Source organism: Nyctereutes procyonoides, unplaced genomic scaffold, assembly GCF_905146905.1.
Source record: "Nyctereutes procyonoides isolate TBG_1078 unplaced genomic scaffold, NYPRO_anot_genome, whole genome shotgun sequence".
NCBI lineage: Eukaryota > Metazoa > Chordata > Mammalia > Carnivora > Canidae > Nyctereutes > Nyctereutes procyonoides.
Window position 1 is genome coordinate 80,058,163 of NW_026575140.1, and position 54,791 is coordinate 80,112,953.

General features: G+C 52.8%; 2 protein-coding genes across 3 annotated transcripts; one reads left to right on the plus strand and one right to left on the minus strand.

The window, feature by feature from the left end:
- The first annotated feature begins 16,084 nt into the window (after positions 1-16,084).
- ROBO3 (roundabout guidance receptor 3) lies at positions 16,085-31,594 on the plus strand. The gene is made up of 28 exons (XM_055306221.1): positions 16,085-16,244; positions 19,315-19,641; positions 19,915-20,072; positions 20,541-20,661; positions 20,758-20,896; positions 21,177-21,304; positions 21,584-21,708; positions 22,924-23,095; positions 23,409-23,617; positions 23,833-23,914; positions 24,055-24,220; positions 24,428-24,594; positions 25,166-25,287; positions 25,469-25,694; positions 25,911-26,032; positions 26,267-26,438; positions 26,547-26,732; positions 27,495-27,518; positions 27,595-27,637; positions 27,834-27,973; positions 28,291-28,485; positions 28,639-28,777; positions 28,948-29,160; positions 29,534-29,685; positions 29,825-29,932; positions 30,149-30,313; positions 30,806-30,990; positions 31,285-31,594. The coding sequence occupies exons 1-28, from the start codon at positions 16,085-16,087 to the stop codon at positions 31,294-31,296; spliced, it is 4,158 nt and encodes a 1,385-aa protein (XP_055162196.1). The 3' UTR covers positions 31,297-31,594.
- A 1,916-nt stretch (positions 31,595-33,510) lies between these two features.
- Positions 33,511-47,115, minus strand: ROBO4 (roundabout guidance receptor 4). Of its 2 annotated transcripts, none has more exons than XM_055306630.1 (18): positions 46,967-47,115; positions 46,363-46,692; positions 45,994-46,151; positions 45,692-45,812; positions 45,309-45,436; positions 44,978-45,206; positions 44,607-44,719; positions 43,751-43,919; positions 43,404-43,586; positions 43,249-43,291; positions 40,743-40,879; positions 40,376-40,630; positions 36,601-36,708; positions 36,293-36,431; positions 35,974-36,195; positions 35,475-35,833; positions 34,273-34,479; positions 33,511-34,137 (listed from the first exon to the last, which is right to left on the minus strand). In XM_055306630.1, the coding sequence occupies exons 1-18, from the start codon at positions 47,034-47,036 to the stop codon at positions 34,127-34,129; spliced, it is 2,982 nt and encodes a 993-aa protein (XP_055162605.1). In that variant the 5' UTR covers positions 47,037-47,115; the 3' UTR covers positions 33,511-34,126. The 2 variants fall into 2 exon arrangements, with proteins under 2 accessions (XP_055162605.1, XP_055162604.1); XM_055306629.1 differs by having other exon boundaries at positions 36,293-36,446.
- Positions 47,116-54,791: the final 7,676 nt, after the last annotated feature.

Below are 54,791 nucleotides of genomic sequence, written 5' to 3' on the forward strand. Positions count from 1 at the left end.
CCTCAGTTGCTGCATCTGCCACCTTGGGTCCTACCCCTACCCTCCCACCTGCCCCTCCCCCCAAAAAGCTAACATTAAGAGCTTGGTATATGCCAGACCTACTCAAAGAGTGTGGCGTGTGTAAGCGCATTTATTGTTCCGGGCAGACCCAGGAAGGAGGCTCTGTTACTATCATCTGTATTGCATAGATAAGGACACTGAGGCAGGAGGTGTGACACAACCTACCCGAGGTCACCCAGCTACCAAACAGTGGAGCTGGCAAGTTAGTGTACAGGGTGGCCCCGGGAAACTGTGTCCAGAAGCATCAAGTGAGGGTGCCGGCGCACAAGGTGGGTGTAAGGAGCTAATCATATCACACGCGAAAAGGACTTTGCAAACTGTAAAAACGCCAAGCAAAACTGAGAAGAAGCCACTATTATCAGTATCGATATTAATTTTTTTCCTTCCCAGTTATGAACCCAGGGTAGAGGGGAGGCAGTGAGGGATGCAGCCCCTGCACACACAGAGAGAGAGTAGGCAGTATGATGGCCTCTCCAGCAATCTGGCCTTGTGTCCTAACCTATGCTGGTAGAGGAGAGCGGAAAATGACCTCTGCCGACCCCTCAGACCTATCTTGCCATGCACACGCTTCTATGGTCAGACCAGGTGTTCCATGTGTCCCCACCAAGTGTCCTCTGTGTCCCCACAAATGGCACAGGAGTGGTAGCCTCGATCTTAAAGGTTAGAGCATGGCACAAGGGGATGAGGCTGGACACAGAAGAACCATGTTCCCATGTGAATTTGCCATTGACCAGCCGTATGAAGCTGGGTGAGTTACTCGAGGATTCCGAGGATTCTGAGCCTGCCAGTTGGGAGTGATAATAACCATCCGGCCTAGCTCATGGGGCCCATGCAGGGGGACAGGTGCAAAGCTTTGCACTGAAGAGTGCTTGTAACCTGATGTGCTTTCTATCTGGAAATGGTTGGAAGGAGAGTCCCGGTCACTTCCCCGGGGTGTGCCAGGGGTTTCTGCCCCAAGCTCCCTAGTGAATACACCTCCCTTGCCCCAGTAATCAGACTTTGGGCTCTAACAACTTCATATTGATCTGCAGTCAAGAGATCTGATTTGAGACTAGAAGCCAATCAGCTCCAACAAAGTCTTGGCGAGTTTGAAATGAGGCAGTTTCCCCTGGATGAGTTTCTTCTGCGGAATTGGGGAAATTGAGACTGGCCCGGCCAACTAAAACCAAATCAGTCTGCCCCCTCTTGTCAGACACGTCCACCTTCCCCACCACCCACCGGCCTCTCAAGCCCCCAGCCCTCACTAGAGCTCCACAGCCCCCCCACCCCGCCTCCCCTCACTGTGGGAGCTGGCCAGCGCTGGCAAAAGGGGGAGCATCAGTAATTTTCTCCCAAGGAGCTCGTGTCTAGAGAAACCAATATTTAACATCCCCATTTACATTGAAAGCGTGATTCTGATTATGAGATGGTAATGAGGGGATTAGCCAGAAAGAGCCCCCCTGCCTGCCGCCCCCTCCCATTCTTCTCTTCATCACCCAGCACGTGGGCTTATTCTCCAAGGAAGTGTGGGGGACGGTGTGGGTACTCCCACTGGGAGAGCATGAGAGATGCCAGAGCAGGGCTGGGGTCCTCCAAGACCCCATTTGAGGACCCCTTGTTCATGTCTGGAATCAATTAGCCTTAGAAGGGGTGATGGGTGAGATGTGAGACACCTGACTCTGAGGGTCCTTCCTTTCTTTCCTCGCCATCCACCCCCAGCCTCTCCTGAGCCACCCGCCCCCCCTCTGATTTTGTTTGGTATTTCAGACAGGTGAGCCTCTTATGTCACCCTTTCCCTCTGAGGTAGAGGAATGAAGTACAAAAGTCTGGGGGTAGGGGGTGAACTTTTGCTTTGGCTCCTGGCTTATCTGACTTAATCTGAAACCCATTCTCCTCCCCTAAATTCCCTGCCTCCCTGGAATGGCACCCCCATCCCCCTTGTCCCAGACCCTGCCTTTTAACCAGGCAGCAGTTTATCTCTGGCTCTTCTTGTGGGGCGAGGGGTGGGGGATGGAGAGAACCCAAGGGGGTCACCCATCCTGAGGCCCCGTTTGTTGGTGGACAATTGCGCTCAGACGGGATAATTCAGTGTGTGATTGTGGTCACGCCCCCCCTTTTGTGCCCCTTTCAGAGCCAATCTCCCAGGCCCAGATGGGTTAATCCATAATGCAGACGAGCAAGTAATTGGCTGTCAGCCCGGCCCCCTGCACCCCCTCCCCTATTAGTGCCACTGCCCTAATGAAGCCCAGCTTGGAGAGCCCCCTTCTCAATGAGGCGCCAGCCCCAACCAAGCCAGGCACACATGTGTCTCCGCTGCTCTGCCTGAAGCCTGGCTCCCTTCAGGGACCCCCAGCCCAGCCTCCCCGGGGTGACCCAGCTGCCAGGGCTGCAGCGGCCCGGGGGGGAGGCTGTGATGGATGGGAGGGAGTTAGTTAATAGAGCCCAAAACACATGGGCCCTGTCCCCACACCGACCCTCCCCCTGCACACACACACACACACACACTTTTACAGCTTCCTCTGACAGCAGTCCTAGCCTTTGGAAATAGCCCCATAGAATATTTCCCACTCCCTTCTCCAACCTAAGCTGTGTCAAAATAGGACCTAAATGGGGGGCATGAAGCTGCTTCTTTGACGCTGCCTCAAGTCATTGCTGTCCACGCTAGCCCCAGCCTCTGCCAACTTAGGTCTTCTTGTGGGTTTTGGGCAGAGATATCTCAAGGCGGTATTAAAAGGTGAGCTTGACCCTCAGTCTCCAATGTCTCAGCTAATATTAGAACCTTACCAAGAGATTTCTTTTCCTTGACCCTCGGATTCCATCTCTGTTTCTTGATCCTGTATGTCTTCTGAACCACTGCCCAAACAATTGTTTAGCTAGAGCCGGAGCTAGAACTGTGGCAGATAACCACAGATAAGGGCTGTTCTCTTTGTTGGAGCTGCTGCCTCTTTTTTTTTTTTATTTATTTATGATAGTCACACAGAGAGAGAGAGAGAGAGAGAGAGGCAGAGACACAGGCAGAGGGAGAAGCAGGCTCCATGCACCGGGAGCCCGACGTGGGATTCGATCCCGGATCTCTAGGATCGCGCCCTGGGCCAAAGGCAGGCGCCAAACCGCTGCGCCACCCAGGGATCCCGGAGCTGCTGCCTCTTGTACTGGGCTTCCATGCCAGGTTTGAGCCCCTTTCTCTGGAAGGATTCAAGCCAAGACTGGATGAGATTTGTTTAAGATGTCATAGAGGGAGTTTTGGGAGAGGGTATTTGCAAAGGGACCTACCACTCTTTGATTCCCTTTATTTCCTGTTCCCACATCCTTGTCTCATCTTTTCCCCCAATGCAAAGAGTGATGGCCTTGCTGATCCTTTTTTCCAAACCAGTGGAAAAAAAGGTGAGACTGGCTGCTGCCTGGGCTTGGGCTGCTCCTGTGTGCTCACTGAAGTGACAACAGTCCTGGACACATAATCTGCCTGCCTCCTTCCTCTACTTAGCACCTTCGAAATGATAATTTTATATTTTCCACTATTAATGAAAAAAATATTTTTAAATGGAGAAAAGATGGAAAAATTGTGTATATTCCCTCATATCTAACCACACATTGCTTATATTTTGGCTTATTTTTCTTTCCAATATAGGAAATCATTCAACACAATGAAAATATTTGCTAAATGTCTTCTATGTGCCAAGCACGCTGCTTATAATTTTTCTACATGGATCAAAACTCCAGATCCTGGTGCTCCTCTTCTCTTGCCCTACAACAGACAAAACTTCTCATCATGGAATATTTGAGAATCTCTATTTAGAGATAGGAGTCTCAGGGCTATCAAGGTTGGAGCCTATGAGGGGCTCTAAAGTGACAGTGGGCAATCCCTCTATGATTAAGATCATGGAGAGGAAAATAAGGCCTCCATGCTGATAAGTGCAGGGTTCAGGGGGTGGAGGCAAGTGACCCTGAGAAAAGTCTAGTCCCATTTCTGATTAGATGAAAGAGTAACACTGAGCAGTGAAATATCATTCAGAGGTTGCTTCTAGGAAATGTTGAATATTTATGAGCTATGTAATCAAGACCTAGGAGGTAAGGCTTTAGAAATAAACAGGCAGCAGGTTGGGGGGAGGGAAGGATGGAAGGGGAGAGAGACATGGAGAAAGGAGAGGGCCCCATGAAAAGAAGGAAGGAAGGAAGGAAGGAAGGAAGGAAGGAAGGAAGGAAGGAAGGAAGGAAGGAAAGGCATTCTGACCATGACCATTACTGGTCAGAATAGTGACTTCTCTGCTGCTCCTAAAGTCTAGTTGAATTTCTACTCATCATGTAGATGGGGAATGAGGCTGAAGTTTTCTAGGTCAAACTGTGCTTCTTTCTGGGGGCCCACAGAGATCTCCGAGTCATTTTCACTCCAAGGAATTGAGCTCCAGGATATGTCATGAAAAGGAGCCCCTTATGGTATAGAAAATCAAGGATGGGCATAGAACAGTGAAGGGAAGGATTCCAGGGCAGAGGGATCCCCACAAGTAGAGGAGATAGGTCTAGTATTCAGGGTAAATATAAACAAATCTATGAATACACACAGGCAACCAAAGAAACATGGAAAATAAAGACTTAGTAATATAAGGTGGAAAACTGTTCACATGTATATTTAACCCGAAGTATTTCCCTCTGAATGTAAATCATGAGAGGCAAGGGACCAGTCCTCTTTAATTGAAAAATGGAACATCCTCTGTTGGATGCAGGGGGTTTCAAGATCTTAATTAGTCTCTTCCTTTGTGAATTTGAGGCTCCGGTACAGATTGAGAGAGATAAAGAACAGAGTCCATTTCTGACTTCCTGAAACTATGAAAGTGTCGGGAATTACAGAAATGAGCAAATACAAAGAGCAGTAGGTTTAGTAATGATAGGTACCAGGGACTAAGGAATATAGGAACTAAAAACAAAATGGGAGAAAAGACCTGGACATCTTAGTGGATGATACTCAACAAAGTGATGGTACAAGTTATTCTGTTATTAGAATTATATATAAGAGTAGAATGTTGGGGGAGGAATGGAGTCTTCCACCTGCTGTCCGCAGTTGCAGGTCTTTCACAGAGATGTGGTACATGAAGCATACAGGTATAGGTTTAGCCTGAGTTTGAATACTGGATCCTCAATTTACTAACCAAGTAACTTCGGGCAAGTTACTTGACCACTCTGTACCTATGTCTCCCCCTCTGTAAAATGAGGATAATAACAGTAACTGTTTGTAGAGTTGTTTTTGTTTTTGTTTTTTGTTCGTAGAGTTTTTTAAGAGAATTAAGTGAGTAAAGCACTTAGAGCAGCCCTGGTGATCATAAGTTTACAATAAATGTTATCTATTGTAATTCGTGTCTTCCTTAACATTAAATGAGCACTGACTATATGCTATGCATTAAGTAAGACACCAGGGGTACAAAAATAAATAAGATATATTCTACGGGGAACTTGGAGCTTATGGGGGATAGTAGATGTAAGCAAATCATTAAAACATTGTATGTTAAATTATACAGGAGGGGAATAAAGTACATGGTTTGGGAGGACACTGCAGTCTATGTGGGAGGGTCGGGGAAGGCTTCATTAATTGGGTGACTAAAGCTGGATTGCCAGGATGAAAGGAATCCAGCAGGTGGAGAATAGAGGGGAGAGGGCTTTTCGGGGGGGGGGGATATCGGTGGGAAACACCACACCTGACAGAAATAAAGTTGCTTGGTGGTGGGGTATGGATGCCAGAGGGGTGAGGGTAAGTGGTGAAGTTGTGTAGAAGATCGTGGAAAGGCAGACAGCATCTGGACTATGGCTATACTTGGGAGCCACTTGTGTGGGGTCGATCTTGTAGGATTTAAGGGGTCATTATAATTCCTAACTGAGGGAGTGACGTGGTCAGATTTGAACATTATGAACATTAGAGCTGAGCACGTAGCTCAGTACTTAGTAGGTGCTTACTAAATGGGGGATGAACAACTCTATGACAGTTCCCCAAAGCAGGGGTGTGGAGAATGGATTCTCCTAGAAGACTGGAGGTAGGAAGTTAGTTTGTAACTGTTAGAATGAAACATGGTAAGGCCTACACTGGAGCTGGGCCCAGGGGCAGAGCTGATAATACACCTCTCAGAAACTCACTGCAGTGGCATGCTCAGCTCAGAGTTTAAGGGGAATATGGAGAAGTTAGAAGTCCAAAAGAAAGATCCTGTATACATTTGTAACCCAAGAACATTAAAAATTGTAGTAAACAAATACAGGGTGTTGAAGATCTATATGATGAAAACCTTAAAATTATTAAAGGGCATAAACTTGAGGCAGTCATATCACCTTGTTCCTTGTGGCGGGTTTTAGTTCCCAGTTAGCTGTCTTCCACCAACTCTTCCCCTGCTCTAATTCTTGATGGTTTTAATGACCACTTAGATGATCCATCCAATATCCTTGCTGCTTAGTGTCTTGACCTCTCCTACCACAATCTTGTCAGCTCTACCCTAGCCATTAGTGCCTGTGGTCATACCCTGGCCGACATTGTCATAACCAATAACTGAATGACTTCATGATCTTAATTTCAAGCGTTTTCTTTTTTTTTCTTTTTATTTATTTATGATAGTCACACACACACACAGAGAGAGAGAGAGAGAGGCAGAGACACAGGCAGAGGGAGAAGCAGGCTCCATGCACCGGGAGCCCGACGTGGGATTCGATCCGGGGTCTCCAGGATCGCGCCCTGGGCCAAAGGCAGGCGCCAAACCGCTGCGCCACCCAGGGATCCCAAGCGTTTTCATTTCCAATCATCATCTTCTATTTTTTTTCCTGTTCACCTCTTCTGGTATTCCAACTCTCACAAACTTTAGACCCCATCAGGACAGTCCTTTGATCAATTCTTTCCATTGATCTCAACTCCTTTTCACTGTCACTTTTTTTCAGTTTATCAATTCATAGCTCTCCTTCCCTTTTTACTCAACCATCAGAATCAGTTTTTTGCACACGTTCTCAACTTCCCTACCTCTCACTTCTTTAAGCTTGTCTGGCTCACCCACAAAGATGGGAAAATCCAACTCTCTACCTCTTCTGCACTTGCAAAAGCTGGTATGGACATGGAAAAAATGCAAAACCATGTCTCACTTTTATTTTTATTTTATTCTTTGAGAGAGAGGACGCATGGGGGAGGGGCAGAAGGAGAGGGAGAGAGAGAGAATCTCTCCCCCAATGCAGCCCACAGCCTGGCTCAATCTCACAACCCTGAGGTCATGACCTGAGCTGAAATCAAGTCCAATGCTTAACCAACTGAGCCACTCAGGCGTAGCACTTGTCTCACTCTTAATTCATGGTTGCTAACTTCAAGAAGTCCTCTAATCTGCCTAGCAATTACATTGTATTTTTTCAGGTGTTAAGTCTTCTGCTCCCCCACACAACTGTTACACACTCTCCTCTCTTCTCAGACCGTCAACACCTCTCCCTCTATCTTCATTCTTAGCTGATAACTTTGCTTCCTATTTCATGGGGAATCGAGAAACAATCAGAAGAGTACTCCCACTGGCTCCCGCCACATCTTATCACCTATTTGTATGTGTCCAGACATCCTACCCTTTGTCTGTTACTGTGGATGAGCCATGTTCCTAAGTGAACCTGTTCATCTATGGACTAGACTGCATCATCTCTCCTATAGAAAGGACATTACTGCAGCAACTGTCCCTTCTCTTCTTTGTATCATGGATTTCCTTTCTCTATTAGATAATTTCGGTCAGCATATAAACATAAGTTTGTTTCTCCCATAGGGATATAAATATATTCTGATCCCACTTTTTTCAGCTATCTCCTTACACATCTTCCCGTTTTGGCAAAATCAAGTCATTTCTTTCCATTTACTCTTGAATCCACTCCAATCAGATTTTGCCTCCACCAGATCCACCAAAACTACTTCCTACATGGCCAACAGCAGCATCCACATTACTAAATCCAGTGGTTGGGCAGCCCGGGTGGCTCAGCGGTTTAGCGCCTGCCTCAACCCAGGGCCTGATCCTGAAGACTTGGGATCAAGTCCCACATCGGGCTCCCTGCAGGGAGCCTGCTTCTCCCTTTGCCTGTGTCTCTGCCTCTCTCTGTGTGTGTGTCTCATGAATGAATAAATAAAATCTTAAAAAAAAATCCACTGGTTAATCTTTGTTTTCATCCTAGTTGATCTTACTCCACTTACCATGGATCCCTCCTCCATCACTTGTGTTCTCCTTCTTAATTTGGGTTCCGGGACATCATGGTCTCCCAGATTCTCTCTTATCTCTCTGACCCCTTCTTAGTTTTCTTTTTGCTTCATCTTCAACTTCCTAAATTCTAAATGTTAGAGTTCCCAGAAGCCCAGTTCTTGGGCCTGTCCATTTTATTCTATCTCCCTTGATGATCTCATCTACTTCTATGGCTTTACATACCACTCATATGATGAAGACTCTCAAATTTCTATCTCTAGTCTAGACTGCTCTTCTGAGCTTTAAGACTAATTCATCCAACTGCCCATGTGATGACACTACCAAGGTTCTTGTCATCTCTCCTTTTTTATACTTTTTTTAAAATTTTTTTATTTATTTATGATAGTCACACAGAGAGGGAGAGAGAGGCAGAGACACAGGCAGAGGGAGAAGCAGGCTCCATGCACCGGGAGCCCGATGTGGGACTCGATCCCGGGTCTCCAGGATCGCGCCCTGGGCCAAAGGCAGGCACCAAACCGCTGCGCCACCCAGGGATCCCCCATCTCTCCTTTTTTAAAAAAGATTTTATTTATTTGTTCATGAGAGACATACACACACACAGAGAGAGAGAGAGGCAGAGACACAGGCAGAGGGAGAAGCAGGCTCCATGAAGGAAGCCTGACGTGGGACTCGATCCCAGGTCTCCAGGATCAGGCCCTGGGCTGAAGGCAGCGCTAAACCGCTGAGCCACCCGGGCTGCCCGGTACTTATCATCTCAAACTTAACATGCCACAAACAGAATTTCCTAATATTATCCATTGAATCTAGGCTTCCCCATCTCAGTAAAATCTTGTAGCTCTAATTTAAAAATATATTCAGAATCTGGCTATCACTCATCACTACTGGTACCACGCTGGTCCCGTCACCATCACCACTTGTCTGTGTTACTGCAAAAGCTTTCCAACTGTTTTCCCTTCTAGACCCTTGCCTTATCGTCTGTCTGTTCCCATCACAGCAGCCAGAGAAATCCTATTAAAGAGAAGTCAGACTATGTCAGTCCTCTGCTCAAAAGTCTTGCTATGTGATTTTGGGGAGTTTACTTAGGTAAAATTACTTCAGTTACTATCCTTTCTTAGGCCCACTTTTCTCATCTGAAAAATGGAGATAATAGTACCTACCTCATAAGGTTCCTGTAAGAAGTACACAAGAATATGTCTTCAACATGCTCCGACCAGATCCCTTGTCTATTTTTCTCACACAGGTTGTTCCTACCTGCAGAACTGTGTCTGGAATGTAGTTGGTACCTGGTAAACATCTGCTGGGCGGCTGAAAGAATAGAACCTCTCAATAAACATTAACTGTTCTCAGCTATTATTTACCTCTACAATTTCACTTCTAAGAATTTATCCTAGAGTTATGCATGTGTGCAAAGATATATGTATGTTTATTTGCAGTATTTCTTATTTAAAAATAAAAGATACGGGGATCCCTGGGTAGCTCAGCAGTTTAATGCCTGCCTTCAGCCCAGGGGGTGGTCCTGGAGTCCCAGGATCGAGTCCCATGTTGGGCTCCCTGCATAGAGCTTGCTTCTCCCTCTACCTCTGTCTGTCTGTCTGTCTCTCTCTCTCATAAATAAAATCTTTTAAAAAATAAAAATAAATAAAAATAAAGATACAATCCAGATTTCCATAAATAGGAGACTGATTACAAATGTATGATAAATCCATACAAAGGAATATTAGGCAGTCACCAAAGTAAAAAGAATGGAGATACATATACTGATATGAAACAATGCCCTAAAAATATTGATAAGTTAAAAAAATCAAGGCGCCAAACAGTACATACAACATGATTATATTTGTGTTTTTAAAAGGATAGAGATATATATATGCTTTTTTAAAGTCTGGAAGGATACACAGGAAACCATCAGTAGACCCCAGACAAATGGGTCTATAGGATGAAGGACTTAAAAATGGTGAGGACGTTTGGAGCACCTGGGTGGCTCAGTTGGTTGAGTCTATCCAACTCTTGATTTTGGTTCAGGTCACGATCTCAGGGTCATGATATCAAGCCTGGCATCAAGCTCCATGCTTGGCACAGAGTCTGCTTGAGATTCTCTCTCTCCCTCTCCCTGTGCCCCTCCCCCTGCCTGTGTGCTCTATAAATAAATAAAAAGTAAAATCTTAAAAATAAGAGAATGTGTGGGGACTATTCATCTTATACTCTTATTCTGCTTGGGTATTTTTTGCGTATGCATGTATTATGTCTATAATAACAAAACTATTTTCTTTTTTTAAAAATATTTTATTGAGGGATCCCTGGGAGGCAGCGGTTTGGCGCCTGCCTTTGGCCCAGGGCGCGATCCTGGAGGCCCGGGATCGAATCCCACGTCGGGCTCCTGGTGCATGGAGCCTGCTTCTCCCTCTGCCTGTGTCTCTGCCTCTCTCTCTCTCTCTCTCTCTCTCTCTCTCTCTGACTATCATAAATAAAAAAAAATTATTTATTTGAGAGAGAGAGGTGGATCATGAACAGAGAAGAAGGGCAGAGGGAGAAGCAGATTCCCCGTGGAGCAGGGAGCTGGATATGGGACTCGATCCCAGGACCCCGGGATCACAACCGGAGCCAAAGGCAGACGCTTAACCGACTGGGCCACCCAGACATCTCCAAAACTATTTTCAAAACTAGCAAAATAGGGCCCCCAGGAGAGCATTAGGAATAATAGCAGGGGAAGTGGACAAGAAAAATAAGAAAAGAAGGCCTTTGGGTTGAATTGTATCCCCCCAAACTCATATCCACCTGCAACTTCAGTATGTGACCCGATTTGGAAATAGGATCTTAGGAGAATTAGTTAAGAAGAGATCACACTGTATTGGTGTGGGCCCTAACCCAAGGACAGCTGTCCTTATAAGACACACACACACACACACACACACACGCACGCACACACACGGAAGAATGCCATGTGAAGACAGAGGAAGGGACTGGAGTGATGCAAGCCGAGGAATGCCAGCACCCACGAGAGGCAGAGGCAGGAAGAGGTGAGGAAGGATTTCCCCTAAGACTTCAGACAGTGCGTAGCCCTGCCAACACACTGGCTTCAGACTTCTAGCCTCCAGAACTGTGAGGGAATACATTTCTGCTGTGTGAGGCCAACTAGTTTGTGGTGTTTTGTAACAGCAGCCCTAGGAAATGAATATAAGGAGGGTAGGGGGTAGGCAGAGAGGCTAGTGGGCTCCGAGGGGCCAGCTGTGAGGACTAACCAGATGTATTCAGTAAACCAATATTTATGGAGTGCTTGCTCTGTACCAAGTTTTACAAAAGGAACCAGGAAAGCTCTTTCTCCCCCACCCCTTGTTCCATCTGAACTGGGGTGTGGGTATTTCTACCCAGGTGCCTCCAGATTTCCTGACTTGGTAGAGTGTGTTGCAAAGTGTCTCCCCGCAGGCTCCCCCACTGGAACCCTGTGGGGAAAGGGGTACTCTTGGGCAGGGGGCCCTGGCTTATTATCTCAGCAGCTACAGGGGTTGAGCCAACAAACCCTGGCTCCTGCCGGGGCAGGCTCCTGCTGTCTGCTTTCCAGCCGGGTATCTGCTCTTTGCTCTCTGAACCCCCCTCCTGTTTGGCCCTCTGGCCCCTGCTGACAGGGTCACTGCCCCCTGGCATCCTCACTCTGAAGCCAGTAACCCTGCTGGGCCATTCACCAGCATAGCCTAGTGGGGGTGGGGGACAGATGTTCATATCTTGTCTCCCCCCTTCCAAAACACACACACATATGGTCAGAGTGAACCAGTGCCCTGGGAAGGGGTCCAGGCAGAGAGAGTAATGGGCGGCCACAGGCTCTAGGGGGATGTAAATGGACTGGGCGGTATGTCTGGGGGTGTGTGTGTGGGTGTGTGTGTGCGTGTGCACGCACTGGGGAGACAGTGACAGTAATCAGTGTGAGATGGGGGTTTGTCCTCAGACTGCCCTCCTGGGCAATTACATGCCAGCAGCTCCATCCACTACCAGCTGGCATGCAGGCCTGGGACCACCACCAAGAAGCCTCCTGCACAGCCCCCAGCTTGGTCACTGAAAATTCCCAGCCACATTCTCTGGCCTGTGTGCTGGCACTAGGCCAAGGGAGTTGGCTGGGGGTAACTATTCTCTCCCTCAACACACACACACACACACACTTCTTCCCCCTAGATGCCATAACCCTATCAGAACAAACTTTCCCCATCCTCCCTGCCTGCTGCTACTCTCTCTTCCTTCTGCCAACATCCAAATCTCCTTTTCTCTTCCTCACTCTTTTAAAAATGCAGACTGTATTATTGATAAGACTCTGGAAATGATGTAGTCTCCTGAGGCAGTAGAAGAGAGGGGCCCTGAACTCAACTCTGATTCTTTTCTTCAGCCTAAGGTGGAAACTTATAAATCAATTGAATGGACCCCCAGTCAAGGGCTCCCCAATTTCAGCACATACGCAGAGTGTTTTAGGTACTGCACGAGCATGTACAGTCTACAGGTAAGGAAATGGAGGTAGATGTAGGGAGTGATTTACTCTACGCAAGAAGTAGAAGCCAGAGTTGTGTTGGTATTCTGCGGGAGGGGAGGTGTGGCTAGTGAGGAGACAAATAGGAGGCAAACTGCTTCTAGAATGGTCTATGGGAACAGCCCAGAGAGATGCTGGACTTGAAAATGTACAGGGCCAATTTCCAGGCTGCTCATCTGATTTTACTATTTTTAAAAAGACTTATTTATTTATTCATGAGAGGTACAGAGAGAGGCAGAAACATAGGCAGAGGGAGAAGCAGGCTCCCTGCGGGGAACCGATGTGGGTCTCAATCCCAGGACCCCAGGATCACGCCCTGAGCCATAGGCAGATGCTCAACCACTGAGCCACCCAGGTGCCCCTGCCCATCTGACTTTCAATAAAGGAAAGAAGGGAAAGCCATGGCTTCTGAAGAACCGCAAGGTGTAACCCCTGCTGGGCCTTCTCTGTCTTGTCTCTGTCCCACTGTCTCCCAGGCCTAGCGCTCTAGGAGCCCTAGGGCAGGAGAAGGGAACTTGGGAGGTGTTTATTCTCCAGAATAGCCCTAGTTGAGTACTCATCTTCTTTTTACATTAGGTCTGAGTTGGTTTAAAGGGAGAGTATTCTAGAGACACGGCATATCTAGAGATATCTTCTGTTCCAAGAAGGAAGGAACAGAGAAACAGGAAGAGAGGTGGGGTAGGAAAAAGAACATACTAAGGGGTGAGGTATAGAGGAGTCCCAGGAAGGAGAGTGGCCCCATTATTTGTCCAGGCTCCAAACCAGGATGACTGGTATTAGGAAGCAGCCTCGCCCATGGGCTGAATTGCAGCCTCCGCTCAGGGAACCCTGAGCAAATACGCCCTGATCCTCACATAAAGGGCCAATTAACTGCGTTGTCTCTGGGAACAAATCCGCTAACAGGGTGACAAGCCCCTAGACGCTGGCAGGCCCTGTGTTTACTGAGAGGCCGACCGGGAGCAAATCAGGGGATTAGGATGGGGCAGGAGCCACATGGTGGGATGCAGTTTACTGTCTGCCGCAGCCCTCCGAGCCAGCAGGGGCCAGGTGCCAGGACCCCGGGTTTCTGTCCTGGCTTAGCCTCTGGTGTGATGGAAGCTGGGTGACCCCGGTCAGCGGGAGACAAAGCAGAGGGCCCCAGACCCGGAAATGTGAAGGAAATTTAAGTCCAGAGTGGTGATGTCTTGGACCGCCTTCTGGGCTGGTCATTCATTCCCGAATGCATTGATTTCTGGTGAGGGAAACCTATCCCGTGCAGGCTCTCTGACCTGAAGGCAGTGTGGCCCTGGAGCAAGGGACAGCGTCAAATCCCATCTATTAGAATCCTGACTTGTCAGAGAGGATGTTCGCTAGCCCCTCGTGGTCTACCCGAACTTATGTCAGCCTCAAGGTCTGCTCGGATTGAAGCCCTTTGTGGGGCGTCAGACCCCAAGTTCAGCCCGGCAGACGAGGTGCTGAAAGAACAGCCCCCAGGGGGATCCCTGGGTGGCGCAGCGGTTTAGCGCCTGCCTTTAGCCCAGGGCGCGATCCTGGAGACCCGGGATCGAATCCCACGTCGGGCTCCCAGTGCATGGAGCCTGCTTCTCCCTCTGCCTGTGTCTCTGCCTCTCTCTCTGTGTGACTATCATAAATAAATTAAAAAAATTAAAAAAAAAAAAGAACAGCTCCCAGGGCGCTGCCCCCGCGGGGCTGTCTCCGCACCCCACACCCCTTCCAGCTTTACAAAGTCCAACGCAGAGCTGACTCGAGGTTGGGGGATGAGGGGTGGGTAGGGAGATGCCTAAACACATTAGTTAGTTTGAGGCCCCAGGGGCCTACATGTGGATTGAGGGTGGAGTTTTGGAACAAGTCATCCAGCCTTTGTGACAAAGTGTCCATCTAGTTCCCTTGAGTGCTCCCTGCCTGAATACTTCAACTCCTGAATGTGCTAGCTGTGGGCTCTATGACCACGTAGCCTCCGCCTGTCTGGATCTCCTCGACCTGTTCACCTAGCCGCTCCGGGTCAGAAGCAGCCACCCCACCGAGGTGGTCTCATCATGCAGAGCCCAATGACTGGGCTAGAACCCCACCACTCAGCCATCAACACGGTCTTACCCCCAGATAGGTAGGCCCAGGTCTCTCTCTCCCTTGAGCCCCCAGTGCTATCCCCAGCCTAGGAGAGTGAATGAGTGAGTGTAGTGTGCACACACGCACAGGTGGATAGGTGGGTAAGTGGTGGGGGACTCCGAAATCTTCAGGTAAAAAGAGAAAACTCAGAAGCAGGCTGGATGGAGGAGAGGGGGTCATGGTTTCTCCCCACCGCTCCCCATTGGAAGGACAGCCTTTATCATTTGAAGATTTGCGGGAGTTTTGCCTCAACCCCTTCCCTTCTCTTGCACTTGTCTTTACAGAAACTAATATTGCTCTCCTTGTCTTTGTCCCAGACTCTGCTTTCGGTCTCCTCAAGAAAGTAAAAACAATTTAATAAACCGTGTCATCGCAGGGCAACGCAAAAGTCCGCAGATAGATGCCAGAGGCATGCATATGGATGCCAATGCAGGGGTTCCTTGGGCCTTCCCCTCCCGCGGTACCCTTGCTCGGAGCTCCCGCAGGTACTGCTAGACTGGAGCGTCTGGAGCGGGACTCCCAGTCAAGGCGCAGCACCTGGTCCCATGGTCTCTCTGCTGCAAAACGGGCGACTAAAGGGGTGGACGCGCCCTGCAGTGATTCCCCACCCACCCCAGCTCCCGCTCCAAACCACCCCAGCCTCTGCACTCCGCCTCTAAGTCCCGGGAATTGGGAAGACATGCAGGCCCGGGCTTTGAGAGCTAGAGGCACGGTCTTGGTCTTAGCCTAAGGGCGCGGAAAAAAGAGACGGGATTCCTGTTTTGAAGTCAGTCTGAAGGGCAGAGTCCGACAGAGCCTCCCATCCCTCCTCTTGGCTGCTTTGAGAAGGGAGGGAAACTCTGTCCCGCCGCGTCCAGACCCCGACCCCGGACACCGGGCGCGGGGCGGGGACTGCAACTCGCGCTCTGCGCGACTCGTCTCTGGCCCTGCTAGTGGCCATCGGGGTGGGGACGGGAGGGTGGAGGCAGGCGGATTAATCCCTTAATTACGCCGTGATCGGCGTGGCACCTGCTTTCCGTCCGCCCAGCTCCCAGGGGACCCCGGCACTGGGGGGTGGAGAGAAGGACGGGGAAGGAGGAGGGCGCGCGGAGGCACGCACCGTACCCAGGCGCGCCGGCCGGAGAGCGGCACCGTGGCTGGGGCAGCGCGCAGAGGCTGCGGAGGGGCGTCCGGCTCCCGGCCCGCGGGTCCCAGACCCAGGGGCTGGGCCCCGAGCCCCCCGCCCCGGTCCCGGCTGGGTCGCGCCATGCTGCGCTACCTGCTGAAGACACTGCTGCAGATGAACTTGTTCGCGGACTCCCTGGCGGGGGACATCTCCAACTCCAGCGACCTGCTCTTCGGCTTCAACTCCTCGGTGGCGGCGCTCAACCACAGCCTGCTGCCCCCCGGCGATCCCTCTTTCAACGGTAAGACCCTGCCCCGCGGGGACGTCGGATCCAGGGATGGGGTAAGGTGGGAGGGCGGCGTGGAGGGGGAGGCCGAAGCACTCGCGCCTCGAGATCGGGGACCGAGGGGCGCCTCCCTGTGCCTCCTGGGGAGGGCGGGGACCGATCATGGGATAACCTGGGGCTTCGAGCGCCCGAGGGGGGGTATCGGCGGAAGATCTGCCCAGCCGACCCCCACGGCCACCCCCAGCGAGGAGAACCCGGCGGGTGATGCGCGAGCACGGAGCCGAGGGAGGCGGGGCCCCCGGCCCGGGGCGCCGCGGAGGGAACGAGGTCGCCGGCGGGCCCGGGCCAAGCCGCGCCTCTCGTGACCCGGCCGGCCTGCAGGTTTTCCTTCGGGACCCCGCGTTTCCCAAGAACTCACTTCGGACTAGAGTGAGGAGGCTAGAGCGTGGGATGCGTTTGCGACAGGGGCCACAGAAGCGGAGCCCGTTTTAGGGAAACTTAGAAGTTTGCCCCGCAGAGGCGGAGCTCACAGCCGGCCCACGCGGCAGAAGTGCGGCGGCGAGGTCGTTAACGCTAATTACGGTGATTAATAAATGACTGGGACAGCGCGCCGTCCCCCAGCTCCCCAGGCCCTCCCCGGTGCGCGGAGAGGCCCGATCGCGCCCCCTGTCGGCCGCGCCGGGAATCCCGCTCTCCCGGACCCCTCTGCCCGTGTCCCCTCTGCTTCCTCCCGTCCCCATCCCTTAACATCCACCCACTCGATCTAGGGACAGCACGGTCCTGGAAACTCAAAGATGACCAAAAAGGAGACCTAGGCCATGTGCACGTGTGAGGGGTAGTCCAGGTGCTGGGGAGGAGCCCCAGAACTTCATTAGCATGATCATTAGCTATTCATTAGCTGCTGTCGGAGCATCTCCTGAGACCGGGAATGACAGGGAAGAAATTCCAGGGAAAGGGCGCCTGCAGCTGTGTCTACAGGAATTAGGGGGACCAGAAGGGTGTGGTATGTATGAGGGGGCAGGGACGGAGGAGGTGGCAAACGAGCTGGGTGTCTCCAAATTCCTGGCCCTCCTTTGGGTTCCCAGGAGATTAAGCACAGAGCGCTTCTCACCCACCGCGCAGACACACCTCTGCTCCCCCAGCGCTCAGTTTTCACTATTCACTGTCTCATTTATGCCTGAAAACGTTAAGGAGGTATTAGGGATGGCATTGATGGCCACATTTTGCAACCAAGGAGACAAATTTACAGAATATGAAAAGTACTACAGTGGTCACAAAGGCAACACAGAGCTTAACAATAATGAATCTATTTCCATCACATCCTAAGGTTATGCAATGGGGGAGAAAGGGATACTGGGTCCTAATAGAATCTGATAAGGTCAGGTGGGCTAGGGAAGAAGAGGCCCTAAGTAATCAGGGAATTACCATATTTATTGAGCCTTCCCCCAAGTGCTTTCCATATATTATGGTCTTGCAACAACCTTCACTGCTCCCATATTTAAAACAAACTGAGACTCAGACGAGCTCCATAATATGCCCAAGTTCGTACAGCCAGGAAGTGTCAGATCTGAGATTCCCAGCCCTACCCGGTTCCAAGACAGTCCCTGAGTTCTCAGTTGCTCTCGTGTCGGCTCTGCCTCAACTGGGACTGGGATGGGATTCAGGAGTGGAGACAGGTGACAAGCAGAGATTTCCATTGGTATGGAAGGAAATTGAGAAAAATCACTCCCCTCCCTAAGTAGGAGGGAAACTGATCCTGTCCCAGCCAGTTAAATAAACTCTCCCCAAGAATGTCAGCATGGGGCACCCCTTCCAGCTTTGTCTCCATAGGAGCTTCTAAGAGTAGGGATGGGGGAATGAAGCCCAATCCCACACGGAGGCCAGGAGCTAGAGATCCCGGAGGATTTTGGAACAGATCCAGAGGGGCGCGGGCGGGGGAAGGGTAAGGCGGAGAACAGAAGCAGGGGTAGTTCTGGTTAGTGCAGGACGCCAAATTATGCGAGGCAGCAGCGGCGCCTACTGGCTGCCGCCGGTTACAGACCCACTTCGGACGAAGTTGGGAGTGTCTGAGCCTAAAGGGCTCCGGGATCCCGGATCCCAAAGCAACTGCAGTAGATGAAGCCGGCAGGAGTCTGTAGGCCAAGTGAGAGGCAGGAACAGAACACTCAGGTGAACGCATCCGATGAAACAAAGGAAGGAGAGGAACCCCCTTCCTAGTTAGTGATTCTTAGTCTTTCTCGGCTAAGGCAACCCGTAGAAAATCTGTGGACAGCTCTGCACCTCTTAGAAAAGGAGCATCACTCACATTTCCATTACCACTTTCATTAATTTCTGTGACTTCACGGGTTCTTCCAGCATGATTGTCTGCGGAGTCAGTAAGTCAGTCTGCGGCCCAGTAAGAGGGCCACCTGGCTGGCTCAGTCCACAGAGCATGAGACTCTTGATCTCTGGGTCGTGAGTTTGAGCCCAGTGTTGAGCATAAAGATTATTTAATTTAAAAAATGAGATAAAAAATAAATTAACAACAACAACAACAAAAGGCTGTGTGTCCATTCATGGACTCCAGGTTGAGAACCTCTCCTGGTCCCACATTCCAGTCGGATCACTCTCGCCTTACCTTTCCTAAGAGACTCCAGGCTGGCCCACGCTCTCCATTTTGCTGGCCCAGCACCATGCAGAGGCCAAGGACCACGTGTTGGCTCTGGTGCACCGCTTCAGGCAGCAAGGACAATCTGCAAACCAGCCAGTGTGGGAGATTGAATACCAAGGCCTCGAGGGGTGGTCTACTTGCCCAGACAAGGCCCAGTCACTCTCCACTTAACCTTGGCCAGAGAGAAGGCTGGTGTCTCTAGGCAGCCTAGAAAGCCGGCCTAGGAGCGCGCGTCCTGATTCCTCTCCGGATCTGTCAATCTGGAGGCATAACCTTTCCAGCCTAAGAAGGGGGAGAGGGCGTCTGCTCAGAGAGAGAATGGACCCTACAGAGGGAAAGGGGTCAGGGCGGGCAGGTAGGGTTGTGTTTCTCTCTGGAGCCTCCCCTCTAACCTCCCGAGGTCTAAATGCTCTGTGCCAACCCCGCTACCCTCAGCGTCAAGGGTCGAGCCGGAGGACGCGATGCCGCGCATCGTGGAGCAGCCGCCAGATCTGCTGGTGTCCCGGGGCGAGCCGGCCACGCTGCCCTGCCGCGCGGAGGGCCGGCCCCGGCCCAACATCGAGTGGTACAAGAACGGGGCGCGGGTGGCCACTGCGCGCGAGGACCCGCGCGCGCACCGCCTGCTGCTGCCCAGCGGAGCCCTCTTCTTCCCCCGCATCGTGCACGGGCGCCGCGCGCGCCCCGACGAGGGTGTCTACACTTGCGTGGCGCGCAACTACCTGGGGGCAGCGGCCAGCAGAAATGCCTCGCTGGAAGTGGCGGGTGAGAGTCACGTTGTCCTCTGGTTGGAGGGCACCAGGTAACCCGATCTAGAACCAGCCCCCATCTTTTTGGGACGGTGACCTTTGGTGTCTAAGGTCACAGGAGGAAGCAGGCCTGGTATTTTTGCACCTGGGGAAGACTTCGGGTCTGTGATGATACACCCCTCCCCAAAAACTTTCCTGGTGTCCTAACCCAGTTATTCGTTTAGTCTCCTGGCCATTCATTCTCATTCTCTTTGTCTCTGTCTCTGTCCCTGTTCATCTGTCTCTCCAGTCCTCCGTGATGATTTCCGGCAGTCTCCTGGAAACGTGGTGGTGGCAGTGGGTGAGCCAGCGGTGATGGAATGCGTGCCCCCCCGTGGCCACCCGGAGCCTTCCGTGTCCTGGAAGAAGGACAGTGCAAGACTCAGAGAGGAGGAGGGAAGGATCACGGTCAGGAGTGGTGCCATAGCTGGGGATCTAACCGGTACAGGGCCATCATTAGGGGGCAGGGCCATAGGGTAGGGGGTTAGGCATGTCTCAAAGGAGGAAGGAGTGAATCTAAGGGTCTTGGAGGGTCAGGAAATAATGTCTTGGATGTGATAAGGCAGGAGATTTAAGGTCAGTGCATTAGCTCATCAGAGACTGAGAGTCAGCTCTCTACTGAGGGAAAAGGATGGATAGGATGAAACTGGTATAAAATAGGTGGGGAGCAAGGTGCCCCGGGAACTCGTGGCAGGTGGGTTGGGCTGTGGGAACAAAATGTAGACCCGAGTCCCCACCTTGGGCAGATCACTTAAGGATTCTTTATCTGATAAGTGGGTCAACGTCACTAGGCTTCATTGGCTTCCTGGGAGGATCAAATAAATGAATATGCTTTGATGGTTACAACAGACCAAAGTTACCATTATTACCCTGCAGATTCGTGGAGGGAAGCTGATGATGTCACATACACTCAAGAGTGATGCGGGGATGTATGTGTGCGTGGCCTCCAACATGGCAGGAGAACGGGAGAGTGGGGCAGCTGAACTTGTGGTACTGGGTAGGCACAGGGAGCTTGGGGGTTTTGGGGGTGTGCAGCCCGGGCAGTGAGAAGCCATGCAGATCCCCTGATGGTACACTCACTCCCGCTCCATAGAGCGGCCCTCATTCCTGCGTAGACCAGTCAACCAGGTGGTCCTGGCAGATGCCCCCGTGGATTTCCCATGTGAGGTGCAGGGAGATCCCCCACCCCGTCTACGCTGGCGCAAGGAGGATGGGGAACTGCCCACTGGCAGGTGAGAATCCCCTTCCTCCTGCCTGTAAGGAGACCCAACCAGCTCAAGAGCATACCCTGCCCTCTAAAACTGGACAGCAGACACCCTCTCACTTGACAACACAAGGAAATCCAGACCCTACCTAGCCTCCATCTCCTTTCACGGGTCGGTGGATACCAGCTTCTGTTGCTGTTGAGGCCTGCCTTGTCTTTATGTGTCCCAATCCTGGTGTCCATCCTGGGGGAGAGAGAAGGGGTCTCTAGCTGTGGCCAACCCAGCCTGGGGGTGGGGAGTGGAGCAGGTATGAGATCCGGAGTGACCACAGCCTTTGGATCGGGCACGTGACTGCCGCCGACGAGGGGACCTACACCTGTGTGGCTGAGAACAGCGTGGGCCGCGCCGAAGCATCTGGTTCCCTCAGTGTTCACGGTGAGCGCCCCCTCCTGGGACTGCCAGACCAAGAATGAGCTGAGGGCATGGAGGGTGGGTGGGGTGAAGAGGAGAACGAGGGAGAAAGGACAGAGTGGGAGGTATGGGTGGGTCGCTCGAGGCATTTAGGAGAGAAAGGAGGAGAAAGCTGAGCAGGCTTGAACAGGAGTTGGATATCTGCTCCTCCTTAAGCCAAGCTTGGGCTTCTCTCTCCTGTTCCCTCAGTCTCCCTTCTGAGTGCCCTGACTCCCTGTCCCTTTATCGCCTCCCCCTTCCCAGTCCCGCCCCAGCTGGTGACCCAGCCGCAGGACCAGATGGCAGCTCCTGGAGAGAGCGTGGCTTTCCAATGCGAGACCAAAGGAAACCCCCCACCTGCCATCTTCTGGCAGAAGGAGGGAAGTCAGGTAGGTGGCCAGCTCCGTGGGCCTTCCTACGAGCTTCCCCTCTGGGTCTTAGCCTCCCTCCTTCTACATTCTGCAGACTTCTCTCCGAGGTCTCGTCTCGGTACCTTTGGTCCTCCCAGAAACTGCTGCAGGTTATTTGGGAGGCTTAAATAAGATAACGAGTGTAAAAGGCCTGGGACATATTGAACACTTGGAAGGGAAATGATGCTAATAGGTTTAGGTGGAAGGAAACAGTCCTGTATGGTAATTCCCTGGAGACTCCTTCTATTTTAGGCAAGACTGTCCTGAAGATGTAGCGAATCCAGTTGGACGCCTCCTCTCCCAGACACCCGGGGCTTGGGTTTTAATATGCTGCTCTGCAAAGTGTGTACTGACTGTACCAATGCGGTTCAGGGTACAGCGAGTTGCTCATCTACTTACAAGGGACTCCCACCAGGGGGAGCGCGCAGTCACCCCCTTGGCAAAAAAGTCCTGAATACCCACATGAACAGTAATGAGGTTCCAAGAAGAGTACCTCCTCCTATGGGAAGGGTGGGAATTTCACCACTAGGAAACTGGGTCAGTATAATAAAAATAAGTCTGACTGACCCTACCCCACTGGAAAACCAGTTCTCCCACTACCTCATTCCAAATCCACAGCCACAATTTTCCAATCTTCTCTAGCATCTGGGATTGCTGTATCTCAACTAGATTCTCAAATGAATAAAAATGGTGATGATAGTAGAGGATGGGAGTAGGTATGCATCAGGGGATCAGCCAGGTGCCCTTTACCTGTAACCCAAACCCCTTTCCCCACCTCCTATGTATCTATGTAACATAAAACCAGAAAGACGGGGGGGAGGGGAATCTTAAACCTTTATCACACAATGCATTAAAGGATTTTCACGATTACTCATTTAATCCTCATAACTGTCCGCTAAGAGTCAAATTTGGAGGGATTTGGGCCCAGGAAGGTTAAAGAGCTTGCTCAGAGTTGCCCAACTCGTAAGTCACAAAGCTGGGAAGTGAACCCACAAATCATCTAAGAGAATGTCCATATTTTTGTGAGTAGATCTAACTGGTTTACCCAAGGTCAGATAACTGGCAGTTGTGGGGACAGAGTAGGAACTAGAGCCTTAGGAATTCTCTGAATTCTGGGGTTGATGGGAACAGGGACCTTTCTCTCTGCCAAATTCCTGCTCATTCTCTACCTTTGGTTCCTTGTTCTGTCCCCAGGTTCTACTTTTCCCCAGCCAGCCGCTTCAGCCCAAGGGGCGCTTCTCTGTGTCTCCCAGAGGCCAGCTCAACATTACGGATGTGCAGAGTGGGGATGCCGGCTACTACGTGTGTCAGGCCGTTAGTGTGGCTGGGAGCGTCCTGGCTAAGGCCCTGCTGGAGGTAAAAAGAGGTAGGTGCTCATGGAGGTGCCCGGACCCATGGTCTGGAAGGACATAATGGCTTGAAGATATCTGCTTCTCTTGGATTCTATATAAGATGTCTCCAAGGGGAGGAGTGTGTTCCTGAGACATGGCCTTGAAGTTTGGAACTCGGCTACAGAAGCCATTAGTAGATGGCTGGTCCCGGGCAGAGACTACAGATGGTTATTGAGGCCCCTCCAGTCTCTGGGGGAGGAGGAGTGACAGATCAGAGAAGGAAGACAAGGGGCTGGTTGCCTGGACCCAGGATCCTCTCCTGAGGTGCTGAACTTCTTCCTCTCCCAGCCTCCTCCTTGGATGGGCTGCCTCCTATCATCCTCCAGGGACCAGCCAATCAGACTCTGGCACTTGGCTCCCCTGTGTGGCTGCCATGCAGAGTGACCGGGAACCCTCAACCGAGTGTCCGATGGAAGAAGGATGGGCAGTGGCTGCAGGGTGATGACCTCCAGCTCAACCTAATGGCCAATGGTACGCTGTACATCGCCAGCGTGCAGGTGAGCCTCACCCCTGGGGCCTGAGTATCTGAGAGGGGCCACGCAGTCCACATGCCCAAATCGTGGACATACCCGCTGGGACTGATTCCATTTCTACTCTGTTCTCTTAGACCACCTAAAGTGTGCCAGGCCTTCCCCATCCTTCTGAATACCCACCTCCACCCCCCCCACCTTGCTCCACTCCCAGTTTGCCAGTTCTCTACCCTCTCCTGCAGGAGATGGACCTGGGTTTCTACAGCTGTGTGGCCAAGAGTTCCATGGGGGAGGCCACATGGAGCAGCTGGCTTAGGAGGCGGGGTGAGTAGGGGTTAGTGAACTACGTCCCCATCTTCACCATCACCACTGTCACAGCTCCATGCTTCTCCGGGAAGGAGGCAGGTTACATGGGGGTCATCCTTTTCCCGTCCGTCTACTTAAAGATTATCTCCTCACTGCAGAAGATTGGGGAGTATCACCAGAGCCCCCTACAGAACCCAGTACCCCTCCAGGGCCTCCCTCTCAGCCAGTGGTCACTGAGATCACCAAGAACAGCATTACCCTGACCTGGAAGCCCAACCCGCAGGCTGGGGCCACAGTCACCTCTTATGTGATAGAGGCCTTCAGGTATGGAGAAAGTTTTAAATGCAAACCTGGAAAGTCAAAAGAAGGGAATCTTACGTCCTTAGGGTCTTTGCTGTGGTGGGGAGAGTTTTGTCAATTCCCTCTCCCAAGGTGAGGAGATAGTAGGGGGCCATAGAGAATGGAGGAGAAGGAGTAGACAGGTTGTGGGGTCCCTGGCTCAGACAACTCTTCACCCCATGCCTATTGCAGCCAAGCAGCTGGCAACACGTGGCGGACAGTGGCAGATGGTGTGCAGCTGGAGACGCACACGGTCAGTGGTCTGCAGCCCAACACCATCTATCTGTTTCTGGTGCGAGCTGTGGGAGCCTGGGGCCTCAGTGAGCCCAGCCCTGTCTCTGAGCCCATCCGCACCCAGGGTGAGTAAGGTCAGAGTCCCTGGCTCATGGATATGACACAAAACACGGCAGAACACCCCTCCCCCCAAACTATGGCAGCATGGCCCCTCCTTTCTGCTGTTATGGGTCTCTCCTGGTAGCCCAGCCTAGAATAGGTCACGCCTCCCCTCACTGGGAGGACAAGAAAAGAGGGGAGAGAGGGAAATTCAGTCATCTCAGTAAGCTCCCCACTTCTGAGCCTATTACCCACAGATAATGTAGCTTATTAGGACTACAAGGGACCTTGGAAGGTTCATCTTCATGTTAGAGATGAGGAACTGAGGTCTCTAAAGCGTATATATGTAGTTATGCAGGAAGTGGATTCATATTAGCTGGACACCCAGGCCCACCTCTGGAACCTATTCCCCTGAGCAGCGCCCTGCTGATCCTGGGGTGGGCTCTGGGCTACTAAGTAGTACAGTCTGCGGGGGTGGGGGCGTGGAGGGGGCAGCTACACACGTGGAGGGGGTAGGATACAAGCACACTTAGCACACTTGTGGTCTAACTCCCTGTCACTGGTGGCCCCTGCTGAGTGGGCTTTTTGGTCCAATAGACAGCAACCCATCCAGGCCAGTGGAGGACCCATGGAGAGGCCAGCGGGGGCTGGCTGAAGTGGCTGTGCATGTGCAGGAGCCCGTAGTCCTTGGGCCCCGGACCTTGCAGGTGTCCTGGACTGTGAGTGGGGCATAGGAACGAGGTTAAGGGCAGGGATGATGATAGGGGCCATAGGGACCTCCAGGAATGGGTACGGGAGAGTGGGAGGTGAGAGGCTGGGGAGGACAGGGAGAGTGGCGGAGGGCCGGGACCTGGAGGTCCCTGTCTCTCCTTCTGGCATGTTTTGTCCTGTCTGCTATAGGTAGATGGCCCAGTCCAGCTGGTGCAAGGTTTCCGGGTGTCTTGGAGGGTAGCAGGTTCTGATGGGGGAAGCTGGACAGTACTGGACCTACAGTCCCCAAGCCAGCAAAGTACTGTGCTAAGAGGACTTCCCCCAGGGACCCAAATTCAGATCAAAGTGCAAGCCCAAGGCCAGGAGGGGCTGGGGCCTGAAAGTCCCTTTGTGATCAGGAGCATTCCGGAGGAAGGTAAGGGAAGTGATGCAAGAGTTGATGAGGAAACAACGGGAAAGAGGGAGTGGGGGAAGATAGAAGTTTGCATGGGAAGAGCAAGGGGCGGTTGTGGGAGGAAGGGATGCCTGATACCTCAGTTCCCAAAGGTGATACCTGGGAGGGGAAAGGTTGGGGCAGGAGGGGTAGCTGGCAATGACTATCTTTCTCACCATGCTCCACCGCGGGGCCCAGCCCCCAGTGGCCCCCCCCAGGGAGTGACAGTGGCCTTGGGGGGTGAAGGCAACAGCAGTGTCACGGTGTCCTGGGAACCTCCCCTCCCCTCCCAGCAAAATGGGGTGATCAAGGAATACCAGGTACAGGGGTTGAGAAGGGACCGGAGAAGGGACGGGAGGAGGGAGGTCCTAGGGGCTAGGGTCAGGGAGGAGGGAACCTAGAACTGGCTTTGGGGCTGGAGACGAGGTTGGGGGAGAGGAGAGACGTTTCAGCGTGTTCCCTCCAGGCTGAATGATGCCTGCCTCAGCCCCCTCTACCGTTCAGAGCCTGGACCCCCTTTCAGCCTCTCTAAGCCCGGGTCTCGGCCTCCCCAGATCTGGTGCCTGGGCAATGAGAGCCGCTTCCACCTCAACCGGTCCGCGGCAGGCTGGGCACGCTCCGCCGTGCTCCGGGGACTGCTGCCCGGCCTTCTCTACCGGACCCGGGTCGCGGCGGCCACCAGCGCCGGCGTGGGCGAGGCCAGCGCCCCGGTGTCGGTGCAGCTGCGTGAGTCCCGAGCTGGGAGAGGGCGGGCCGGGCCGGGGCACTGGGGGTCTGGGGGCGCCTGGCCCCGGGCCCACGGCCCCGGCCCGCTCACCTCTCTGGCCCCCACAGCCTCCCCGCCGGAGTCGGAGCCCGGGCTCGAGGTGCGCCCGGGGCTGGCGGAGCGCCTGGCCAGGGTGCTGCGGGCGCCTGCCTTCCTGGCGGGCAGCGGGGCCGCCTGCGGGGCGCTGCTGCTCGCGCTCTGCGCCGTCCTCTACCGGCGCCGGAGGCAGCGCAAGGAGCTCAGTCACTACACGGGTGAGCGGGGCCGCGGGGGCGCCCTGGGCGCTGGGACCCCGAGAGGAGGGCCGTGGGGTGGGGGGGCGGGGCCCTGGCGCTGGAGCGCCGGACGGGGGGCGCTCCGCTGGGCCTGGGGGCGGGTCAGAGACGGGTCGGCCCCGCCACCCCCCTCCCCCGAGGGACGCGCGGTGGGCAACCTCCGGCAGGGGGCGGCGGGCCCGGGGGGACTGGCGGGGGGACCTGAGTCAGGGGAGAGGGGCAGAATCGTCCCCTGAGATGCCCCGAGGGGCCAGCGGGCCTTGCAGTGCGTCCCAGTATAGAGAGGGCCCGGCCGGGCAGCCCGGGGGGCTCCGCGGTTTAGCGCCGCCTTCAGTCCAGGGTGTGATCCTGGAGACCCGAGATCGAGTCCCACGAAGGGGCCCGGCCAGGATCCGGGGCGTTACACTGTGAGGCGGGGTGTGCCTGGGAAGGCTGGGGGGGGGGCCTGAAAAGGGGCGACTGGATTTCTTTTACTCTCCGGTAAGGGGCGTGTCTGGAGAGATTCTGAGGTCTCTTGGGTCAGGGGTTCCCCACCTGGACCACACACAGGAATCACTTGGGGAACTTTTAGAAAAACACTGATGCTTGAGTCCCGCTCCTAGCAACTCTGATGAACTTGGTCCAGGGTACAGGCTGAGGGGTGGAATTGGGCCTGGGGCCAAGAAGGGGACAAGAATGGGGGTATTTCTGACCCTCTCTCCATTTACCCTCCTCTTCCGCCCATGGATTCCTTTTCGGAAGCCTCCTTTGCCTACACACCGGCAGGTAAGCTCTCTCCTTTCCAGTAGGGTTCAGACCCCGAGGACGGGTCCTTCTCTCAGTCTCCCCCTCATATTCGCAGTGTCCTTCCCACACTCAGAGGGCCTCTCTGGAGCCAGTTCCAGGTAATCCTCTTAATTCATCTGCCGAGGATGACTCCCCTCCATCAAGAGATCATTCTCCTTCCTCCCCAGGCCTCACTGCCCATCTCCCACCTGCCACCCTCAAATTCCCCATTCCTGTTCTACAACTCCCGAGTAGCCTTAAATGCACTGGCCCCTTCAGGCTCTGGGTCCCCAGCGTTCCGGTGCTTTCCCTCAGGCCACCCATGGGCCTCGGCCCCGCCCCCTACCCTTGGCTAGCCGACTCGTGGCCCCACCCATCTCGAAGCCCCTCAGCCCCGGAGCCCAGAGGGAGCTGCTGCCCCAGCAATCCTGACCCAGACGACAGATATTACAATGGTGAGGAGTTCTAATTCCCTCAGGGGCTCACCTGGCCCCCCCGCCACCCTTCTCTCCACCTCCTGGGGCAAACGGAAGGGAGCCGAGGATTGCCAGTCTTCCTGAGGTTGGTCAGTCCTTGGGGAGGATATGAGTTGGGGGAGCTTCTCTCATGCCTAACCTTTACCCTGGCTTGGGAAGTAAGGTTGGGGGGGGGGGGGAGAAGCTGGTCCGGTGGGATCTCCTTTGGCCCTCCATCCTCCTGTTGTCCGCTATTTCTCTGTCTCTGCCCTCTGCCCCTTGCCTCCCCCCCTGGCCTCCCTCTTTCTCCTCCTCAGAAGCAGGGATCTCCCTGTACCTGGCTCAGACGGCCCGGGGCACTGCCGCCCCTACCGAGGGTCCTGTCTACAGCACCATTGATCCAGCTGGGGAGGAGCTGCAGACCTTCCACGGGGGGTTCCCCCCAAATCCCTCGGGGGACCCAGGCGCCTGGAGCCAATATGCTCCTCCAGAATGGAGCCAGGGGGACAGTGGTAGGACTCTAGTCCCTAACACCCCCATTTTAGTTCTGAGCAGAGTATTCCCAAAGAATATCCTCTAGCCTTCTCCTCTGAGACTCAGCCCAACACTTCTGACATTTCTCATCTACCTCTTATCTCGGGGTGTCCCCATCCTACCCTTCTCAGGAGCCAGGGGAGGCAAAGTAAAGCTTCTGGGAAAAGCTGTGCAGATGCCCTCTCTCAACTGGCCGGAAGCCCTGCCACCACCTCCCTCTTCCTGTGAACTGAGCTGCCTAGAGGGGCCTGAGGAAGATCTGGAAGGCAGGTAAGGATGTGTCCTGCTGTAGGTGCCCTGAACGGATGGCACCACCCGAGGGTCTCCTGCAGGGGGAGGGCAGAGGTGCTGGGAAAGGAGGGGAAGAGGGCAACAGGAGGCCAAGGGGAAGGTATGGAAGCTACTCACTCGTCGCTACTCTCCTTCCTCTTTGTCCCCAGCTCAGAGCCAGAAGAGTGGTGCCCACCAATGTCTGAGAGGAGCCATCTGACAGAGCCCAGCTCCACTGGAGGGTGCTTGGTCCCTCCATCCCAAGGGGAAGCCCCCTCTCCCACATCTTCCTATGGACAGCAGTCCACAGCTACTCTTACCCCCTCACCTCCTGACCCTCCCCAGCCCCCCACTGACATCCCCCATCTCCACCAGATGCCCAGGTAGGGAGGCACATTATTGGCCCTAGGTGCATATCTCTTCCGTGGGGGATTGGATAGATAGATGAATGGACGGATGGATGAATCTGGGGTCCAGAGGTCTCATGGCCGTGTCAGAGTGGAAGTGTGACTTGGGAAGGAATATGAAGGCTGACAGGGTCTCTCACTCCCTTCAGACTGTCTCTCCATGGGAGCGGCTCTGCAAGCTTCTTGGGGCATTTCAAAGACATGGCTCTCCTCATAGTTCACTAGCTTTGGAGCCTTGTGGGGGACACCCTGTGCCTTATTCATCGACGTGTCTAGCACAGTGCCTGGAACGTAGTGGGCACTTAGAGTTCGTTGAATGAACAAATGCTGAGGCCTCATGTCATTGCAGGAGGGTGCCCCTGGGGCCAAGTTCCCCTCTCAGTGTATCCCAGCCCACTCTGAGTAGCCACGAAGGGAGGCCTGCTGGCCTGGGTGCTGGCCCCACAGCCTCCCATCACCTCAACCCCAGCCCTGTCCCTAGTACAGCCAGCAGTGCCCCAGGTGAGTCTGTGGAACACTTAACCTGTCCCTACCTCCCCCTACTGCCCTCCCTCCCCACCAAGCTTCATCCTCAAGCCCCTTTCCTGATCCTCTCTCTTACCTGCTCTGCTCCCCATCCCCTAATCCCCTAATGCTACAGGGAGAACCCGGCAGGTGCCTGGGGAGATGACCCCTCCGCTTCAAGGGCCCCGTGCCCGAATCCGGAAGCCCAAGGCTGTTCCCTACCGGCGGGAGCACAGTCCTGGCGGTGAGGGTGCCTTGGGCCTGAGAGTTGGTGACAGTAGAGGGAACAGGCAGGAAGCCAAGGATGAGCTCTGGGGGCTGGAGGAGGGAGCAGATGAACCCAAATCTTGGGCTGTTCAGTCACAGCCTCCCCACCCCTTCAATGCTGGGGAGTAGGAGTGGGAGAAAGATTGGTATCAGGCGAAGTGAGAGACTCTGCTGAAAATAGGTCTCTCCCCAGATTTGCCCCCACCACCCTTGCCACCACCAGAGGAAGAGACGAGCTGGGCCTTAGGGCTGAGAGCAGCAGGCAGCATGTCCTCCCTGGAACGAGAGCGGGAGCGCAGTGGGGAGAGAATGGTGCAGGCTGGGCTCCTGGGGGCCCAGCGGGGTCCCCACCTGGATGGTAAGGAGGGCCAGGGCAGGCCAGACGGCCACTGCTACACAAGAAGTTGGGAGTGGAAGCCAATAGCATAGTAGAGACCTGAAACTTTCGACCCAGCCCCCCCCCCCCATCAGCTGGGTTCATGCATCTGATCAAAACCTCCACCTGTCTCTGTAGTTCTCCGTGGGAAGAATCCCCTGATGTTCCCAAGTTGTGTAATTTCCCAGGACTGAAGCCCAGATGAGAGAAGAGTGGGGCTGGGTGTTCTGACTCTCCTTGCCTGAGGCTCTTTCTGGGTCTCCCATGGGTTTCTGAGCCTGTGTTATGTCAAGGTCCCGTGCTGGCAAGGTCACGGGCATTTTGTCTCTCCTGAGCACCCAGGGTGGACTGAGCCCCATGCCCGTAATCTCTTCCACCAGAGCTGGGGCTGAGGTCAGGGTGGGCAGACAGTGGCCAGGCAGTGATGTCCTGCTCTCTGCCTGGGCGCCGTGGCCCTTCTCTCTTGGGCTGCAGAAGAGGCCTGGCTCCCTTATAGCCGACCGAGCTTCCTGTCCCGGGGCCAGGGGCCCAACACCTGTTCCACAGCCGGCAGCAACTCTTCGAGAGGCTCCGGCAGCTCTCGAGGCTCCCGGGGACCTGGACGGAGTCGGAGCCGGAGCCGGAGCCAGAGCCAGAGGCCAGGACAGAAATGTGGAGAGGTGCGGGCTAGGGTATGCGAGCAACGGGGAGAAGGCTGGGCAGGCGAGCCGAGGAGTGGGTGCCTGGGAACAGGAAGGGCTTTCTGAGCAGGTGTCAAAAGGAGGGGACCCAGTGAGTGAGGGGGAACAGGTGACACCTGGAGAACAGGTGACAAAGAGTGAAGACAAGGTAATACATAGGGGAGCCTGGGCTCCCCAGAGGAGAGTGAGGTCAGGAGAGAAGAGGCCTGTCCCCTCCCATAGCCTGTTTGCCTTGGCTTCTGGCCTTGCAAACCAGCCTCTTCCTCTCTCTAGGAACCAAGATGACCCTGGATAAGGATACCTGGAATTCCACGGGGAAGGGCTTGGCCCTGGGCCAGGAGCCTTGGATGGGAGCCCCTCCCCCTGGCAAATGGGGGTGAGCAGAGAGGAGCAGGGGGGAGGGTCTCTTCCCTCCTGCAATGATGCTTAGAAGCCAGAGAGCCAGCTCTTCCCTTTCCATCTCTTTCTACCTGAACCACGTTTGTAAAAGAGACAATAAAAGGAGTCTGATCAGAGCCCTGGAGCCCGCTTGTCTGGTTTTGTGCAGGACGCGGGGAAGAAAGGAGCTTCAAGAGAGTGTAGATCAAGGCACACAGAGTAGCTTCCACTTCCTCTTGACCCTCTATTAAAAGCACTAGATGAGGACAGGAGCCAAGGGATCCCGGCCTGTCCTGCCTCCTCAGGGAGCTGAAGCCCACCCTATCCCAGTGAAAACCAGAGGGACTTTTGGGGCGCCTGGGTGCCTCAGTGGTTGAGCATCTGCCTTTGACTCAGGGTGTGATCCCAGTGTCCTGGGGTCGAGTCCCACATCGGGGTTCCCACAGGGAGCCTGCTTCTCCCTCTGCCTATGTCTCTGCCTCTCTCTGTGTGTCTCTCATGAATGAATAAATAAAATCTTAAAAAAAAAAAGACAGAAGGACTTTCCAAATAACCAACAACGAGAAACCTGTCCCACCTTCAGACAGCCAAGCCAGGCCCTCCCTTGGTGTCCTCAGGGTCTGTCTACCCTCCTATAAGCAAATCGGCCCCTCACAATAATCATAATTGTTTTAAAACTTAAAGAGCAGCTCTTGGGGGTGCTCAAGCTATTAAGCACCTGACTCTTGATTCTGGCTCAGGTCACGATCTCGGGGTACTGAGACAGAGTCCCACACCAGGCTCCCTCCCTGCTCAGTGGGGCATCCTCTTGTCTGCCTCTCCCTCTGCTCCTCCCTCATCTCTCAAATAAATTTTAAAAAAATCTGCAAAAGGAATTTTTAAAATAAATAAATGAAGCAAAACTCAAAGAAAGGAGTTGACAGGGGAAACCCCAGCCAAGAAGGAAAAACAGGCTTTTTTTTTCAGACCCCCCGACCCCCTTGTGCACACAGACACCTCTCAGCCAGGTAGACCCAGATGTCATTGGTTTGCTGGCATACTGTTTTTTTAAAAATGTGGCCCTGGATGCCATCGCACCCACTGCTCCCTCATACACAGCTTGTGCCGCTCACTGGTTTCCTGGGGCTCTTTCTTTCCCACGGCTTCACCCCCAGGTGCAGTAAATGCCCTGGGCTCTCAGGGGGGATGCCCACTGTCCCCTCCCCCAAGCGCTGGCTGCTGTGGCCCCTCCAGCCGCTGCGACCTAAGTGTGCACACATCCCTTTCTCTCCATCCATCTGGCAAAGGGGCTTAGAATGTTTTTAAAAGGAATTTTACCAGGAAGCCAAAAGAAAAACAAAATCCAAAAAAGGAAAAGCAGATAGAGAGGCAGGGATCGGAGTCCAGAGCACTGATTTGTCATCCTGAGGTGAAGACGCTCCAGCCGGAAGGGCTTGATGACGGCAGTTCAGGCAGCGCCGTGACCCCCAGCACCTCCGGGTCGTGGTCCCTCGGGCCAGCATGTTGTGAGTTCAGAGTGACCCCAGCTGGAGCTGCTTAGGTTTGGGGGATTATCATCCCCTGTCACCTCCTGCTTCCTAGTCGGCCCTCCCGAAAGCTGTCCTCCTGCGGCCCTGGTCCCATGCAGGAGCATGGTCCCCTCTAGATGTGCGTGGCCTGCCCCTGTCTCTCCCAGCAGGTCAGAAAGACGGGGGCCCCACCTGCCCTCCCAGAGCTTTCTGGGGCTCCGGCCCTGGCCGCCCCGCTCCGTTCCTCGGTTCTCTTGTTTCGTCTGAAGGGTCTTCCCTTGCCAACCATCTCAGGTGGTTCTACCTTTTCGGGAATTTAGCTACTTTGTCTATTTTAAGAAACCATCTGGTCTTAACCATCTGGGCTGGTCTCTGGGAAGGGGGGTGCTGGGCCGGCTGAAAGCGGGTCTTGTCTTCCCCGGACTGGTTGCTAAGACCAGTAGACCAGGAAAATCTGGTGGATGCGTGTAATTCTTCCCTCAGTGACAGAGCAGAAATAAGTGATGCTCCCCGAGCGCCAGTGAATGCCTGACCCCCTTCTGACTCAGAGTTCTTCCTGCATCTCCGGGCCCCCCCCCCCAGCCTGGTGCTCTGGGGAATGATCTCACCGTACTCAAGTCATCACACGTTTATGGTATCAGTTTCTTAAGCTCACAGAGTCCACGTATGAGGAGGGTGTTTAGTCCCACCTTTTCTCGGATGGATTCTGGCCCCTCGGCCTGGGTACCAAGGAGGGGGCCTGGCGCTTCAGTGCTGTCCCTCCTTCCCTCCTTTCAAGGGTGTGGCTGGGGGGAGGGGAGCCTGCCCCTGTGGGAAGGAACGTTCCCCTCCTGAGAGGGGTGGCTCTGTAAAGCTCCTTCCCTGGCCGCCTGTCCCCAGGCTGCTGTTGTCCTCTGGGAAGACCTCTGGCTCCCCCCAGTTCCCATAATCCAAAGGGGGTGGGACGATCTGGAGATAAGGCTACTTCTCAGGCCCAAGGACCTGGTGGTGGGATGGATGGAAGGAGGAGAAAGCCAGGACGAGGAGGCAGGCCGTGATAACTTCGCTCCCTGAGGGCCCTGGGTCTGCTTTGTGCTTATTTTGTTTTGCTTTCATTTGTTTTCACAATCCTGGCTGGAGAACTTCCCTGGATGCCCGGCAAGGGGTCCCCCAGATGCAGAGAAGCAGAGGCCAAGGCTGAGGCTCCACTGGAGGGTCTTGATTCTCTTCTAGGCAGTCCCAGGCACGCTTCATGAAGAGTCTGTAGGGGAAGTTGAAGGAGAGTGGCTTACCCTGCGGGTCCATATGTCCTGCCCAACCCCAGGTCTCCCCCTTGGCTCCTCCCCAGAGTCCCTCAGTCAAGGTCACCACGTTGGCTGGGCAGACAGACACTTACTGGTGGCCTTGGGCTCAGGACGGTCCAGCTGACTCCTTCTGGAAGAGCGCCGGGAATCGGGGGGCCAGGGAGGCAGCCCCCTTCCCAGCCGCTGGCTACGGTTGTTCTCCACGTCCTCCAGCCAGTCTGACCTCCACTCCCACAGGGGCAGGGAGAGGGTGGAGGTCAGGAAGAGGTCATCGCGGGGGGAAGGAGGAGAGGAGACATCTGTCAGGGAGGGTAGATTTGTGTGTAGAGCATTGGCCATCACTCTGAGGGACCAGTTTAGGGCAGGACGCTTAGGGCACACACCCAACCCGCAAGGTAACGTAGCCCCAACTCTGCTCATCAATTCTGGAGGCCATTGGAACGAATCCACTGGTTTCTTTAGAGAGAATAGTTTGAACATTTCCTCCTAGCCCAGCTCTGGCCTTCTATCCATAGTCTCACCCTTCACCTCTCCTCTCCCTGGGCACCCTTCTTCCCCCCTGTTACGGGTACCTCCGTCCTGGATAATCCTTGCTTTCCCATTTACCATAAGATTTTTTTTGGGGGGGGAAGGGTAGAGTTAGGGTTCCTAAGATGGGTATAGGGGATCTGAGAGAGGGTACGAGGCAGGGGCACAGGGAACTCCGAGCTCCTGTCTCTTCGACACAGAGATAGCGGTCCCACCCCGCTGGACACGTGGAGAGGTGAGCCAGCTTCTCCTCACCCCAACCACAGATGGGGCAAGAGGAAGGACTTGTAAGAGAGAGAACAGAAGCTCCCCTGGTGAGGAGAATCTGAAACAGTGGGTTGGAGTAAGTAGAAGAGGTGAAGCACAACCTGTCCTGGAGACCTCTGTCTGGGTTCAGGGGAGGGACCTGGAGGCAGGGCAAGGGGCCATACAACTGGCTGCCCTGGGCTTTAGACTTGAACATTTTGTCCTGGTTCTTGCGGGTGACCTTGGGCAAGTTAGACAACCTGTTGGATTCATAGTTCCCTCATTTGGAAAAGAAAGATAAAGAATATTCCTCATAGAGTCATTAATATTGGGTGTATATAAGGCACTTAGCAGAGGGCCGGGGACCTAGTAATCATTCAGTAAAAGCTAGCGGTTTGAAGCATAACCACCAAGACAATGATCAGGAAGCCTTGCTCCTTGGTTGGGGAGGAGTTCTTACAGGAGCTGTGTATACTCCAAGGGGCGGGGGTGAGAAGCGAGGCAGGGGCATCTCACGTACCCATGAAGACGCAGTCCACGTCCCTGGGCTCCAGACCAAAGCCAAAGCTGTCCACAGCCATCGCCAGGGCCCGCGCGAAGTGAGCATCAGCAAGGAAGGAGCCATCGGAGGAGCTGACGAGGCTGGCTCGGGCACTGGGGGCATTGTCCTCGGAGGCTGAACCCCAGCCGTTGGCCAGGGAGCCCTCGCTGGGGGTAGGGGTGGGGCAGGGCCGGGGCGGGCACAGCAAGCCCCTCACTTCGGATCCCACCCCTCCTCCGGCCCTGCCCATGTCTGCCAGCTCTGAGGCAGCCGGGATGCTGATGTAGCCATAGGTAACAGGGGGTGAAGGAGCCCTTGGCATAGGAGAGACACTATTCCTAGAAAGGAGGCAAAAGGGGAGACAGGTGGGTAGGCTGGCACAGCTCCCAGTTGAGGAGGGACAGGGGCTGGGTAGAGATAAGCATACTCCTGTCCTGTGCTTACCCCTAGTCCTTTGGTCATCCCTCAGGCCACTCACCTGGGGGTCTCCTCACCCTCGCTGAGCTCCAGGCACAGGGCCACCTCCTCAGGAGTCAGCACGCTGTCCTGATCCTCCTCCAGGGATGACAGTGAAGAGCTGGACAGACGACTGGACTCTGGGCTGGGCCCGGAGAGGGAAGAGGCCTGGGGGCTGGAGGGGATCAGGATGGGGGCTGCTGGCAGTGGGTGGGAGGACGGAGCTTGGGGCTCTGCAGAGTGCCTGATTGGGGTAAGAGTGATGACAGGGTGGTTAGTGCAGCCCCTGGACACCCTCCCCCAGCCCCCCAGCCCTGCTTCCTGACCCCGTGCCCTCTTACTGGGTCTGCTGACTCTGAGTAGGGGCTCCACGTGGAGCGAGGGGTGCTGGGGGGAGAGGGCGTGAAACCATCTCATTGGAGGAGCCGAGGAGCTGCGGTCCCAGGGCCCTCCAGGCCACCAGAGCCTGGGGCACAACTCCTGGGGAGCAAAAGCCTGGGGGTGAGAATGGTAGAACCCCCATCAGCCCCAGACCCTGCCCTGCCCCCCAGTTTCCTGTCCCCACACCCCACCCACCCAGCGTCCTCAGGGGCTATGGACCCTCCACCCTGCCTCACCCCTTCACTTCCCTTTTTGGGCCTCCTCTCACCTGGGCTTTGGGAAAGGTTCTTGGAGCCTCTGTTCCCCAACTCCCAGGCCCAGAGCTCCATAGGGCGGCTGGCCCGGAGGGGTGGGGAGCTATTGGCTTGTTGCAGCTCTGCAAAGGCAAGAGTCAGCAGGTGGAGGGCAAGCCGGGTGGGCCTGCAGACTCCAACCACAGCCTCTATCTTCAGCCTGTCATTCAGTTAAGCTTTAGGACCCCTGAACCCCGAGAAGGGAGGGAAAAACCTCCCTCTGTCCTCTCCACCCTCACCTTCGTGCAGGCAGCTATGATAGGGAGGAAGGTAGCACTGGGCTTGGGGTCAAAACACCTGCTCTCACAGCCCAGCTCAGTTACATAGTTACTGTGTGACCACAGGTAAATCCACCAGCTTTCCTGAGCTTTTGTTTTCTTTGAGAACACCCAGTCAAGTGATAGTTTTGCCAGTTTTAATTTATTTATAAAAATGGATTGGAGCGTGCCTGGGTAGTTCAGCTGATTAAGCGTCCGCCTTTGGCTCAGGTCATGATCTCAGGGTCCTGGGATCCAGCCCTGAGTCTGGCTCCCTGCTCAGTGGGGAGCCTGCTTCTCCCTCTCCCTTTGCCCCTGCTTGTGGTCTCTCTCTCTCTGTCAAATAAATAAAATCTAAAAAAACAAAAACCAAAGCCAGATTGGAAAGTTCCTGGTGCCTAAAAGATGCATTGGTTATTTTCTTTTCCTTACTGTATACACTCCAATCTTCCATTTCTCACATGACGAATATCTGACATGGTTCTGGATAACCTTGCCCTGAAAAACCTGAGTATCTCTCACTTGGGAAGAAGGGTTGGACTGTCAAGTTGAGCCGAGTGGGTAAGATAACCCCACACCACGCTGGGTGTAACAGGAGAGAGTCAGCTGAGAAGAAGAGGCCCTCTAGAATAGGAGGATGTGTTGGTCTCACTCAGGGAGGCAACGCCCGGCCCATAGATATTAGATGACATTGGTTGAATGAATGAGCAAACGGATGGATAATAGCAGAGATGTAGACGTAAATATGAGATGAGAAGAATCACAGGAGGGTGGCCACCATCTGGCTCACATGGCTGCTTAAGAGACAACGTTCTGAGTGAACTCTGACAATGGAGAACCTGAGACAACTGAAGCTACAGACCCAGCTGTGTGCAGTGACCCAAGAGCATGCTTCTTGCTCGGGCCAAAACCCAAATTGATCTAAGTTTAAACCAGAAGGGGATCAGGAAGGTAATAGAAGGAAGAGATTTCCCTAAGACCAGGAACCAGGAAAATATCAAGTAAAGGAAAAAAGAAGCAGCCTTCATTTTAGTGTCATATGATTAGAAACCGAGTTAGGAAAGGGCAAACCAGAGACCAGAGAGGACTGTTGAGTGTGATCTCAAGGATTTGGAGGCCACCACGGGCAGGTTCAGAGCAGGGATGAGATCAAGGCTACTGCATTCACCAGGACTATCTCGGCCCTGGCTATCCATGTACAGTGGCCAGAACTTCTGAGCTACCGGGATGAAAACCCACACAATGGCTAGACTTCCTCCACCAAAATTTCCTTTTGTTCGTAGGCTGCTTTGTTTTTTAATTTATTTCCTTTATTTGTTGTATGACCTAGGGAGACCTGGAGGCCAACTTCAGGTGCTCCAACTCTGCTATCAGCAGCTTTGTCTCATCTAGTGCCCGGCTTCCTGAGTAAGCTCAGAAATGGGGACATATGTTGGTCGGTTGGTTTGTGTGGACAAGGAAGAGGAAAGGCCAGTCCTAGAAAAGGCCACGTTTGTCCCAGCCCATTTTATTTCCTCTGAGGGACTCTAGTAACAAAAGCCTCCTTTCAACACACTTAAAATTACTTGGATTTTAGTTTCAGTGTTATTTGAGCAAATGACACAATAAAAATGTTATCAAGGTTAGGTCAAATCTCACTGGACATATCTGAATGGCAATAAATATTTGTTTGAATTAATTAAGTAATTAGGATATTCAATGTATGTATCTAGCAGAGGAGAACTAAGAACAATAAGAAAAAAGAATAAGCAGCTTAAGGGGAGTAGGGGGCACTGAAAGAGCTTGCCAATGACAGAAGACAAAGAATCCTCAGTCTTTTGGACCAAGTGACAGCAGTAGAGCCAACTCTATGGCTCTGGACAAGACAATAGCATGATCTTTCTGCTGCTGAGGGCTCCGGACTGGAGGTGGGCCATTGAGTGTCACTTGTGCAGGGGAGCCACTGTGGTTAGCCAGTGGGGCTTGGGCGAGGAGACACAGGGGAGAGTGGGGACCTAAGCCTTCTCTCAGAAGTGGAACCTGTCTTAAGAATTGACAGTAGATGGGCAGCCCCAGTGGCCCAGTGGTTTAGCGCCGCCTTCAGCCCAGGGTGTGATCCTGGAGACCCAGGATGGAGTCCCATGTCAGGCTCCCTGCATGGAGCCTGCTTCTCCCTCTGCCTGTGTCTCTGCCTCTCTCTCTCTCTCTCTCTCTCTCTCTCTCTCTCTCTCTGTGTGTGTGTGTGTCTCTCATAATAAATAAGTAAAATCTTTAAAAAAAAAAAAAGAATTGACTATAGAAAACTACTCACTACCCCCCCCCAGTAGTATTAATGTTCTAAGATGGGCTTTTACATCATACCCAAGTCAAAGTAGTTCTCCATGGGAAGACTTGTTTTTAAATGGGATGTTTTCAACACCTTTTTAGCTGCTCTTTCATTACCACCGAGGATTCCAAATGCTATAGTTCCGAGGCGAAGCTGGAAATAATGCCAGCTTGGCTAATATTTAGGGTCATAAAATTCTGGATATTGGACAAGCTCTTAATTACTCTGAATCCATCTTTGTCCTAATGAAAGCTGGATTATATCCACTTTAAAAAAAATAATTGGCTGTAGGACATTTGTAAGGCTTACTAATCAGCACAGAAGGCTCATGAAGACAGCAGGTGGAGTGCAGGCCAGTGTTCAGAAACAAGAGAAAATAGTCAGTGGTAGAGTAGAGTCTCTCAGGGGAGCTCCCAGAGGGTGGCCTTTGGAAGCAGACCACTCTGACTTCAAATCTGAGTTCGGCCGCTTACTGACTTGGGGGGATTTTGAACAAGTTACTCATTTCTGATCTTCTCTCCCCATCTGCAAAATTAGAGAAAGAATACCTATCTAATAGGTTGGAGAGGGGTATTTTTAAATGAAATAATAAATAAGTAAGGCACCTAACATATAGTAGTTGCTAAAGAAACAGACATTATAGTTATTTCTCTTGGGGAAGGCAAAGCAGGTAGTAGGAAGTTAGGAGAGAAATCTGGGCAGAAAGGAATTACTCATTTTCCTCTGGGAAATGGGAGCTGGGAGTCAGTGCCTGGGGAGGCCCGTGCATAGTGCACCCGGAGATGAGGCTGCTCCCTAGCACTGGTCACATGCTGCCAGGTTCTAGAGTTACTCATACGCTGGTCAGGCGCTCTCACTAGACTCTGAGCCCTCAGATGGCAAGAGCTGTCCCTCGTGTCCCCCTGGCTGGCATACAATGGTGCTTATGAAATGTTGGCCAAATTCAACTGAATACGGAAATCGGGCCTGCTACTGGTGTGGCAAGTAGCAGTAACAGCACATCAAGAAAAGCAGAGGCCAGCACTCCCCTCTCTGAGTGCTTTGGTGATAGTGGGGAGTCCCTGTGTCTCCCTGGACAGGGAACTGGAAGCCAAGTCATCAGGCTTCCAAGTCCCAGGCCACGTCCTGCCACACTCCCAGTCCAGTTCCCTCCTGCCACCTGCTTTCACCCCACCTCCCCATCCTTACCCTGCTTCTTTTTGGCCTTCCAAGCCTCTGCGGGGGCCAGAGGAGAAGCGAGGCCCCTGCGGCTGCCGAGGCTGTCGGGACTGGGCCAAGGGCTGGAGAGCCGGGCCAGCTGGGGTGGGAGACGCCTGACAGCTGGGGTCTTGGGGCTTGGCCGGGCCGGGGGGCCGGCAGGCAGCTCAGCGATGAGGGAGCCATAAAAAGTGCTGGTGTCGGGAAGCAGGGGCACACCAGGGCTTCGGGGATCCCAGGAGATCACTGTGGCAAGAACGACAGGAAGAATTACGGTGAGTGCATCCCACCCCACAATCCCCCCCCTCCAGGATCCCAGCTTCACTGGCAGGGCCCTGGCCCCACTGGGCATGCTCACGGGAGCGGCGACAGTCTAGTGGGTCCCGGGGGTCCACTCCCAGCCTGCTGTTGAGGCTGCTGCTGCTGCTCAGGTCCCGGGAGCCAGAGGTGGAACGCCAGGTGTCTGCCAGCCAAGGGGAGTCACTGTGATCCATCCTGGGGCAATGGAGGGTGGGGGTGGGGCAGGAGAAACGGGGTGAAGCCAGAACATAATTGGCCAGGAGCTCCAGCTCAGAGGGTAGCAGAAGGGTTTGAGTGGATGGTGGCAGCAGCGTTATTCTCCCTGCCTGCTAGACCTCCGCAGACTCCTCAAGATCTCTGACCTGGCGTCCCTAGCTCAGTGCTCCTTTCTTATCCTGGGACCAGGGGAAGTCCAAGTGGAGCGGAACTAGGAGGTGTTCAAGAGAGACAGCCCAACAGCCCTGTGCCGAGACAAAGAGAGCAGACCTGGGGGCAGACTGACCCCATCTGCTGCAGGTCTACTAGCCTCTGGAAGCCCTGCTTCTTTATCTGTAAAAGGACGACATAAAAGCCTTCCATATAAGGCTGATGTTGTGAGCCCAAAGGAGGAAATGTGAGCTCACTCAGCTGGCGGGGCAGGAGTTGGCTCTGCGGATGCGACTTTCTCTGCCTCTTGCCTGGCTCCCTTTGAACCGGGTGCCCTGCTGGCTGCCTGAGTAATCTTTCAGGAACAGGGATGGGACCAGAGCAATTCTCTGCCCAAAACCTTCAGTGCTCCTCGTTTACCAAGATAGAGCCCAGCTGCCTAGCTTGGCCAATGGGGCTTCTGGTGTCTGGCTTCCAGCTCCCTAACCTTATCCTTTACGCTCACCCATCTTGCCCCCTATGTCCCAGCCAGACCAAATGGCTTATCTTTCCCCATGAACATAGCAGGCTACTTCTTGCTTCCCCTTTTGCCCTTCTCCTTCTTACCATCAGGGTAAACGTGGACTCTCCCACCTTATTTCCCCACTCCACTCATTCCACATACCTTGTATAAGTTTCTGCACTGTTTTTAAAAAAAGATTTATTTACTTATTTTAGAGAGAGAGAGTATGTGAGTGGGCTGAGGGGCAGAGGGAGAGGGAGAGATGGAGACTCCTCAAGCAGAATCCCTGCGGAGCACTCGAAACCATGACCTGAATGTAAATCAAGAGTTGGCCACTTAATGGACTGAGCCACCCAGGCACCCCATGTCCCGGCACTTCTAACACTGGATTGCACTCATATCCTAGCAAGGCTTTCTCTGCCTAGATTGAGAGTCCCTGGGGCATAGAGCCTGTGCTAAAGAAATGAATGAACAAAATAATCAGAATGGAATCCCCCTAGGGTGCCTGGGTGGCACAGTTGGTTAAGCGTTTGACTCTTGGTTTCCACTGAGGTGTGACCCCCAAGGTCGTGAGGTGGAGCCCTTCGTGGGGCTCTGCGCTCAGTGTGGAGTTGCCTTAATACTCTCTCTCTCCCTCTCCTCCTTCCCCCCCATCTCTCTTTCTCTCTCTCTCTCAAATAAATAAATCTTTAAAAAGGAGAATGGAATCCCCCTCAAAGACAAGGGATAAAGTCCCAGGGGATCCAGAGGATGTTCAGGACAGAACAAAGCCCAGGAAGCAACTAGAAAAAAAAGGCCAGTGAGCACAGAATAACTCAGGAGCATGGCCCCAGACAGCTTGGAACCTGGCTCTGGCCTGAGACACTGGCAGCAAAATGGTGACTCAAGGGCTGGATGTGTCTGGCACAGAGTCGGTGCTTGATAATCTTTTGTTGAAAGATGCAGACTTGGAATGTAAAGCATTTCAGAGGAAATCCACTGAGATAAAGATCAGGAGCAGGTGGGCAGAGAGTGGAAATGGTTATTTAGTGTAAAACTCAGCCAAGAAGACAAAAAAAGGATGTTTTCTTTCTTAGCATCTTGTCTCATAACCACAGACTCACTTTGGCAGCCCAAGACTTGGAGCAGGCGTACCTGCCAGCTGACCCTGGTACTGACACCGGGGACAGAGGATCGCGAAGGTAGGGGCCGAGCGCCCTCTGCTGGAGCTGCGGGTGATGATTGTGAAGGAGACACCCCTCAATAAGGGGGGTGCTCTCCTGAATGCAAAGGCCCTGCTAGGTGGACCCGGGGTATATAGAGAAAACTAGAAATCAGACCGCCCCTCCCATGCTAGTCATTCCCCACCTAGCAGAGAGAGTCAGCAGGAGAGTGTAGTGTTAGTGAGAGGGGGATGCCAAGCGCACCGGATTAGGAGCTCCTAAAGCACCCCAGCTACTAGCAAGCAGTGTGGCTTTGGGCAAAATCACGTAAGTCATGAGTCTCAGTTCACTCAACTGTCAAATGGGGTCATAGGAACATTAACAAATGAGAAATTAATTCTCACTTGGAGTTCACGAGAGATATGAGTGGTAGGATCCCAACGTGCCTGGCAGTAGGAGAGACAAGATTCCATCCTCCTCTCTGTCCAGGCCCCACTGTCCCTTGGCCCCTCTGCCCCTACCTCACCTCAAGCCCCTCCCCTTTCACCTCTCACCTGTGCTTTAGGATGGCGTCCTCACTGGTGTACCTGTACAGACCTGCAAGAGGGCAAAAGGAAGGCTGAATCCAGAGTGTCCAGCACGTGGCCAGAGATCTAAGCCCCTGTATCGTTCTGCCTCGACCCCCCGGGAATCCACTTTGGCCTCTCACCTGGGCCCAGGTGCACCCCAGCTCGGCGCCTGCGGTGGACACACACCGCTGTGCCCAGCAGCACCAGCCAGAGCAGGACACCCCCACCAGCAATCACTTCTGGCCGCCTCAAGGTGGCCCTCAGCTGCTCCAGAGTCCAGGGACCATCACTGAGCTCTTGGGTGGCTCGCTCCATGGTCCGCTCTGTGAGGGATTTTGAGCTCAGCGGGAGGGGCAGGTGGGCGATGTGGGGGGGGGCAGACCATGAACTGGAAGTGGGAGTGAGGTGGGAGGAGGGAGAGAGGGAGGAGGGAGGTGGGAAGGGGAGCTCAAGGGGCATGCAGGGGGCTGGTGGGCACTGCCCTCACCTAAAAGGAGGCAGACAGGGCTACTGGGAGGCCCAGTCCCGGCGCCAGTGACTGCAGCCACTTGTATGCAGTAGGAACCTGGCATTCGGGTGGCGATCTCCAGCTGGGTCTGCTCACCGGCCACGGTCCAGTTGGCTGGGGGCAGCGAGGTGTTGCCCAGGCTCCAGATCTGAGGCAGGAGTGGAGGTGAGCACCCATTCCCCCTGCACCAGCCCAGCAGCTGAGCCCTTCGTCTCTGGGCATGCGATCATCCTGCCCTGCTTGGGGCACCTTGGGGACATTCCCCCCACCCCATGAAGCTGTACTTCCTATGCCCTTCTCCCTATGGAGTGAGAGAGACTTCTCTCTTGAGACTGACAGAGGGGAGCAAAAGCAATCTGCTCCAAGAGATGTAAGACCATGGTTCTCAAACCTCACTGTGCTTTAGGGTCACAGGGAGGGTTTAAAAAGCCAGGCTGCAAGGCCCATCCCTGAGTTTCTGATTCATGTGCGTTTCTAACAAGTTATCAAGGGGCAGCTGGTCCAAGAACCACATTCTGATGCCGCAGCCTTAGAGATTGGGAGTCAGACACAGCCCGGTTTGATTCTTGTTCTGTTTCCTGCACCTGTGACCTTGGCCTCACTTGCCATGTCTGTAAAGTAGGGATAATAACCCGGGACGGACTGTAAGAAAAAATGAGATCATGTAGGAAAGCACTTGGCAGCGTCTGGCAAACCCTGGCTTAGCAACAGTGAGTTTCCCTTGTTTCTCGGCCCAGGGGCTGTTTCTCAGTGTCCAGAGCAAGGGCATGCAGGGCACCAGGGAAGAGGGATGTCCTGGCACCACTAGGAAGGGGCGTGCAGGCTGTGGGAGTACCTGGTAGCCACGGATGATGCCATTGTGGTTTTCAGCAGGTGGTGGGACCCAGCTTACAAGGACACTGCCATTGCCAGGTTTTAAGGCCACCTCCTGGGGAGGGGCACTGGGCACTGCAGGGGAGGAGGAGAGGCTTTTAGGGGTGCTGAAGGGGGGGACACTAGGAAACAGAGCTGGTCTGGGGATGTGGTCACAGATTGCACTGATAAGAACCAGAGTTTCTTACAGCTCTGCTTGCCCGGCCATGACAGGAGGGAGTCCAGGACTAGGACCCACCGTTCCCCCTGCCTGGAGTGGGCCAGTCGAGGGGCCCCCAGACAAGAAGGTGCCAGAGAGTATACTGCTGAGCCCTGCGGGCACCTGTCCCTGACCTTGCTCGGGCAGCCTCAGGAGCAGCACGTTGCTGTCAGGGCCTTGAGCCCGGCCAGAGGATGGTCTCACTTTGAACTCGTAGTCTTGGCCCCAAAGGAGGCCTCCAAGCTCCGCACTTTGCCAGCCAGCCAGCAGGGCCTCCGCCCATGGAGCTCCTGGGCCTCCTGAGGCCGTCTGGACCCTGAAGAGGGCTGTGTAGGACTGAGCAGGTGCTGCAGGGCCGCTCACCTAGGAAAGAGTCCAGAGGTGGGTGGGGGGTTTAATGGTGTTTTAAGACCAGCTCTTCCTTGAGCTCTGGACTGGCACCCACCCCTGGGTCCGGGGCCTCACCTTCCAGCTGAGCCACACAGCAGGCTCAGGCTTGGTGCTCTTTGCAGGGTCTGGGTTCAGCAAGGTCACGTTTTCCAGCTGAATGTGCACGGCCAGCAGCTCCAGAGGCTTCTTGTAGTCCTGGGGCTCTGTGGGGAGCATAGGGCTGGTCTGGGGCCTCTAGGCCAGAGGATGAGATTGAGGAGTGAGATATCCCCCAGGCTTGGAGCAACCCAAAGTGCTAGATTTCCCAGTCTAGGGCACTCCTATTTCTATTCTAGGATGAGGGAATCTCCCTTTAAATGGGGTCCTCATCACTCTGATTCTGATCCCAGGTTGATGCCCACAGACCCTAGCCCCAGCCCAAACCAGGCCCTAACTTTCGCTGACCACCCTCGCCTTACCCTGGACAGATACCCTGGCTGCCCGGCTCTCCCGTTGTCCTGCGCTGTTGGTGGCCACGCACATATAGGTCCCTGCATCGCTCTTCTCTGCTCTTGCCATCTGCAGGGAGCCCCTGGAGACCTGTCAGGGCCAGGTGCTTTGTGAAGTCTCCCGTGTGGGGAGGGGCTCTGATTCAGGCCTCCCTGCCTTCCCTTCCTTAAACTCTGCAGGAGACATAGGGCTGGGGGGCGGGTCACTCCCTCCGGGTGTGCCCAGTTCTGCTCTGGGCCAGAGGAGGTATGGGGAAGGGGGCTACACTCACCGAGTGCCGCCCTGGCCGTAGGGCCAGGGGTTTGCCATCTTTCCACCACGAGACTGTGGGCTCTGGGTGGCCCCAGGGCGGCCCACATTCCAGAATCACCTGCTCGCCCACAGTGGCCACTGTATCTTGAGGCTGGGTCTGGAAGTCCTCCCGAAGGACTACAGAGACGAGGGCGGGTCAGCAGGGACGAGTGTCCAGTGCTCCCTTCCACAAGGCCCTGCCTCGGTGCCTCCGACCACCCTCACCCCATTTGGTTTTACCCACCTCTTCACCACCTATGTTCACTCTTCAGAGCCCCCCTCCTCAGTTGTCCCAGCCCAGAGGTCCCCCCAGGTGTCCCCACCTGGGGCCTCCCCTCCCAGGCCTTACCAGCCACAGACAGCCGAGCTCCTCGGCTGACCACTGTGCCCAGCGTGTTGCTGGCCTCACACGTGTAGATGCCCAGGTCTGTGGATGGGGCCTGGTCGTCGTGGGCACGTCCCTGGGCAGGGGGCCGTAGCAGCAGGAGCGTCCCATCAGGAAGGAGGTGGTGGACGTCTGGGGGCACCATGCTCAGGGGCTGCCCATTCAGCAGCCAGCGGATGGTGGGGGGTGGCTGGCCCGAGGCTTGGCAGCTCATTTTGGCGGGGCCAGGGCCTTGGAGCAGCTGGTCCTGGGGGTGGACTAGGATCTGGGGTGGGGAGTCCTGAGCCGTGCCTCCTGAAGGGAAAGAGGGACGGAGCCCAGTCTGACTACCAACAGGACCCCCCAAATCCCTAAATATCTTTTCTGCCTTTTCTTGCCTGAACATGACTTCCAATAACAGCCTACCCGGGAGGGGGGGCTGTCTCTGGCTCCCACATACATCACCATCACCGTCAACACCATCATCTCTACCGCAAAAGGGAAGCAAAGGAGCAAGAGGGCCCTTCACCCCTTGGCCAGGCCTTGGATCAAGCGAGCAGGGGCTAGGAGAGGGGAGGGCTGCACTCACCCGTGACAAGCAGAAGCAGGAGAGGCAGGGGCCCCAGGGGCCCAAGGAGGCCTGCTCCTCCAGAGCCCATGGCTGCTCTTGGGCCTCTATCCTTGTCCCAGGCACTTTGTCCTGCTGCTCTGAGCTCACAGCAGAGGGAAGGAGGGGCGGGGTGGGGTGGTGGTGGTTGTTTGTGACTGAGACTCTGCCCTAGGAGGGAAGCAGCTTTGAGGAAACCCATGCTTCCTGCCTGGCCCTCCGTGCCTTGGAGAACTGGGAGGGGACCAGCAGAGAGAAACTCTCTGCCCTTGACCCTCTAGTCATGACCCCTGACTCTAGCTCCAGCCCTAAGGTTTACCTTGTGGTCCAGTCTGGGATTTTCTAAAGGTGATCTTGACACTGATGTGATTCCAAATGCAGCCCTCAGCCTCTGTTTAAACCTTGATGCCAGTTCTGGTCGCTTGGCTCTAAGCACTTTCCTGCTAGAGTGGAATGGAGACCCGCGGTAGAGTGTCAGGGCCCGGCATTAAGAAGCTGAGGGTAGAGAAAAGTGAGCCAAGGTGGCCAGGGGGAGGGAAGCAGGGACATGTAGTCATCCCACAGCCTGTCTCCCCAGGGATGGGGAGAGGGGGGAGGGGGCGGGGGGTGAGCAAGACAGAAGATGGGGAGGCTTTAGGGGCTCTGGGACAAGCTGGGAGGTGCCCACAGTCAGCTTGGAGACAAATGAAATAAGCTGTGTGAGACCTTGGCCGAGTTCCTTCATCCTTGCAAATTGGTTTCCTTATCTGTAAAGTAGGACTAATAGTAATAATCCCCACCTTGAGGCCTGGAGTCAGAATGAGATGTGTTTGTGCCTGAAATCGCTTTGAACAGTGCCTATTGCACTCTAAGTGATCAGCAAGGGTTGGCCAAGGTTGTTATTGATTTGTTTTTATGCTCATGCCATCACCCGAACTATTTGAGCATCCTCAGCAGGGATAGTCTTCAGGCTCCCGAAAGGTGGTCTTTCCAAGCCCTGGAAGCTTGTGTCTACAGCAGACAGGGAGCCTTGCTGCTTCTGAACCTGCTCACCCTGCCGCTCCTCCCACCCCCTCCCCCAGAGAGAGGCTGCTCTCCCCTCTCAGAGCCCAGCTCCTGTTTACAGGTCTCTTCCTCCCAAATCTGGAATCTCAGCCATTTCCTGGAGCTGTTCCCGGAAGGCCAAGGCCAGGCGCTGGGGCTCAGCGGAAGAGTGTCCAGCCTTTGTTCCACATTGTGCCTGGCCAGCTCCTCTGTGGGGCCCCTAAGGCAGCTGACTCCCTCCCTCCCTCCCTCCCTCCCTCCCTCCCTCCCTCCCTCCTCCCCCTTCCCTTCCTAGCCTGGCCTCAGTGCCAGCCCCAGCCGAAGCCCTAGGCCTCCCTCACTCCAAGACTGATAAAGACCATCACTGGGAGAGAACACCCTAGTCTCTGCAAGCGGGGCCCTTCCAGTGGGTGAAGAATAGAAAGAGTGAGAGTAACACAGTGATAAAGCTGGAAAGGATAGGAGTTGGAGTTAGAGAGCAGAGTCCGGTCGGTATTTGAGAAGTGGAGGAGCTAAGGGCAAAATCTGAGGCAGGAGCATGGGCATATGTGTGCCCAGCAGAGGGGAGTAGAATTTATGGGGCCAAGGATCTGGGAGGCCAGAGTGACGAAGGGGGCTGTTCATGGGGACACCTAAGTCATCCAAGGACAAGACAAGGAAGGATGTTGTGGGATGGATAGACTTACTGTGCCTACTGCCAACTGGGGATTTTCCCAGGTCCAGAGCCTCCAAGCCCATCTGACCCCCGACCGCCTGCTATCAGTAGTCTTTTTTTTTTTTTTAATTTTTTTTTTTAATTTTTTTAAATTTTTATTTATTTATGATAGTCACACACACACACACACAGAGAGAGAGAGAGAGAGAGAGAGAGAGAGAGAGGCAGAGACACAGGCAGAGGGAGAACCAGGCCCCATGCACCGGGAGCCCGACGTGGGATTCGATCCCGGGTCTCCAGGATCGTGCCCTGGGCCAAAGGCAGGCGCTAAACCGCTGCACCACCCAGGGATCCCTAGTCTTTTTTTTTTTTTTAAAGATTTTATTTATTTTTTTGACAAAGAGAGAGAGAGTATGCACAAGCAGGGGGAGCAGTAGGCAGAGGGAGAAGCAGGCTTCCCACCAAGCAGGGGGCCCAAAGTGGGAACTTGCGGCTGGCCCTGTCCTCAGCTGAGTGGGGATGGGCAGGTCCACAGTGAGGAGAGGTGCCAGTGCTGAACTGCAGGAACAGAGCCCCCGAGGGAGGCTGCAGCAGCCTGAGGAGCTGCCCCTACCCCACAGCCACATGCCTCACCCCTGGAATTGCCTTCAGCATGCCTGCCTCCCTTCCCAGACTCTGGAGAGCCAGGTGCTAAGAACTGGGCTGTTCCTGGGGGACATTAGGACTCTCCCCCTTCAGCCCAAGTGTCCAGGGCACTCAGGGATCCATGGGGTGATGGCCAAGGCGACTTCCCAACAGTAAGGTGTGTCTGGAGGTCTCCTAGAAATCACAGTGCTCATTTCCAGCACTGGCCTCACAGCATCCGTACTGTCTCATTTCCACACGTTTAAGGAAAAGCCGACTGCATGAGTCATGCGGATGAGGTTAGTCAATGGGAGCTGTCTCCAGTTATTTCGAGGAAGATCTGCTCCAGGGCCAGTGGCCAGTTTACATAGCATCTTCCCTTATCTCCCAATTTTAGAATTGTGTGTTTTTGTGAGTAATTTTTTAGTTGCTTATAAAAGGGGAGAGAGAGAAGAGGAATTCCCCCCTCCAGGGGACATGATTTTTCACTTCTGGCTCCTGGCTCCTGGCTCCTCTGGCTTCTTATTCTATGTTTTCTGAAAATGCAGCCAGGGGTCCCTGCTGGGTAAGCTGGTAGGGCAAAATATATGAACTCAGGTAGGATTTGAAGTCAGTTACACTTAAGCGTAGATCCTAATTTCACCGGCAGAGATACCTTGAATAAGTCAGTCACATAACCTCTCTGACTCCACTTTCCTAATCTGTAAAATGTTTGTGTGAGGTTTATGGATAGAGGATGTGGAAGTACTTAAAAGATACTAGGTGTGGGGCAGCCTGGGTGGCTCAGCGGTTTAGTGCCACCTTTGGCCTGGGGTGTGATCCTGGAGACCCCAGATCGAGTCCCATGTAGGGCTCCCTGCATGGGGCCTGCTTCTCCCTCTGCCTGTGTCTGTGCCTCTCTCTCTGTGTGTCTCTCATGAATAAATAAGTAAAATCTTAAAAAAAAATACTAGGTGCGTATTAATTATCTCTTGAGTGCTCTGGGAATGCCATACCCCTGCCCTGACCAACACAGTCCCAGCTAGCCCCAGCTACCCATAGGCCACTCTTTTGGTCTTGAGATCCTGCCCTTTTGGCTTTCTTGTTTTGCTTTATTTTCTCCTCTTTGCTTAAGTCCGTTTGGTCCCAATCTCCAAATTCTCATTTTTGTTGCTGGACACCAATGGCTGGAGGGAAACAGAGTCAGGAGAGGAGACAGTAATGGTCTCCTCTAAGCTGAATGGAAAAGTTGCTCTGATACTACCTCACTTGCACAGCATCTGTTCCCTAGTTCTGGTCCTATCGACGTCATGGGCAATTTCGAAGTCCATGGGGGAATCACGTTTAATACACTCAACCCTATAGTTTCTTGACCTTTTCAACACCAATGAATATGGGTCATCCCAGATCAAACATTGGAGGTTGTATCAAATGGAAATTTCAAGGCTGCTAGCATCAACATTTAACCGGCTGCAAACATGTCCAAGAAGAAGATCAGTTACTGTACTTTGTGTTCAACCTGTCAGTGCCTTCCAGCCAAAGACCACCTGGAGCATACTTGTTATTGAACATAAGGGATTTATTACTCCTTACTGCTAAGGAGCGTGCACACCATGGGGAACCGTATGGTGTCTCAGTAAGAGGCACTTAACTCAGTAAAAACCTCACTAGGGTGTTAGAAAGAACCTATTATAGGATTTGGGCTTTCACTGGGTGATTTTGGGAGGGTTCTAGGAAGTAGAGCTTTGCTCTAAATTGGGTGCTGTCAGGAATCATGGACAATTCTATGATTCTTTGCAGAAGAGTGTCTTTGATAATTTCTGTGCTACGTAGAAGATCAAGTGGTTCTTCTTCTTCTTCTATTATGAACAGTGCTGCCCCTAATGTTCATTTCATAAGTCTCCCAGTATAACTATAAGTGTTTAAGAGTTTCTCTAGGGAATAAATAAACCTAGTAGTAGAATTTCTGGGTCTTGGGCCATACTAATATTCAACTTTAGATGGTAATGATTGTTTTCCACATCAGCTGGTTGTATCAATGTCCTTGAGCCACATCTGCAGAACAGTTGGTAAACCTCTTAATTTTTGACAATCTAGCATGGAAAATAAGATTTTATTATTGTCTTAATTTGCATTTGCCTGATTAAATAATAAAGCTGAACACCTTTTCAAGTGTTTACCCATCATTTGTATTTTCCCTTTTGGGAAGTATTTATTTCTATCTTTTGCTCATTTTTTTTACTGTCTTTTTCTCAATAACTTTCAGAAGCTTTACATATTCTGGATAATAATTCTCTGTGGACTAGAGATGTTGCAAAAACAAGCTTGGCCTTATATTTGCTCTTTTTTAATGGTGTAACAGATGTTCTTAATTTTACTATCAATATATTCACTTTTATGTTTACCATATTCTTTCCATTTTTGTAGAAAACCTCTTTTACATGAAAGCCAAAAAGATATTCTCCTGTATTTTATTCTGAAAATACAAAAATCTCAAATTTAAGTCTTCAATCTATCATTAATTGATTATTTTATATGGCTTCTGTGTATATATATTTTTTCAGGTAGTCAACAATAATCCCAGCACTACCTATCTAGTGATCTTGTTATACATCAAATGTCTATATAGGTGTATCTTGTTTCATTTGTTTCAAATAGGCCTGTTTGTCTATTCCTGTGTGAACATCCCATTTCCCCAATTACTAGAGCTATCTAGTAAATTTTGATATCTGGTAGGGTGAGACCCCTCACTTCTTTTTCAGAAGTGTTTTGGCTCAGGGGCACCTGGGTGGCTCAGTTGGTTAAGCATCTGCCTTCAGCTCAGATCATAATTCCCAGTTCCTGGGATTGAGCCCCACACTGGGCTCTCTGCTCAGCAGGGGCCAGAGGGTGGGTGTCTGCTTCTCCGTCTCCCTCCCCACCCCCAGCTTATGCTGTCTCTGTCTCTTTTTCAAATAAATAAATAAATAAATAAATAAATAAATAAATAAATAAATAAATAATCTTTCAAAAAACTAAAACTAAAAAAATGTTAAAAAGACGTGTCTTGGCTCTACTTGGGGCTTTAGCTCGCCAAGTTCCTTGAAAACCTCCCTGGAACTGATTGAACATGTAGGAAGAAGCGACATTTTATAACATCAAGTCTTCCTTTTCATGAATGTATATACCTCCCCCTTTATTTTTTGCTCTTTCTTACTGTCTTTCAACAAAGTCTTAAATTTTGCTCTGTATAGATGTTACCTATATTTTGTTAACTTCATTTTTAGTTGACTTGTTAAGCAAAGATAGTTACAGTAATTCCTATCATCCTGTATACTTGTCCCTTTGCAATGCTTGTCACCCCTCCTACAAAAAAAGTGGAATCTTTCCCCCAACCCCCTGAAGCTCTGCTGGCCTTGTGAATCGCTTTGACCAACAGAACAGTGGAAGTGATGTGATGTGTGGAACTTTCAAATCTAAGCCTCTAGAGGGCTTGCGGCTTCTGCTCTTGACCTTTGGAAACCCCGCTCTGAGACTGCCAGGTGAAGAAGCTCACTTTAGCCACATACAGTAGAGATGAGCTATTCTAGCTGAGGAGTCCTAAACTTACTGGCCGACAACCAGTATCAACCATCAGACATGTGGGTGAGGCCATCTTAGGCAACTAGATCCAGTTCAAGATAGCAGATGATGTGGTCACATAAGTGACCTCAATAGCAGCAGCAAGTGAGTCACCCAGCAAGTCCAGTGCAAACTGCTGACACAAAGAATTCCGATTGGATAAAATAGCTGCTCTTTTAAGTTGCTCAGTTTGGGGTGGCTCATTACAAAGCAATAAAGAATGGAGATACCTTGATATCGTGTCTCATAGTTTAAAGGTTCTTTTGAATTGTCTATGTAGGAAATCATATAATCCAAATACGACATTTTTCGCTTTATATTTCCCATCTTTATCCCGTTTTGTTTTTTCTTGTGTTGCCAGGACCATGGTGACTACAGAGAGTGAGTGTGGATATCTTTGTCTCCTTCATTTTATTTTATTTTAAAGATTTTATTTATGTATTCATGAGAGACACAGAAAGAGAGACAGAGACACAGGCAGAGGGAGAAGCAGGCTCCCTGTGGGGATCCCGATGAGGGACTTGATCCCAGGACCCCAGGATCACAACCTGAGTCGAAGGCAGATGCTCAACCACTGAGCCACCCAGGCACTCCTGTCTCCTTCATTTTAAAAGTAACTCTTTGAATGTTTCACCATTAACATTGAGAATCGCTGTCAGTTTTTGTAGATACTATTTATCAGGACTCAAAGTGGTTTTTAAGTATTCTTTTATTTTTAGTTTGTTTAGAGCTTTTGATCATGATTAAGTATTAAATTCTAAAAGGGTTTTTTTTGGCATCTCTTGAGGTAGTTTGTCTCTTTTAATCCATTAATGTGGTGAATACATCTTTGAATTTTCTACTTTTTTAAAGATTTAGTTATTTATTTGAGAGAGAGTGCGGAAGGAGAGGGAGAGGGGAAGCCAACTCCCTGCTGAGTGCAGAGTCCTTCATGGGGCTTAATCTCAGGACCCTGAGATCGTGACCATGACTAGAACCAAAAGCAAGAGTTGGATGCTTAACCGACTGAGCCACCCAAGCACCCATGACTTTTCTATTTTTAAATTATTCTTGCATTCTTAGTATTTAGCCAAAGGACCTGAAAACTTATGTCCACACAAAAAACTGCACACAGATGTTTACAGCAGCTTTATTTGTAATTGTCAAAATTTGGAAGTAACCCAGATGTCCTTCATAGGTAAATGGATAAACTGTGGTTTATCAGAGAAGCGCACATCAAAACCACAATAACACACTACCTCACATCAGTTAGAATAGCTATCATCAAAAAGACAAAGGGTGGTGAGGGTATGGAGAAAAGATGACCCCAGTGCCCTCCTGGTGGGAATGCAAATTTGTGCAGACACTATGGAAAACAGTATGAAGCTTCTTTAAAAAAGAAAGATTTTATTTATTTATTCATGAGAGACAGAGAGAGAAAGAGGCAGAGACACAGGCAGAGGAAGAAGCAGGCTCCATGCAGGGAGCCTGATGCGGGACTCGATCCTGGATCGAGGAATTGAAATCCATAAATCATAAAGACACCTGCAGTCTCATGTTCATTGCAGTATTATTCACAATAGCCAAGATACAGAAACAACCTGTTTCCATATTCATTCATCAATGGGTGGATGGAAAAGAAGATGCAGGATATTGTGTGTGTATGTGTTTCATATATTTTGAAGTTAATTAATTAGATACCCAATTCAATTTTAATTTTTTTGGTGAAATAAATCTTTTAATATTATGTGGTTACCCTCTGCAGCAGACACTATTGAGGCTTCATTTACAATTCTTCAGAATTTACCTCTATGCTGAAGGCCGCTTTCTGTTTGGGGACCATATCTGGACACACGTCAGGGCAAGCTGGAAGCACCAGGAGCTAAGACCCTAAAAGAAGTCCTAAACTAAGGATGCATGGGGATTTGGCGGATCAGTACCCCAGTT

Coding starts and splice junctions, on each gene's coding strand:
- ROBO3 (XM_055306221.1), top strand. CDS start 16,085: ATGCTGCGCTACCTGCTGAAGACACTGCTGCAGATGAACTTGTTCGCG. Junction 20,662..20,757: donor AGCTGAACTTGTGGTACTGG/GTAGGCACAGGG, acceptor CCCGCTCCATAG/AGCGGCCCTCATTCCTGCGT. Junction 24,595..25,165: donor TGAGCCCATCCGCACCCAGG/GTGAGTAAGGTC, acceptor TTGGTCCAATAG/ACAGCAACCCATCCAGGCCA.
- ROBO4 (XM_055306629.1), bottom strand. CDS start 47,036: ATGGGCTCTGGAGGAGCAGGCCTCCTTGGGCCCCTGGGGCCCCTGCCT. Junction 46,693..46,966: donor CCTGCTTCTGCTTGTCACGG/GTGAGTGCAGCC, acceptor CTTTCCCTTCAG/GAGGCACGGCTCAGGACTCC. Junction 45,813..45,993: donor TACGGCCAGGGCGGCACTCG/GTGAGTGTAGCC, acceptor TGGCCCTGACAG/GTCTCCAGGGGCTCCCTGCA.